General features: G+C 34.5%; 7 protein-coding genes, 1 long non-coding RNA gene and 2 pseudogenes across 16 annotated transcripts in view; 2 read left to right on the top strand and 8 right to left on the bottom strand.

The window, feature by feature from the left end:
• Positions 1 to 10,890: 10,890 nt before the first annotated feature.
• Positions 10,891 to 13,173, bottom strand: LOC18605394 (flavonoid 3'-monooxygenase CYP75B137-like). The gene is made up of 2 exons (XM_018117465.2): positions 12,088 to 13,173; positions 10,891 to 11,647 (listed from the first exon to the last, which is right to left on the bottom strand). The coding sequence occupies exons 1-2, from the start codon at positions 13,072 to 13,074 to the stop codon at positions 11,021 to 11,023; spliced, it is 1,614 nt and encodes a 537-aa protein (XP_017972954.2). The 5' UTR covers positions 13,075 to 13,173; the 3' UTR covers positions 10,891 to 11,020.
• Positions 13,174 to 17,055: 3,882 nt separating this feature from the next.
• LOC108661355 (carnosic acid synthase-like) lies at positions 17,056 to 18,816 on the bottom strand (annotated as a pseudogene).
• A 623-nt stretch (positions 18,817 to 19,439) lies between these two features.
• On the bottom strand, positions 19,440 to 27,761 carry LOC18605400 (carnosic acid synthase-like). 7 transcript variants are annotated; one of them, XM_088804481.1, is made up of 9 exons: positions 27,480 to 27,761; positions 26,445 to 27,400; positions 23,535 to 26,015; positions 22,409 to 22,620; positions 21,723 to 22,034; positions 21,451 to 21,574; positions 20,680 to 20,789; positions 20,507 to 20,566; positions 19,440 to 19,790 (listed from the first exon to the last, which is right to left on the bottom strand). In XM_088804481.1, the coding sequence occupies exons 2-3, from the start codon at positions 27,231 to 27,233 to the stop codon at positions 25,389 to 25,391; spliced, it is 1,416 nt and encodes a 471-aa protein (XP_088660607.1). In that variant the 5' UTR covers positions 27,234 to 27,400; positions 27,480 to 27,761; the 3' UTR covers positions 19,440 to 19,790; positions 20,507 to 20,566; positions 20,680 to 20,789; positions 21,451 to 21,574; positions 21,723 to 22,034; positions 22,409 to 22,620; positions 23,535 to 25,388. The 7 variants fall into 7 exon arrangements, with proteins under 7 accessions (XP_088660607.1, XP_088660603.1, XP_088660602.1 ...); XM_088804477.1 differs by having other exon boundaries at positions 23,535 to 25,133; positions 25,228 to 26,015; positions 26,445 to 27,761; XM_088804476.1 differs by having other exon boundaries at positions 23,556 to 26,015; positions 26,445 to 27,761.
• A 239-nt stretch (positions 27,762 to 28,000) lies between these two features.
• LOC18605401 (nucleotide-sensitive chloride conductance regulator (ICln) family protein) lies at positions 28,001 to 30,908 on the bottom strand. 2 transcript variants are annotated; one of them, XM_007038383.3, is made up of 7 exons: positions 30,600 to 30,908; positions 30,359 to 30,482; positions 29,418 to 29,532; positions 29,249 to 29,308; positions 29,069 to 29,128; positions 28,882 to 28,976; positions 28,001 to 28,419 (listed from the first exon to the last, which is right to left on the bottom strand). In XM_007038383.3, exons 1-7 carry the CDS (start codon positions 30,764 to 30,766, stop codon positions 28,336 to 28,338), a joined length of 705 nt encoding a protein of 234 aa, XP_007038445.3. In that variant the 5' UTR covers positions 30,767 to 30,908; the 3' UTR covers positions 28,001 to 28,335. The 2 variants fall into 2 exon arrangements, with proteins under 2 accessions (XP_007038445.3, XP_017973051.2); XM_018117562.2 differs by having other exon boundaries at positions 29,069 to 29,131.
• Positions 30,909 to 33,619: 2,711 nt separating this feature from the next.
• Positions 33,620 to 35,313, bottom strand: LOC18605402 (small ribosomal subunit protein uS15). Its single transcript, XM_007038384.3, has 5 exons — positions 35,154 to 35,313; positions 34,993 to 35,065; positions 34,771 to 34,909; positions 34,421 to 34,607; positions 33,620 to 33,824 (listed from the first exon to the last, which is right to left on the bottom strand). The coding sequence occupies exons 1-5, from the start codon at positions 35,174 to 35,176 to the stop codon at positions 33,791 to 33,793; spliced, it is 456 nt and encodes a 151-aa protein (XP_007038446.1). The 5' UTR covers positions 35,177 to 35,313; the 3' UTR covers positions 33,620 to 33,790.
• A 7,145-nt stretch (positions 35,314 to 42,458) lies between these two features.
• Positions 42,459 to 46,046, top strand: LOC18605403 (Leucine-rich repeat protein kinase family protein). Its single transcript, XM_007038385.3, has 4 exons — positions 42,459 to 43,212; positions 43,752 to 44,012; positions 44,109 to 44,978; positions 45,281 to 46,046. Exons 1-4 carry the CDS (start codon positions 42,789 to 42,791, stop codon positions 45,760 to 45,762), a joined length of 2,037 nt encoding a protein of 678 aa, XP_007038447.3. The 5' UTR covers positions 42,459 to 42,788; the 3' UTR covers positions 45,763 to 46,046.
• Positions 46,047 to 49,470: 3,424 nt separating this feature from the next.
• LOC18605404 (DUF1442 family protein (DUF1442)) lies at positions 49,471 to 50,654 on the bottom strand. Its single transcript, XM_007038387.3, has 2 exons — positions 50,508 to 50,654; positions 49,471 to 50,389 (listed from the first exon to the last, which is right to left on the bottom strand). Exons 1-2 carry the CDS (start codon positions 50,562 to 50,564, stop codon positions 49,796 to 49,798), a joined length of 651 nt encoding a protein of 216 aa, XP_007038449.3. The 5' UTR covers positions 50,565 to 50,654; the 3' UTR covers positions 49,471 to 49,795.
• Positions 50,655 to 58,815: 8,161 nt separating this feature from the next.
• On the top strand, positions 58,816 to 61,273 carry LOC18605405 (SPFH/Band 7/PHB domain-containing membrane-associated protein family). Its single transcript, XM_007038388.3, has 5 exons — positions 58,816 to 59,172; positions 59,511 to 59,631; positions 59,723 to 59,814; positions 60,316 to 60,412; positions 60,720 to 61,273. Exons 1-5 carry the CDS (start codon positions 58,978 to 58,980, stop codon positions 61,088 to 61,090), a joined length of 876 nt encoding a protein of 291 aa, XP_007038450.1. The 5' UTR covers positions 58,816 to 58,977; the 3' UTR covers positions 61,091 to 61,273.
• A 246-nt stretch (positions 61,274 to 61,519) lies between these two features.
• LOC18605406 (uncharacterized) lies at positions 61,520 to 67,426 on the bottom strand (annotated as a pseudogene). The gene is made up of 11 exons (XR_016025042.1): positions 66,768 to 67,426; positions 65,359 to 65,786; positions 65,153 to 65,242; positions 64,734 to 64,973; positions 64,012 to 64,227; positions 63,528 to 63,939; positions 63,239 to 63,435; positions 62,913 to 63,163; positions 62,774 to 62,823; positions 61,986 to 62,041; positions 61,520 to 61,829 (listed from the first exon to the last, which is right to left on the bottom strand). The product of XR_016025042.1 is annotated as an uncharacterized LOC18605406 (transcript).
• Positions 67,427 to 69,173: 1,747 nt separating this feature from the next.
• LOC18605407 (uncharacterized) overlaps positions 69,174 to 70,299 on the bottom strand; it is a 1,881-nt gene continuing 755 nt past the window's right edge. The window contains exons 2-3 of the long non-coding RNA XR_016025427.1: positions 69,474 to 70,103; positions 69,174 to 69,268 (exon numbers count right to left, since the gene is read on the bottom strand). This is a non-coding gene — a long non-coding RNA (uncharacterized LOC18605407). The remainder of the gene's footprint in view (positions 69,269 to 69,473; positions 70,104 to 70,299) is intronic.

Below are 70,299 nucleotides of genomic sequence, written 5' to 3' on the forward strand. Positions count from 1 at the left end.
CCTTCAAATAAATATATGCAGAAGAAAAAAGAATTCAATCTTAAGGTCAGAAAATGTTAGATGATTTTTTTTTTGGTATCAACTAGGTGTATGATTTTGATCTTGAACCTAAAAACCATTGAGAAGTGGGCGCTCTGTATCTGCATTCCCTACCAACAATCTTTCCTTATGTCGTTGACCTCTTACACTAGTTGATTGAAACTCCATAGTGTTGGTGCAAATGAGGTTTAGATGGAATTTAAGGAACCGGTAAAATTAACTTCAAGGTGAGCCTTTCAATATATGCTATCTTTAAGACTTATTTCGCCCCCACCACTCGGTATGCAGAGGAAAATAATGCGAATAGCCTTAGGGATATAATAAAGCTAACGTTTAACTTCGTATTGTACTTTACGAGAGTAGACTGCTAGATACACCTGAAGGTTTGCAAAGTTGTTCGGTCTTAGAGCCTACTTTTTACAGCAAGTAGATTAGAAGGAATTTGGGCTAATCTTTGAGTTATGATTTAAAACAATAACTTTCCATATTTAACTTTTGAGCTATGGTGTCTTTTCAATTTGTCTCATAACTTTTAGATGTCATTTTACCAATAGACATAACCATTCACATGAAAACCTGCCTATAATCCAATAAACACACTATGTCATTTTATGTGACATAACCTTTGAGCTAAGATAGCTTTTCATTATGTGACATAACCTTTAATTTTGAAAATACACCAATAATCTCCCACAATTTTCAAAATTTTCAAATACCAACAACTTTGGGAACCTTGTGCCTAAATGAAGGTATCCCGTAGATTTGAACCTTCACTTAGTGAGTGTGATTGGTTGTAGTCTGAATTGAGTGGTTGACCAAACATTGAACCATCGATTCTTCATTTGACTAGTCGGGCCACTAAATACACACAAGCTTCCTTGCTCACTTTGTATCTAGTTTTGCCAACACGTTTTATGGCCTTGTGTCTTGCATCCATTCATGAGTGCTATTAGAGTCAAGCCTTTAGCTCCTAAAAGTGGTCACACTTCCACTCACATAAGTAGCTCCCATCGAAAGTATTCCGTAATTATAGTACTTCAACATATACATGTTGTGGGTCTATTAAGAACTTTTGTTTAACTTTACCTTACACATTACGAAACCAAGCACTATACACCTTGAGATGGAAAATATAAATTAGTGCTTGCAATCTTCCATGTGGTAGAATGGTCAATACCCAAGACTTGTAGGTCGGCCACTAGTGTCAAGGTGAGCTCTCACCATTGGAGATTTAGTTGATATGCTTGAGATCTATCCCTCTTGAGGTTTTTATAACCAAGTCCTTATTTAGACCTTTGGTAAATGGATTCATTAAATTTTCACAAGACCTCACATAACTTATAGTGACTATACCATCACTGATTCTTTGTCTTATAATGCTATGTTGAAGTCCAATATATCGACTCTTTTCATTGTATGCTTGATTATATGCCTTTGATATAGTTGCTTAATTGTCACAATGTATCAAGATTGGTGTCATTGGTTTAGGCTACACTGGAATTTCATAAAGTAAATATTTCAACCATTCTACTTCTTGAGTGGTTAATGCTAAAGCTATAAATTCAGCTGTCATAGTGGAGTCCGTTTGACAAGATTGTTTTTTAGAACCCTAAGAAATAACACCCCCACTAATTGTAAAAATCCAATCAGTCGTAGATGTATGATCCATTCTATTTGAGTTCCAACTAGCATCTGTATACCCTTATAAAACTGAGCGAAAACCTGAATAACAAATGCCATAATTCTTTGTACTCTTTAAGTATCTTAGAACTCTATGAACAACATACTGTAGACACCTATTTTAAAAAATAATAATAATAAATAACAATGAAATATAATAAAAAACAAATAAAAAAAAGGGAACAGGAAAGGATTAAGTGTGCTCAGTCCCTTCTCTAGTCCATCATTACGGGCATTAATGCCCTTGAAAGGCAACCGGGTTTGGAGAAGAATGGTCACCTCTGGCTACCAACTCCCCTCTGAGCCAAAGACATATGAAATCATGCTCAGAAGAGCATGATTTCACCTCTGGATTGTCCAAATTTTTAGACAATCCAGTTCTTAAAAAGGGGGCTTCGAATCGATGAGGAGGCACAAGAAACCAAAAACCCAACCTTCAAAAAAATTAGATCCAAAAAAATCTCATCTCCTTAAAAAAAAAAAAATAGCAACCTACAAATCAAAAAAAATAAAAAATAAAAAATACAGAAAAAAAAACGAAAATGGGAGAAGCAGTGGGTCATTGAGGTTTTTTTTTTGGTTTGTTTCTTTTGGAGGAAGAGCTGGTCACTTAGGGCCGGCGACAAAGGGGGGAACTCTTGGGGGTCTAGATCTACCGATCTGCGAGAGAGAGAGAGAGAGAGAGTTTAGCTACTAGCAAAGAAGAGAAGGGTCGACAAAGAAAGAGAAAGATCGGTGAGCTAGTGAGGGTGCAGTCGCTGGTAGAAGAAGAAAGAGAGGTTACCGCCAATTGGCTAGAAAGGCAAAGGGAGGAAGAGTTTGAAGAGAAAGAGAAAGGGAAAATTTTAGAGAGAAGGTAGAGAGGGTGTGACTAGAGAGAGATAAAGAAGGTAGAAAATGAGAGGAGAAGGGAAAAATGAGGTTTAAATACTTAGGGTTAGGAGTTTCAAAACGACGCCGTTTTGGAAGGATTACAGTCTGCCAAACAAACACCCAAAATGTTTCGCTTTGAACTATGCCTTGTGGGCGTCAAGAAGTAGATCAGGCACAGCAGATTTGGGCTTCTGTGGGTCATTGAGTTGGGCTAAACTGAGCCCAGAAAGGTATAATCCGTCTATTTGGTTTGGGCTTGTTTCAATTGATTTTGGGTCTAGCCCATTTTGTTAAATAAAATATATTTTTTTATTATAATTTAAACCATATTAGGAAATGTTATTTATATATATATATATATATATATATATATATATAATATGAATGCTTATTTTAATGTTAGAAAATCAAAATAAAAAATAATGATAGTAATAATAAAAAAACAATAGTAAAGATGCATAGTTTAGAAGAACATATATATATATATATATATATGTATATATAAAAAGTAAATAAATAGTAAGAAAACTAATAATAGATTTAGTTTTTTTTTTTAAATATAGTAATAATAATAAGCAAATGAGAAGAATAAAAAAGGAAAATGAAAAAAAGAGAAAAGAAAAAAATATCTATATTATAAATATATTTAGATATTTGTAAATATAATATATATATATATAAATACATGATACAAATATAAAATTGTAAGAAAAATGAAATGATTATTTGAGAAATTTCACTTAAGAAAGGTAAAGAGTTGTCTCTTTTAAGTGGATTTTTTTTATGCGAAGTTTAAAACGAATTTTCACTGAAGTGTCGGGATAAATCCAAACTCTAAACTCCAATACCCGTTAAGTCAAATAGTCATTGATAAAAAATAAATTTGCATAATGTTACATAAATTAATATAATTAGTTAATTAGCTTAAATAAATATTACTAAATAAAGTTAATTTAATTGTTTAAAAAATTAATTAATTAATTAATTATTTGATAAGCTATATAATCAAGTAAAATATTAATCAACAACGTTAATTAAAGGATATGGATCTAAATAGAAAACAAAAAAATATAAAAAAAATAAATAAATAATAAAATAAATAAATAATCCATGAAAAAAATAACAAATAGTAATAAACATATAAACAAGGTGATAAATTATTAAACACATAATTGGATGAATTATGAACCACCTAAGTCAATAAATGCATGCATGTAGACATCATCATTTTATCCTGTCATAGCACGCCACATTTATCTTGCAAATAGTGCGGGAGTTCCAATGATGGGATTTCCTCGAAAAGCTTGTAGAGATGAGTTTTTTTAGGGATATCTCTAGGTGAGGAAAACTTCGAGACTTCACCAAAGCATTGGGATGGTTTTCGAATGATTTTCCAATAAAAGATTGTCGACCCCATTATTTAAAATAAACAAGTCATGACATCATTTTACGTTTGCATCATGTGCATACGTAAAACCAAATAAAAGACTGAGTCAGCCAATTTAATAAAAAAAATTAGTTAATAAGTAGGGATTAAATCAAAAGTAGGCTATAATAGGATAACTTAAGATTAAATGGTACTGTTCGTGGAACTGGCGTCACGGAGGTGTTAACCGTTCGTAACCACACTCCCGAACCCATCTCTAAAAAAAAAAAAAGTGGATCAGTTTTCGTTCTCTTGATGGACCTAAAATTAATTTAGGACTTCATCGATTAGAATCGGGTTAATAGGTGACCAATCACACCTAGATAAAAAAATTGGTGACGACTCCTAGATATTTTATTTTCGCCCGCGTCTAGTGGTTGGGTTCCCGGACCCACACGTTATGACACATACCAATGTTTTTTACTTGGATTACTTGTAAATCGACTTAGCACCTTAACCACAAAAGCAATATATGGCCTTGTACAAACAATGACATACATTAAACATCCAATCACCTTTGCATATTCATTTTGTGCTATTGGCTTGTCTTTGTTGGGTGTTAGCTTTAGATTATAATCATAAGGCTTAGTCATTGACATACAATCTGACTTACCATACTTCATTACAATCTTTTCAATGTAATGAGATTGAGACAATGTTAGGCCATTATTGTTTCTCATTATTCTTATATCAAGAATAACATCCGCCATACCCATATCTTTCGTGTCAAAATTCCGTGACAAGAACTTTTTTGTGTTTTTCATTTGTTCTACATCAGTCCCAAAGATTAACATGTCATCTACATATAGACAAATAATGAAACCTCTACTATTATGGAACTTACTATAGACACATTTGTTAGATTGATTGATTTTATAACCGTTAGCAAGCACAACTTCATCAAACTTTTGATACCATTATTCAGGCGCTTGTTTTAATCCATACAAAGACTTTACAAGCTTACATACTTTCTTTTCTTGACCAGGAAAGACAAACCCTTCAAGTTGTTCCATATACACCTCTTCATCTAACTCACCATTTAGGAATGCTATTTTAACATCCATCTGGTAAATTACCATCTTATGTATAGATGCAAGTGCTATAAGCACTTTAATTGTAGCTATTCCTGCTACCGGTAAATATGTATCAAAATAATCAACACATTCTTTTTGTTTAAAGCCTTTTGCCACTAGCTTTGCTTTAAACTTTTCTACGGTTCCATCAACTTTCATTTTCTTTTTGAAAATCCACTTACAACCTATTGGCTTGGAACTTGGTGGAAGGTCTATCAATTTTCACGTTTTGTTTCCCATTATCGAGTCAATCTCATCTGGTATTACTTTTTTCAAAATGAAGCATCTCCAGACTTCATTGCCTCCTCATAAGTTTGAGGATCACCTTCACCTTATACATTAAAGCAGTAAGGTAAGTATTCACATATTTCTTTTCTTGTACCTTCTACTAAGTACATGAGGAAATCTTATCCATATGTCTTTGCTTTTTTAATTCTTTTACTTTTTAGAAGCTCAATAGTTTTCTCGTCATTTTCTGAAAGTTTATTACTTTTTATTACTAGTTCTTTGGGTCTTGGAATTGAATTGAACCTTGTTTCATCAAAGATAGCATCTCTTGATTTTATGACTGTATTAATGGAATATGAATCATTGGGCTCTATCTCCATGAAACGATATGCTTTACTATGTTCAGCATATCCTATAAATATACATTCAATTCCTTTTCACCCAATTTCTTTTTCTTTGGTTTCGAAACTTTTACTATGGCTCGACATCCCCAAACTCTTAAATAATTGAGGTTTGGCTTTCTTCCTTTCCATAGCTCATAAGGAGTAGTTTTGCTCTTTTTGTTTGGGATTCGATTTAGTATATGGCAAGCCGTTAATAAGGTTTCACCCCAAAATCCTTTTCCCAAACCTAAATTAGAAAGCAAAGCATTGACCATTTCTGTAAGAACTCGATTCTTACATTCCGCTACACCATTTTGTTCTGGTGTATATAGAGCGGTAATCTCATGAGTAATACCAGTGGACTCAAAATACTTGGGATCATAATATTCACCTCCTCTATCACTTCGTAAACAATTGATAAGCAATTCACAATACAATTCAATTTCTTTTTTATAAATTCTAAATTTCTCCATTGCTTCATCTTTAGTATGTAATAAGTAAACATAGCAATATCTAGAAAAATCATCTATAAATGTTACGAAGTATTTCTTTCTACCAATAGAAGGAGTACTATACATGTCACAAATATCATAATGTATTAATGCAAGTAATTTGGAGTTTCTTTCTATCTTACGAAATGAGCTTCTTGTGATTTTAGTAACCATGCATGTCTTACACATATCATTATTTACTTCAATGTTAGATATTAATTCTAATTTAGCCATATCATGCATTTTTTTATAATAAACATGACCTAATCTATTATGCCATAAATTAGACATAATTGATTTACTATCATGAACATTAAACGAAGCATCAATATAAGTAGAACTAGTAATATTCTTATTAATATTAAGTTTGAACATGTTTTCACAAAAATATCCACTTCCCACATAATGTCCACTTTTTGTAAAAATGAACTTATCTGCTTCAAATACTAATTTGAAGCCATACTTATTTAACAAACCACCTAACACAAGATTCTTACTTCCGGTACATAATAAACATTATTTAGTACAAGTATTTTTTTAGAAGTAAACATAAATTTCACAGTGCCTTTTTCTTTCACTTGTGTAGTGGAGGAATTTTCCATGTATAGTATGGTTTCATCATTAACTACTTCCAAAGTCTTGAAGAAACTCTTGTCATTGCATACATGATTAGTTGCACCAGTGCCAATCCACCATGCTCCATCATCTTGGAGAAGATTGACCTCAAAAACCATAGCCACAAATTTGTTATTGTTCACACCTTGTGTCTTATTTTTCAAAAGTTTACATTCCGCCTTAAGATGTCTAAGTTTGTTACAATGGAAACATGGCCCCTTTTTGTTTCTTTTGAACTTATGACTTTGGTCATTCATACCTATGGAATGTTTTCCTTTGTTGTGTGAGACCAACTTGTTTGATGGTTTGTGTTCCATCATATGGACCTTTGAAGTCTCAAGATTCTTTTCATTTGAATCTTTTTCTTTTTCATCTTGCTTGACTTCTTCTTGTTTGCAATAATCTTCTTCTATTCGAAGATGATTACCAAGGTCCTCAACAAACATATCTTCTTTTTTATGTTTTAGAGTTTTCTTTGTATCTCTCCTTGAAGGGGGAAGTTAATTAATTATTGAAGATACCACAAGAGCTTCGTTCATTTTATGACCATATTACTTAAAGCTATTTAGAATGCGTTCAAGCTCATGCAATTGCTCCATAACAGAATAATTATCAACCATTTTGTAATTATTGAAACGACTGACTAGAAATTTTTTGCTACTTGCATCTTTAGCGATATATCTTGCTTCTAATTTGTCCCAAAGTTGTTTTGCACTAACTTCATTCTGGTACGCATCGAACAATGTATCCAACATTCCATTAAGAATGTATCCCATGCATATGTAGTTATCATTATCCCATTTTTGCCTTAAACGAGTTATATCCACGGATTCTTCACCACCTTCTTCATTTGGTCGTGGTGTATCTATAACATAAGCGATTTTAAGAGTTGTGAGAAGGAAGCGTATCTTTTTCTGCCATCAAATAAAGTTTCCTCCTACAAAACGATCTAACTTGACAATGTTGGTAGCTATCTCTTTAAGTGAAGTCATTTTGAATACCACATAAATAAGTCTTAAAATTATTGGTGCAAATGAGGTTTAGATGGAATTCAAGGAATCGACAAAATTGACTTCAAGGCGAGCCTTTCAATAGATTCTATCTTTAAGACTTATTTCGCCCCCACCACTCGGTATGCAAAGAGGAATAATGCGAATAGTCTTAGGGATACAATGAAGCTAACGTTTAACTTCGTATTGCACTTTACGAGAGTAGACCGCTAGATACACTCGAGGGTTTGCAAAGTTGTTCGGCCTTAGAGCCTACGTTCTGCAGCAAGTAGATTAAAAAGAATTTGGACACTTTTGTAGTTGATGGGAATTTAAGTGTTTATGCTAATAGAACACAACACTTTTCTTACTCTTGATATTTCTGCACTTGTTTTGTTTTTGATTTGATTTTGTCAAAATGGTTGGTAACAAGCCCTTTATATAGGCTTACAAGTGTCTCTTCTACAAGGACATAACCCTTTCATTAAGGCACCATTTGGTCTAAAAAGTATTTTTACATTTTGCTATACACAACTTTTGGATAAAGACATTGTTTCAATAATCATCTTATGAAAAGACAACTATTCATTCCATAAAACATAATATTTGAATTATGATTTGAAATAATAACTTTTCATATTTAACTTTTGAGCTATGGTATCTTTTCAATTTGTCTCATAACTTTTAGATGTCATTTACCAAGAGACATAACAATTTATATGAAAACCTGCCTATAATCCAATAGACACACTATGTTACTTTATGTGATATAACCTTTGAGTTAAGATAACTTTTCATTATGTGACATAACCTTTAATTTAAAAAAAACACCAATACATAGTAGCTAAATCCTCACTTTCCTTATATAATAAATAATATTTTTTAAAAATTTTAAGGGGCCAAGCCTCCCCCAAAACTATACTACCCTCCGCCACTAAAAGAAGCTAACCAGAGGACTGGTTACACAAGGCGATGCTTTGCCTTTGTTTACACAGGGCATATTGTAAGGGTACTTTTTGTAAACCCCTCTAATGAAAACGTGGGCTCTTAGAAAGCATTCATGTTGCTTTTAACTCCTAACTGGCCTAATTACCAGTTAAGCAAGTTGCCAAGTTAATGAAGGCTTTTAATTTTGAGGCTTAAATGACGAATCCTTGATTATGGCCTTTATGTGTATACCACCCCACCCTACAAAACCATCGTTTTGTTGGTCCTCACCTCATCTAGCAAAGACAGCAATGTGGATCTTAAAAAATAATAAAGAACAATTTCATTGAAAAAAGAGGTTGTTCTATTTTCGTTTCTTGACATATTTATGTCTAAATCTATTTCCTATTAAAACTTTAGGCCTTGTTACCATTAGTTTTTAAGTGGGTTTTTCCTTTTTATTTTCTTAAATAATTATTTTCACTTCAAAGCAAGAAAAAAAAATGGTGTTTCTGTTGAAATGCTTTGGTTAGAATATTCCATAGGATTTTATTATTACTTCATTTTTTTTAGATTTTTGTTTTTTTACTTCAAAATTATATATGAGCCTGTTTGAATTGTTAATAAAATAATTTTACATAATTTATTTTTATTTTTTGCATCATTATGTTTTTTTTTATTTTTTAATTTAGTAAATGTTGAATAAAAAATATTATTATTAAATTAAATTAAATTATATAAGTGTTTGTAATTTTTATTTTTAAATTATTTGAGAGTAATTATGATTTTTCATATTTATAAATAACGGTTAACTAATAGCAATGAAGAGTTAAAGCACCTAACAATGCATTTTGAAATAAAATTGACTAAAGAACTTTAAAGATGTATTGAATGGGGTTTTTGTATTTTACCTGTCAAAAATACTATTTTAATTCTACAATATAAGTCTACCGTCTCTAGTTGTAATCATATCATTCACGTATAAAAAAAATGAGAATAATGCCATCATCAGTGTGTAAAGGAAATAATGCCAAAATCAGAAGTAAAACCAAGTTGAGTAATAGTTTATTTATATATTTAATTATTATGTAAAATTTTGTATATCATATTTAATTATTTATATTTTATATATTATAATTTTATATTTAATATTTTAAATTTAAATAAAAATAAAATAAAAATATTAAATGTTTACTATATTAATTTCTTTTTTCACATATGATTAAAGTATGAAAAAATTATAAATAATTAACAAATTCTTAAAAAAAAATACAAACTTCACATTTACCAAGCCAAAAATAATTCACTTATATTAACTCAAGTTTTGCTAACTTTTAACTCAACTTTATAATTCCTCCATTTCTTTTCGAATGACACCTTGTTAAGACAAACATTAATTTTCCACCCAAGAGGAAGATACCAGACATCAACGACCTTGTTACGACCTCGAGTGCCATGATCCCTTTTGTCATAATCAAACTGGCATGTTATCAAGTTCCAAGTAACGGTGCAAGACTAGAGCACTCACAAAGGAACATTTGGTGATCATTAAAATTAAATTATTTTATGAAATAAAATTATCATTATAATATTATTTTAATATTCGATTAATAAAAATAATTTTAAAATAATAACAAAATGATAAAAATCTTTTAATTATAACTTAATGAAAATTTTTAGGTTTTTGAAATTCATTATTTTTAAATAATATGTTATTATTAAATTATAATTTAATATTTTATTATTACAATATTATGATGATTTTTTATTTTTTTAAATTTTTTCTTATATTTTCATTTTCCCTTTTTTAATCTTTTAATTTCATTTTTATAAAAAATTTTATTAAAATATTAATAATTTATTATTAAAAAATCAATAAAATTTTTTTTAGTTTTCCTTATTTTCATTTTTCTTTTTTTTTCTTCTTTTCCTTTCTTTCTCTATTCGCCACTGGTTGAATCTGTTGTCACCAGTAATGGAGCATTGATCTGGTGCTGGTCGCGGCCAGATATGGCCATAAAAGCATCGATCTGACATTAGTGACCATATCACACCATTGGAGCTGATCTCTTCTCGCAACAGAGGTGAAAGGAAAAAAGAAAAGAGGATTTGGCGGTGCCGACGAAGGAGGACGACTGCAGTGGTAATTGGTGTTGGGGAATGTCCTTAATAAAAGTGCCATGGCCATGGGGAAGTTATTATTCATCATTGAAAATTCAGAGTTATCAGAAGTATCGTTTACAAGGAGAAGGAGGTTCACATATTTTTTTGGTAAAAAGAAATAAGAAACACAGCTTCATTGGTACTGCTCTGAACTAGAGAGTCGTGCAGCGGGTATGGCGACAAGTGGTTCCATTTTCTTCAATACAATTCCGAATTTCTCCTGTATATCAGGCTTTGTTCCCTCCGGTAATTTCCATTCAAAAGAATGCAACAGCGTAGCTAAGACGTGCGTCACCATCTTTTCTGCCAAAGGAATTCCAACACAAATTCTCCTCCCCGATCCAAACGGAATAAAGTGGAAATTGTTCCCTAGATAGTTGCCTTTCTCTGCGTCTTTCAAGAATCTCTCAGGTTCAAATCGAAGAGGATATTCCCAAAACTCAGGGTCCCTCTGTATCGCCCACGCATTAAATAAAACTCTGGAATCTTTGGGGATGGTATATCCAGCCACAGTGCAAGTCGTGCTAGGACTACGAGGTACTAGCAAGGGAATAGGCGGATGAAATCGAAAGGTCTCCTTTATTGCTGCATCTAAATAGACAAGTTGAGGAAGATGAGACTCTTCTACAATGTTTCCGGCTCCAACCACTCTGTCCAATTCCTCAACGGCTCTTCTCTGTTTATCTGGATGCCGTAGTAACTCTGTCATCGCCCACTCTACAGTAGTGGATGTTGTGTCCGTACCGGCGACAATCATATCCTAGATATGAAAAATGTTCAAAATTATTTAGCATCAGATCATCACAAATATCAAAATTAATTTTAAATGTGTCAAAAAAAATTCAAGTTGAAATGAATTAAAAAAGAACATATGATAGATAGTATCAAAAACAACAAAAATAAAAATGACATCTACAATATATTACAAAAAAATACTCTTATATTTATAATAATTAATACTTCGATAAAAAAAATACAAATATATAGTATTTTTTAGTAATTATTACAATCACACACTTTGTAAAATGTACATAGACCACGATCTTGCTTTGTGTAGGACCTTTGTTGGTTCAACAATATATCATATTCAAAGGACAACTAAGATAAAAACAACAACAAACAAGAGGAGCTAAAGTCAAAATAAAAAACAACCACCAATTGTTTTTGTTGAAGAGTGTAAAGTCTGGATTAGATACATACCAACAGCAGAGCCTTAACTTCATTCATGGATAATGAGGATTTATAATCCCCTTGTTGGTTCAACTCCAACAACAGTTGCAGAAAATCCTTGCTTTGTTCCTTGTTCTTGCCCTCTCCGATATCGGGTTGATCAACCTTTCTTCTGTGTGCTATCACTGATTCCAAAATCTCATCCATCCACTTCAAAGCCTTCTTCATTCTAGATTGATATCCTTGTAAATCGAAGCGGGTAAGAAAAGGAAAGAGATCAGAAATGTTAGGAGCTCCTAACAATTCAACAAACTCTACCACAACTTGCCTGAACTCAATCCCAAGCCTGCTTCTTTCCTCTCCATTCAGTGAACCACCCCACAGCATGCTTACTATCACATTTAGATTGGTAAGGAACATTTGATCACCAATGTTAACTGGTGAGCCAACCTTCCCGTAAATATCTTTCACCATTTCTCGAACCTCTCGTCGACGCAGCGCATAGCAATTATCAAGGCTTGTATTGCTCATAATTTCACGAACAACAAGCCTTCGCAGCTTACGCCATTCGGGGCCATTAGATCTCCATGCCATGTCACATCCACCATACGTGCCGATTATAGCTACCGTAGGAGGGTCACGGTTAGCAAAGATAGCATCGTGGTCCTTGAGGACCTCTTTGGCAACTGAAGCTGAACTTACAACTATGCAGATCTTGCTTCCGAGCTGAAGTTTGATAATGGGGCCATGGATTTGAGACAGTTTGGAAATGTATCGATGCAAATCAGGTTGGAGGAGAGGAAGGTTTCCTAGTATAGGCAAGCCTGGAGGACCTGGTGGCAAGGGCGGCACGCTCTTGGTGAATTTCTGAACCCACCATGCATAGCAGGCAATGGCCAGTGCGGCTGCCAAAAGAGTTGCTGCCTCTCTGATGATGGTATGCTCAGCGTTATCATTGCTGGACCATGACAAGCCCCCGCAGGCTAGAACAGCAACCTTACTGGCGAGATTTGGCATGATTATTTACTTAGTCGCACTTTTTTTGTTTTCTCAAACAGTTGAGTCGCACTTCCAGAATGTGTTTATTTGGAAGATATAAAGCGCAAGAAGCAAACTTTTAGGTCCGACGCTTGTGGATATGCTTATCCACCGACTGTACATTATGGCAGTGTATATTGTCCACCAAAATATAACACTTATTAATGAGGTAAAATTAAAATTCATTAAAGACTTAAAAATAAATATTAATAATATTTTTTTAAAAAACTTTTTTTCTCTCTCCAACTTCCTCTCAATTGTTTTTTTTTTTTAATCTTTCCAACTCCATCATCTTCTTTTCCTCTTTTTCTTCCATTAAGATTAAATTTGATAAAATTATGAAATTCAAGAGCGATGATAATTAAAAGTTTTTACTTTCTCTATAAACTCTCCTCCATGACTTCTTTCCCTTTGCACTATTATCATCTTTACTTGTTCCTAGATTTAGATCTAAGGCGATTGCAGAAACAATATAACATACCTAACTTATGTCTAGTACCATAAGAACTAATCAAAATGAAAATCTTGCATGTCTCATGTTTTAAGGAATCAAGATTGTTAAATCAATCCATGAGTACTCTTTAAAAAAAAATCAATCCATGAGTTCTTTCATTATAAAACATATAAAAAAGTAATAACCCATTATGATCCTATGAAAATATCTAATTGAATCGATAACAATAATATAGACTAAAGACTTTCAATCTCAAATCTCACACTCTAAATTGAAAATTTCATTGTCGATTTTATATCTTAATCAATTACATGTAAAGTAAAGCTGAACTTGAATAAATTGTGGATTGTTTAAAGAGAACAAGAGAAAGGTAAGAGGGAAAAGTGGATTAGAGTTTAGGGAGAAAGTTACTTTTTCTTTTTGCACTTTAAACTCGAAAGGAAAAAACAACTTTAAACTGAAAAGAAGAAAAAAAAAGATCCTAAAGATTTTTTAGAGAGACATGGAAGATTTGTAAAAATTTTTGAGATTAGAAAGGTTAGAGAGAAACATGGAACAGATTTTAGAGAGAGTAAAAAAAAATTAATTTTTTACTTCATTAAATGTTAAAACTTTTTAATATTTAGTTTTAGGTCCCTAATGAATTCTGGTTTTATCTCATTAATAAAGTGGTACATTTTGGTGGCTTGACAGATACACTGTCAATACATTAAATATAAACCTTTATAATTATAGAAAAAAAATAAAAATTTCTTTGCTTGATATTTTTATTTTTTATGTTTTAAAAGATAAATAAAACAGAATAAAACACACAAAAATATTAATCAATAGCAATCTAATGATATTTTATTTCTATAGCATAATTTACTTTTCTGTCTAACATCTCTATCTCAATATATACGTGCTGTTGGTTATTCGCCATTGAATTTATATCTCAATATTAATGGTGGTTGGGGCCAAGCAAGTGCAGATACCGACATTGGTTGGGGCCAAGCAAGAGCAGATACCGACAATATGGGGTTCTGGCAGGTGATCTGGTTCCAGAGGGCAGTAGCCCTGGTAGTTGTTGAAGCCTTGGAATTTTTATTCCCTTCCCTGGTAGTTGTAGTTACTTTGCTGATCAATAAAAATGATCATATGTGGATTGCACATGTAGAATATATGTATAATTTTTAATGCAGTAGGTATATAATTTGAAAACTAAGCAGTTCTTTAAAAAAAATTCAAAAGAATTCATTAAAACATACTCTAAACACACTTATAATATTTAAAAGATATTTTTTTAATATACTAAAAATCGTTAAAAAAATTAATACGAGCATATTTAGCTCGAGAACATTTGAATAAATAATATATTAATTAATGAAATTAAACGAAATTAAATAGAATAAATAATTAATGACCTTTGCCAACTTCACAATATTATAAATTTTTAGTACAAAAAAATGTTATTTTCTTAATAAAATTATTAAGTGTAATCATATAAATAAAGTTTATTATAAGTTACAGTAATGCTTATGTATAAATTAAATATATGTATATGTATAATATTTTACTTTATTATGTATATATGAAATTAATGATACAACTTATATGTTTAATGTTTTATATCAAAGTTTGTATAAATAATAACTACTTATAAATAATATGTTATAAAAGCTAAGGTGATAATTAATAAGATTATTAAGTGTAATCATATAAATAAAGTTTATTGTAAGTTATAGTAATGCTTATATATAAATTAAATATATATATATATAAATATTTATACAATTATATATATATTCATAACATTTTATATAACGAGCTATTAACAAGGTGTAATAATTACAACATATTAATATGTAGGATATTTATTATCATATATTATAATATTAACATATAAATTATATCCTTTAAGATATATAACTTGTAATTTCATATTAATACAAATTTATAAATAAATATATAATTAAAATTAAATTACTATAATTATAATTTGTACACGTATATATAATAAATTAAGACATTTTAAATATATTATTAACTAAGTTTACCATCAATTCTTCTTAATATATATAAAAAAATATTATATATATAAATATATATATAAAAACTTAGTTTGGTTTTTTGGGTGTGGATTGGTCTAAAAATTTAAAATCAAGAACCGACCAAAAAACCAATTAGACCAAACATTTTAAACTAATTGATCCAATAAACCAATTAAACTGAACCGTTTTACCTAAATCGTATTTGGTTTTAGTAGATAATTGATTTAGTTTGGTTTTGCTCACCCCTAAATATATGTATATATATATAATATATTACTTTATTATGTGTATATGAAATTAATAACACAACTTATATGTTATAATATTTAGATCAAAGTTTTTATAAATAATAAATAATTATAAACAATATGTTATAAAAATTTGGGTTATAACTAATAAAATTATTAAGTGGAATCATATGAATAAAATTTATTATAAGTTATAGTAATGTTTATGTATAAATTAAATATATATTATAATATTTATACAATTATATATATATATTCGTAATATTTTATATTATGAAATATGACTAAAATGTAATAATTATAATATATTAATATATACGATATTGATTATCATATATTATAATATTAACATATAAGTTATATCATTTAAAATATATAATTTGTAATTTCATATTAATACATATTTATAAATAAATAAATATATATATGTAACAAAAATTAAATTGCTATGAATATGATTTGTATATGTACATATAATAAATTAATATATTTTAAGTATATTATTAATTAAGTTTATTATGAATTCTCAATTAATTAGCATCGAGAATCATATCCTGTCCCCAAATTGGGGGATGGAGAATTACATAAGATTTTCAAAACCACTTAAGATGTAATAGCAAATGTCAAAATTAACTCACTACTCCAATAAAAGCATCAAACCAAAAGGAAAATATGATTAATATCAAGAACAATTCAAAAGTAAATCTACAAATCAAGTGACATCCTCAATTGGGCTGGTGATGGGAGGGGGGAGTTTGGGCTTTGGGTCTAATCTCATGATGTTGGTTTTGGAAAAAAATTATTGGGGGAGAATGAGTGCAGGTATGCTGGATTGTGTTAGGTATGGTGAGTTGAGTCTTGTTGGGTTTGTAAAGAGTAGCCTGCACATATTATAGATTAAAGTACAGCTTTTGTTTTTATGTTTTGGGAGGCCGCGGAATTGAGCAAACCCCGATACTTAATGAAACCTAGGCTCATCAACGAGAAAAAGTGACATCCTCAATATAACATATTTACAAATTTGTTTAGGTACATGAACCTCAATCTCGCATTGGATCCATATCATAACCATATAATTATGTAGGACCTGTATGTCTAGCATATTTAATACACAAAAGAATAAAATCTAAAATCAGGAATGTAACAAAATACTGAAAAGATTAACCATATATATATATATATAGTCTGATTTTGATTTTGCACAAAATTAAAAAAAAAACTAGTATAATCAACTCGTAAACAAAAAAAACACACATCACAAATGAGATTTACAAGTCCAATAAAAAAAATTGTATTATTTTGAAGGAAAAAGTTGTATATTCCCTCTCCTCATCACTTCAAAAAGTGAGAAAGAAAATCTCCTCCGATCATCAGTTACTGTATCTCATCACATGACAGATAGTTGAAAATAAAAGAGTATTCGTAGAGTGGATTTGAGAGTATAATTAGTATCATTAATATTATTACCCGTTTTAAAAAAAGTCTTCACAGAGTAATAACATATAGTATATATAGGGGGCTGCAGCTATTAAAATATGGAAGAATATATAATGCAAGGAATCCTGATAGGAGCTGGCAGGAGACATTGAAAAAGGAAGTGAGGGCGGACTCGAGCTTGTTATAAAAGGTTTTGGGCTCTATAGAAGGGACAAAGGTGGCAAAAGATTTAGAGTATAAAAATGTAGCGCTGGAGACAAATTCAGAAGTTTAGTTTAAAGAACTAAAGCATAATGGAGAGGTGCAGTAGTCCATTCTTAAAGACATCAGAAGAATTAACTGATTTTTGTTTTTAGAATCCAGAACTGGTAAGACAGATTCACGTATGCGAGGGGAAATTGGAATCACCAAAGTTTATCGGCTTACCAGCAGCAAAGCCTTTGCTTCGTTCATGGATAATGAGGTTTTATCATCTCCTCGTTGGTTCAGCTCCAACAAGTGCTGCAGAAAATCCTTGCTTTCTTCCTTCTTCTTACCCTCTCCGTCGGCCTGCTCCACCTTTGTTCGGTGTACTATCACTGATTCAAAAATCTCATATAACCACGACAAATTCTTCTTCGCTTTGGATTGAATTCCTTGTAAATCGAATGGGGTAAGCACTGGAAAAACATCTGAAACATTAGGTGCTCCTACCAATTCTACAAATTCCACCAATCGTTTCCTAAACTCAATCCCAAACCTGCTTCTTTCCTCTCCATTCAGTGAACCACCCCACAGCATGCTTAGCATGACATTTAGACTGGTCAGGAACATTTGTTCACCAATTTTAACGGCCGAGCAAACCTTTCCGTAAATATACTTCACCATTTGTCGAACCTCTCGTCGGCGAAGCGTGTAGCAAGCATCAAGGCTTCTGTTGCTCATAATTTCGGGAACAACAAGCTTACGCAGCTTGCGCAATTCGGGACCATTACATCTCCACGCGATGTCAAAGTCCACCATACATGCCGACTATGGCTCCTGCAGGCGCTTCACGGTTAGCGAAGATAGCATCATGGTCTTTGAGGACCTTTTTGGCAACTGAAGGTGAACTTATTACTATGCAGATCTTGCTTCCGAGCTGGAGTTTGATAATGGGGCCATAGATTTGAGAGAATTTGACAACGTATCGATGAAAATCAGGTTGGATGAAAGGAAAGTTTCCTAGTATAGGCAAGCCTGGGGGACCAGGTGGCAGGGGCGGCTTGCTCGTGGTGAATTTCTTAGCCCACCATGCATAACAGAAAGTGGCTTGTGCGGCTGCCAACATAATTGCTGCCACTCTGATGACGGTATACGCAGCGAGTCCATGGCAGCACCATGACAAGCCCTCGCAGGCAGGAACTGCAACCTTATCATATAAGTCAGGCATCATTAAGGTATCTGTCCGAAGATAGAAGGCAGAAGAAATGAACTTCTATAGCTCTTTCAAACGACTTATTAAAGCTTTAACTCATTGAGATAAATTCTCTCTTTTTGAGCTCTACTACATGATGAGATCATTGTGGGTAAAATTTGGGTCTTTAGATGCTAATATCAATCCAAGTTACAACCCTGATAAGATTCTAATTTTCTTTTACGACTTTTTAAGATTAAAGTATTATCAATTTATCATCATAAGAATTTTCTCAAAGATATAATACTATAGTATATACTACATTCCCAATGGCAATTGATGATGGTTTAAAGCAAGACTTAGTCATTGATGATGATTGATGAGACGTTGACGATTTATTGCTCCCACTCGGCAATGCCATTATCACTTAAAAACATTTACACGCCATTGTAACCAAATTTTCCAATAGCCATAATTTGAACTGTTACCAGCGTCACATTTGATTGACACCAACTAGAAGACAATAGCTGAGCTGGCTGCCAACGACGGTCGACAATTTACTGAAGAGAAAATATGTAAATCAAAACCAGCATTCTGGAGCTAGCATCTTTCCATTTAAGTTGCACTAAAGAAGAGAGGTGGACGACCCTGTCGCCAACAGCATGTTGCCAAACTCCACCACGATACATAAATAATGGATCATAATCCGTGCTTCTGGCGCATTTAATCATTTTGCGCTGAAAGATATGTCCCGCTGATCAAAGTGTTCCCAACCAGCAGTCTCTATCAACCTCACAGAATGAAAGATAATGGACAAATTTCCCATATTAATCTTTGTTTAGTACTTTTACAGGCACTGTGTGATACACAAATGACAATGAAGAACAGGAACAAAATAATTTTAAAATACAAGTTTCTGAAAAAGAAAACATTGCCAATTTGTTCGAGTGATTAAGTATACACAATAAAGTTTGGGTATGGGGCAAAATCAGTTAAAAGCAACACGTGCATTCAGTTCACTCTTACCATATGTTGAATTTCCTGCAAGGCAACAGTCACATGGTAGCTCACTGATGATGATGACTACTACCAGTATCACTAACTTGTTCCATCTCTTCTGAATCCTGAAAGCACTGGTCGTTTATTTGAAGCTGCAAGTTTTTGTGGAAATGAGATAAAAGAGGAGCTTAAGAAGCAAAGCAAGAAGGATATCTAGAAAAGTATGCAAGAAAATTATGAAAGTATAACAATAGCAACATATGTAAGAAATTCCTATTAGAGAAGTTTCATCTAATCAGAGCCCTAAAATATGTTGTCTGGCATGCTTCCTTTTATGCTTTACTTAGGAGGAGAAGAAGGAAATAATTGGGTTTTTAGTGCTGTTCAGTTGGTAGCTGAAGCTGGAGGTATAGGATAGACAGTGTTGATACATTCTGAAATGTCTCCCCATAGTTTCCTTTATGTGCTTGCATGTTCTATACATATCTTATAACATAACGTATCTCCAGAAGGTGATGATTTAGAATGGCATTTCCCCTAGAATCCAACAAACTCAATTGGTCATCCAAATGGTGATCATGATCTAGGTCGCACAGTGCTAGAGGTACACCAGCAGATGTTCATTCTACTAGGTGCTGGGAGATCATGTACAGTTCATTCCTATTTGGAAATAAATTAATTTTGTTGGTGTTATCTATTATTTCCTTGTGACCCAACACCAACACTTTGATCATTGAAACTTGTCTAACCAAATTTGTATTTTGTGTATATGTTATCAGTTACTCTTATTTTGTTTAATTTTCTTTCAGAGTAGGTTTGCTTTGCAAATCGTTACAACTCCACAAGAAAACTGGGAAGTGGAACTCACCTTCAATAGGCTCCGGATTTAGCTCAACACACTAACAGAATATCTGAAACAGAGTATCCACTATCACAGAATAAATAAAAATAAAAGTCAGCATTCACCACCACTACAGATACAAACAGCAGAAAAAAATCTAAGCATTAGAGGAGGAAAATACTGAAATATTTGCACATTACCTAGCATCTGAAGGAATAAGCCTCATCTCTGTGACCTTGGATAAACCTAAAACCTCATTAAATTCTGAATCTGAGTCCCCAGACTCATCTTCATCAGCTTCAGTTTCAATCTTCAGGGAAAAAAAATGTTAATCAAGAGAGAGAGAGAGAGAGCTTCCAATAAATTTAAAAAAATGTACTACAAGCACTTATTGGGAAGCAAAAGCGTTGCATATCTTCAAACCAAATTTACAGAGGAATGAAAATAATTGTTATAATAGATTTTAAATTTACAAATGTTAAACTTTATTCATAATAAAAAATTGGTCATCCTAAATCACATTATTGTTTAGAGCTTTTCCATTCATTCCTGAATTATTTGTTTTGTTCCGTCCCACATTAAATTCAACAAATTTAACTATCATGTTAGTTTAAACTAAGAAAGAACTAGCAAGGTTTGGCACCACTCCCTTGACCATTTAATTGGCTAAGTTGCACATATCTACCAATCCATAAAAATGCAAAACAAAGATTTCCTTTTCCTCAGGTTGCTTCTCACTAATCAACGAAAGTTAAACTAGCATCCTAGCAGACAATCAGCTATAAAGAAACAAAATGATATCGAATAAAAAAAGACTGCAAACTACAAATTTAATTTACAGTTTTTATCAACTGAAAGCAAAGCGTGAGTTGGTAACTAATCATTACAAGACCTGAGCAAAAACTTCATAAGAACAATGGAAGTGTGTTTTCTAAGCAAACAAAGGAGAAATAAGAAAAGCATTGGAAAACCTGAGTGTAAATACAGGGAGAAGGGCAGGCCTCTGGATCCCCTGAAACGGTTGCAGCAACAGAGACATGAAACCAATGGCATAGCCATTTTGCACTGTCCACATCACTCAGCCAAACCACTTGCCTGTAATGACCCAAAAAAAAAAAAAAAAAAGAACCAGAAATCCTCAGTTTTAAATGCAATTAAAATGATCCTGATTATATGCAACGATTCAAGTAAATGTAGAGAGTTGTGATATAGAGAGTGCAAGGGGATTCCAGGGCATGATTACCAAGTGTGATGGGGATGTGAACAAACTCCTCACCATTATCTGAATCGAGAACAGGCTCTCTGCCACCGTTGCCGGCTCTTGCCATGAACTGCCTAAGCCCTAACACCATTCTCTCTGCTTGGGTCTGGGTTTTTCTAGGGTTTTCTCTTTAGAGGGTGTGGGTTTATTGCTGCATCTAAATAGACAAGTAGAGGAAGACGAGACTCTTCTACAATGTTTTGGTCTCCAATCACTCTATCCAGTTCCTCAACTCTTCCCATATTATCCGGATGTACTAGTAACCTGTCATTGTCCACTTTACGGTAATGGACACTGTATTTGTATCAAAACAATTGTATCTTAGATATCATAAATGTTTAAAAATATTTAACATGGCACTGCAGAATGCAAATTAATTTTACATGTAACAAAAAAAGATGAAAATTAATTATAATTAATTCAGAACTGAAAAGAGGACACAATTAATTAGTATTAAGAAAATTTAAAAGTAATTTTTTTTTTAAAGATACTACAAATCTAATAACATCTACTAGCTAATTTCATAATTAGTAGAGTAATGTTATTCTTTGTTGGCTCAACAAGTATACCATACACAGAGGACAAAACTAAGATAATAAAATACAACTGATAAAAGAAGAAGCAATGGTCCACTAGCTAACAGTAAAATTTTAGCCTTAGATACATACCAGCAGCTTAGCCTTAAAACTTCGTTATTGGATAATGAGGGTTTATAGCTTCTTTGTTGGTTCAGCACCAACAACTGCAGCAAATCCTTGCTTTCTTCCTTTCTCTTGCCCTCTCCAACATCAGGTTGATCAACCTTTCTTTGAGTGTGCTATCACTGATTAAAAAATCTCATCAAACCATGTCAAAGCCTTCTTCATTCTGGATTGATATCCTAGCAAATCGAAGTGAGTAAGGAAAGGAAAAAGATCAGAAATGTTAGGAACTCCTAACAATTCAACAAACTCTACCACAAATTGCCTGAACTCATTCCAAGCCTGCTTCTCTCCTCTCCATGCATTGAACCACCCCATACCATACTGAATATTATATTTAGAATGGTAAGGACCATTGGTCACCAATGCTCATGCAATAGGGCCCTTACTGAACAGAAGGAAACATCCTTTTTTCTATATTTGATTATCCTGACTTGATTAATATATATATATATATATATATATATATATATATATATATATAATATAACACAATGCTAAAATTTTATTGATCAAAATAAAGTATTATATGTTAAAAAAAATTATAAAGTTTATTTCCAAATGACCATTCTCAATACCATTCTTAAAAAATCCACTAAAAATTCTTAGAATTGAATTCTGCAGGCCTTACTCCCGATACTTTTACAGCCCAAATTTCTGCTAGCAGACTATTTGTTCAGCCTATGTTAATCATGGAACCAAAAATCCATGGTTGCCTTCCAATCTCTAACAAGTCCACCTGCATTTGTAATTATTGTCTGGTTCTTAATGGCTGCAGCAGTATTTCATTTATAAACATGAAACAGAGGCTTTTCTCACAAATCTATCCAGGAGTTTGAATTATCGCACTAATATATTCTTCCTAAAGGCTATTGATACATCTCTTCTTGCTCTAACAAAATATGAAAAGGCCAGAAATATCAGTATTTCAACTGTCAAAGAACTGAGGATTGCATGCTTTCCAAATGTATTAGGTAGCCATAGAGAAGAAAGAATTATAACTAATGTCATTAGAGTAAAACAACTTACTCATCGTATTAAAATAAATTCAAAAATTAAAAGATACCGAGAAGAAACCATGCACATTACGAACCTGAGCACGTTGCTGCCATACCTCCTTAGACACCCAACATCTGCTATGAATATGATCAAGGTCTTCAACTTGAGCCCCACATCGAGGACAACTTGGAGTGTAGTTAGCTTTCTCTGAAATCGAACCACATTTGCCAAAACATTATCCTGCAAATAAAGCCAAAGAAAAAACATGTGTCTTTCATGACGCTTAAAACGCCACAACCATTTCCAATCCTCCCTCTCTTCAACATCCCCTATACCACCAGCAATTATTTATAAGTGGAACCTGCTGAGAACGGCCATTCCTTTCGCCTTGACCCTTGTGATAGTAAAGCACTTACCCAGTTTTGTTTTTTGAAAAGCATAATGTATTCCATTAAAAGAAGGTTAAGATACAAGTTTCATTAAAGTGTATCCCAACTACGGTCAAACCTCTAAGTAGGTTACTCATTCCTACCAGAATAAACATACAAAAAATCCAAAAGGACAAGCAAATAGCTAATCACCCCTTCAGCCAAGGCCAACATCACACCTTGGGCGGTGCTTGTCATCCAATTAGGTGAATCATCAAATACCTGGTGGGCATAAACAGACCTTGGCAACAGCCATCAGAAAATTAACCCACCACAACACAACACAACACAACAAGCTCAAGACTGAAATCACCAAAGCTCTCCGCTGGAAGCACAAAACAGAGGCTGAAAAAATTCCGCATCATAGTTAACAGCAGCCTTGTCACCACCTCGACTCCCATTCAAGCAGTAGACAACCAAGCCACACTAAATTCCAATAAGTCCAAAACCACTGAAAATGTTGACCAATAGCAACAAGAGAAAGATAAGACCAGAAGTTCCAAAACCAGGTTATACCCTGTTGCCACGAAGCACAAGTCAACCGAAACAGACACCAAGGAAGAATGAGGAAGCCATACCAGAGGAAAAAGAGCTTCTGCCGAGGCCATTTGAACCAACACCATTTACGAAGAGAAAAACCAGTCATGTGATAGATAAAAACAGGGTGAGCCTGAGCTCCCCACCATATGCCCCTTACGAAGGCCAGGGGTATACCGTTGCAAAATAATCACAGAATACAAGTATCTCTATACTATACAAAAGACCATCCCCTATACACCCTTTACAGCCTAAAAAACACTCCCAAAACAGCAAACGGATCCACACTTTGTAATAAGGAGGAAAACACAGCAGACCAAACATAGATCAACAAAAACAAAAACCTAGACTCCAGCCTAGAGCATGCTTGATTCAACGATCACAGTTCATTGAAAACTTTTCATACCTGGGCAGCCATAGTTATCCTTGAATAGACTCATCAGTCAAGGTTCCTCTCTGTTCAGAAATTCTATTTAGATCATCCTCCCACACATTAATCAATTCAACTTTCCTACCGAGACCTTATTTGGCAAGACTGTCAGCTTGATGGTTTGCCTCCCTCCTGACATGTTTAATTTCCCACTTTGTCACTCTTTTCTTTAACATCTCAACATGAGGTATCCGCTTTCTCATCCTCGATGAGGCTAGGTTAGGTTCCTGTACCCATTTAACAGCATTTGACGAGTCGCTTTCGACCACCAATGAATGGGAACAGCTCCAATTCGATGCTGAGAATAGCAGAAATGCCTGTCTTACTTCAACAATAACTGTAATGTAGCAGCAGAAAACAAAATATAATACTTCTATCCGTTTTGGATGCACCTTTTAAGCGTCAAGCTTGCATGCCGAGGCCCAGTAGTAGATAAAGCACGGGGAATTTAAGTCATTATTCATTACTCAAAGATGCCAAGTGGCGGGGTGCTTGCCTTCTTTTAAGGAACAAAGGCAAGACGCTTTACATGCACGCTCGTATAAGACACATGTTACTGGTACTGCTCCGAATTACAAAGTCGTGCAGCAGGAATGGCAGCAAGTGGTTCCATTTTCTTCAAAAGTATTCCAAATTTCTCCTGTGTATCAAGCTTTGTTCCCTCTGGTAATTTCCATTCAAAAGAATGCACCAGGGCAGCTAAGACGTGTGCTATCATTCTTTCCGCCATAGGAATTCCAGCACAAATTCTCCTCCCTGACCCAAATGGAAAAAAGTGGAAATTGTTTCCTAGATAGTTACCTTTCTCAGTGTCTTTCAAGAATCTTTCAGGTTCAAATTGAAGTGGACCTTCCCAAATCTCAGGGTCTCTTTGTATCGAACATGCATTAATTAAAATTCTAGAATCTTTGGGAATGGTATAACCAGCCACAGTGCAAGTCATGCTGGGCTTGCGAGGCAATAGTAACGGAGTAGGTGGATACATTCGAAGTGTTTCCTTTACAACTGCTTCCAAATAGAGCAGTCGAGGAAGATGAGACTCTTCCACAATGTTTTGGTTTCCAACTACTGCCTCCAATTCCTCAAGGACTCTACTCATTTTATTTGGATGTCGCAGTAACACTGTCATTGCCCACTCTACAGTGGTAGATGTTGTATCTGTAGCACCTACAATCAAATCCTGCTCACAAATTGAGGGATAGAGAATTTTGTAAATTTTCAAAACCATTTAGGATGTAATTTCAAAGATTAAAATCAACTCTCCACGCAACAAATGCATACCAAAAGGAAGATATGATTAACATCAAGAACAATTCGAAAGTCTGTAAATCAAGTGACATCCTCAATACTACATATTTACAAATTTAACCTGCATGGACCTAATCCTGCATTGGATCCTTAGCATAATCATGTAATTGTCTAAGACCTGTATGTCTAGCGTATTTAATACACAAAAGAACAAAACTGAGAATCAGAAACGTAACCACACAAAACATACACCACAAAACGAGGGTAGATTTAATTAATTTTTGTTTTATAATCCAAACCTATGTAGAAGAGATTATCCTAGAGAGGGGGAAAATGGAATATCAAAAGTTCATTTACATACCAGCATTAAAGCCTTTACTTCGTTCATGGATAATGAGGTTTCATCATCTCCTCGTTGATTCAGCTCCAACAACTGCTGCAGAAAATCCTTGCTTTCTTCCTTTTTCTTTCCCTCTCCATCGGCCTGTTCAACCTTTGTTCGGTGTACTATCACTGATTCAAAAAACTCATAAAACCACGATAAATTCTTCTTTGTTTTGGATTGAATTCCTTGTAAATCGAATGGCGTAAGAACAGGGAAAAGATCTGAAACATTAGGTGCTCCAAACAATTCTACAAATTCTACCAATCGTCTCCTAAACTCAATCCCAAGCGTGCTTCTTTCCTCTCCATTCAAGGAATCACCCCACAGCATGCTTACCATAACATTTAGACTGGTTAGGAACATTTGTTCACCGATGTTAACGGGTGAGCCAACCTTTCCGTAAATATCCTTCACCATTCGTCGAATCTCTCGTCGACGAAGCGTGTAGCAAGCATCAAGGCTTCTTTTGCTCATAATTCCACGGACAACAAGCTTACGCAGCTTGTGCAATTCAGGCCCATTAGGTCTCCACGCGATGTCAAGTCCACCATACATGCCGACTATGGCTCCTGCAGGCGTGTCATGGTTAGCGAAGATAGCATCATGGTCTTTGAGGACCTCTTTTGCAACTGAAGGTGAACTTATTACTATGCAGATCTTGCTTCCGAGCTGGAGTTTGATAATGGGGCCATAGATTTGAGAGAGTTTGACAACGTATTGATAAAAATCAGGTTGGATGAAACGAAGGTTTCCTAGTATTGGCATGCCTGGTGGACCAGGTGGCAGGGGCGGCGTGCTTTTGGTGAATTTGTTAGCCCACCATGCATAACAGAAAGTGGCTAGTGCGGCTGCCAAAACAATTGCTGCCGCTCTGATGATGTTATACGTAGCGAGTCCCTCGCAGCACCATGACCAGCCCTCGCAGGCAAGAACTGCAACCTTATCATAGAAGCCCGACATCATTAAGGTGTATGTCCGAAAGAAAGTAGAAAGCAGAAGAAATGGACTTACGTAGCTCTTTCGAACATGTTTTTCCCCAGTCTTAGAAAGTAAGAAGTAATCCAATCTACAAGAAAAGTGAGATTCAACTTTTCTTACACGTCTCTTTCACTTTTTTTTTTTTTTGGAAGGGCAAGAGCATTTCATTGAATAGGGTAGAGAATTGTCCCTTCAGTTGCTAATACCCGGCTACAAAGAGATCTAAAGGGCTACACAATTCAGCCACGAAAAAGCTACAAATACCCTGTCACAAGGGTCCTAAATGCCAACACATTTCAGCCACAAATACACAGGATCAAAAACTACAGCTTTTTTTTAGCTCAACTACATGATGAGATAATTGTAGGTAACACATTTTTTGGTCTTTTAGACGAGAATATGAATCCAAGTTACAACCCTAAGGAGATTTTATTCGTCTTCTACAACTTTTGAGATTAAGGTATATTCAAATTTATCATCAGAAAAATATTCTCCAAGGCATGATACTAAAACTAGAACTGTTGACACCATGGCACATTTGATTCAAACCAGCATTCTGTAGCTAACATCTATCCATTTAAATTGCACTAAGGACGAGAGGTTGACAAACATGTCACCAACAGAATGTTGCCAAACTCCACTATACTACATATATGAATGTATCATAACCTGTGCTTCTACAAGCACTATCTGATACATGAATTACAAAACGAAGAACAAAATATTTTTAAAAAGTTTCTTAAAAGGAAAACAAAGTCAACTTGTTTGAGTGATTAAGTATATACAACAATGTTTGGGCATGGGGCAAAACCAGTTAAAAGCAACACAAGAATTATGTTCACTCTTGCCGTATGCTGAATTTCCTGTAACACAACAGTCACATGGGAGCTCACTGATGATGATGATGATGACTGCTATCACTAACTTGTTCAAACTCTTCTGCATCCTCAAAGCGTTGATCGTTAATTTGAAGCTGCATGTTTTTGTGGAAATGGGATAAATGAGAAAAAGCCTAAGAAGCAAAGCAAGAAGGAACACTAGAAAGGTATGTCAGAAAAATTGCAAAGTACAACAATGACAACTTAGATAAGAAAATCCAATTACAGAAGTTCCATCTAATCAGAACCCTAAAATTTGTTGGTGACTCAAACAAATAACAGAAGATGTTAAAATGAGATGAGCCATAAATTGTAGACAAAAGAGAAGCCATCAAAAACATAGTAAGCAAATGATTTTCAAAGAAAAATAAACAAAATAACAATAACAGGAAACCTATACACAAAATAAATATCCTGTTAGATAAGTTTCAATTGGCCACAGCTTTCGTGTCGGCTCACAAGGATATAATAGCTAACCTTGACAAAATTAATATATATTAGGAACGTGCAACACAAGACCTCCCAGCACCTAGAAGAATAAAAATTCATTATTATACCTCAAGCACTGTGCAAGCTAGATCATGATCACCATTTGAATGACCAATTGAGTTTGTAGGATTCTGGGGAAAATGCCATTCTGAATCATCACCCTCTGGAGATACATTAGAGATGTAAAGAACATGCAAGCACAAAAAGGAAACTATAGAGAGATTTCAGAAAGTATTAACGCTGTCTATCCCATACCTGCAGCTTCATCTTCCAACTGATCAGCACTAAAAACCCAATTATGTCCTTCTTCTTCTCCTTCTCATGCATAAAGCAAAAACATAAATAACCATGCAATCAATAAAGGAAGCATGCCCATACAACAGCAAAAACTTCTCAATTTACAACTCCATAAGATCACTGGGAAATGGAACTCACCTTCAATAGGCTCTGGATTTAACTCAGCACACTCACAGAACATCTGAAACAGAGTGTCCACTATCACATAATAAGTGAAAATAAAAGTTAACATTCATTGCCACTACAGATAAAAACAGCAGAAAAGCGATCTAAGCATTAGAAGAGGAAAATTCTGAATTATACGCACATTGGCTAGCATCTGACGGAATAAGCCTCATCTCGGTGACCTTGGATAAATCTAAAACCTCATTACATTCTGAATCTGAGTCCTCAGACACATCTTCATCAGCTTCAGTTTCAATCTTCAGGCAAAAAACCGTTAATCAAACCCAGTATACACCAAAGGGAGCAAAGCAACATTTGAATAATGGACAACAAGATCAGGAGCACCAACCGCTTAACAGGGAGAGAGAGAGAAAGAGAGAGCTTTCAATAAATGAGAAAATCATGTACTACAAGCACTTGCTGGAAAGCAAAAAATTGCATATCCCCAGTCCAAATGTACAGAGAAACTCACTTAATTAGGAAATGAAGATAGTTATTACAGTAGATATTAAACTTACAAACTTTAAACTTTATTGATAATAAAAAATTGATCATCCTAAATCAAATTACTGTTTAGAGCTTTTCCAATCGTTCCTGATTTCTTGGTTTTGTTTCAACCCATGGTTTGAAAAAGTGCACTGAGACTAGATGACAATTATAAAATTATGCTGGCAGCTCCATTCCACATTAAATTCCATACTTTAACTGTCATGTTAGTTTAACCAAAGAAAAAGCTGGCAAAATTTGGAGCGACTCCCTTGCCCATTTTATTGGCCGAGCTGCACATATCCACCAATCGATAAAAATGCATAACAAAGATTTTCTTTCCCCAGGTTGCTTCTCACCAATCAATGAAAGTTGAACAAGCATCCAAGCAGTTAAACAGCTATAAAGAAACAAAATGATATTGAATAAAAAGACTGCAAAATACAAATTTTAATTTACAATTTTAATCAACTGAAAGCAAAGCATGAGCATGATTAGTAACTAAAATCATCACAAAACCTAAGCAAAACTTAATAAGGGCAAGGGAAGTATGTTTTCTAAGTAAACAAAGGAGAAATAAGAAAAGCACTGGAAAACCTGAGTGTAAATACAAGGAGAATGGTAGGCCTCCGGGTCCCTTGAAACAGCGTGAAGCGACAGAGACAAAAAATCAACGGCGTAGCCCTTTGCGCTGTCCACATCACTCAGCCAAATCACTTGCCTGCAACGACCCAAAAAAAGAAAAAATAACCCCAGAAGTCTTAAACTTTAAATGCAACTAAAAATGATGCTGATTATATGCAACAATTCTAGTAATTGTAGAGAGAGTTAAGGGTACTTGGTGGTGATGTAGAGAGTGCCAGGGGATTCCGGGGCACGATTCCCAAGTGCGATGGAGACGGAAGGCTGGACGTGAACAAGCTCCTCGACATTATCTGTATCGAGAACGGGCTCTCCGGCTCCGTTGCCAACTCTTGCCATGAACTGCCTAAGCCCTATCACCATTTCCTCTGCTTGGGTCTGGGTTTTTCTAGGGTTTTCTCTTCAGTGGGTGTGGATTTATGAATTATGAGTATCGGTTTTCACCCTAAACAAGCCACTACCAGAAGAATACTGACCATACCAAAGCAAACGCTAAGACATTAGACTTCAAACATTAATAACGCACCCATAGTTACCAAAGTCCAAGTCGAGTTGTTAAAAGCGGCTATTTTTTACACAAGGAAGCCTCTTCAAACACCTTAAAGGATTACCCTATATATTCCAAAATTAAAAGATTTCTTTTAATTAAAGGTTTACACAATAATGGGCAGTCGGCAACGAGGCGCAAGCGCAAAGCCTTGCTTCCTTTTAAGTGGTGTTTGTCTTTAGGGTTTTTATATTTTCATACACTCGCTAACCTAACCAAAGTAATTATAAAAAGGACATCGGGCTTGGGGTTTTGGACCCTTCTCTGAGCTGGATCAAGAAAACTGCAGACTGTACAAATTTTACTTTTGGGCTGATGGACCATGTTCTTTTACAATAGCAGGCCTTTTACAGAACTCGATGCTCCAAAATGAAAGCCTAAAATCGCTTTACATCTTTGATATCCTCCTTTCCCTTTCCAGGGCCCAACGGTCCACACATAAAAATCAAATAAATAGAGACCCAAACGCCATTTTATAGCGAGGGAGATTATTACGTACAACTTTCCTGCACATTTGGTATAGGGAATAGCTTGTCTATTCTCATGATTTTGTTCTACCTCCATTTGGTACAGTAATACCACAAAAAATAACTATTATCTAGTAATAGCTATTTTTTAAAATAAAATAAAACTTAGATATAATTACACCTGAACTTCTCTATGGGTTTTACTTTTTCATAATTGAGGAAATAGCTCTAAACTGTGATAAAACTAAAATGCCCCTTATAACTTAAAAATATTATAACCTTAGATCAATAAATATCTTTTTCTTTCTCTCTCTTCTCACGTTCTTTCCTCTCTCATTCTCTCTCTAATTGCCACTCAACACTGGAGATGACGTTGGCGGCAACGACGACGACGGTTTCACTATCGAATATGATCCAAAAGTGTCGATCTCATTCTTTTCGACAAGATTCAACCGAGATCCAATCAAATATGACACTCAACGGCCAGATTTTGCCTCGAGAAGCACCGAATCTGATGCTTTCCGACTAGATCTCACGATTAGATCTATCACTCCATGACCAAATCCAGTCATAGGGAAGCGTCGATCTAACGTCGTAGTAGCTAGATCAGACCACATGATGCGCCAAATCGACGTTTTATTACACTGGTCCCCTTTCCGACGACTAGCCGAAGAAAAAAGAATAAGATAAAATAAAAAAATTATTTGTAAAATATAAAATATTAATATTTTATATATAATATAAACATTATTAATATTAATATGATTAAAATATTAAAATATTATTATTTTAAAATATTAATGTTTTATTTATTAAATTATTAATATATTAAATTTTTAATGAGTATAAATAAAAAATTATTAATATTTTAATCATAATAATATTATATTATAAATAAAATATTATTAATTAAATTATTAATAATTAAATTATACTAAAATATTTATATTTAAATTATTAATTATTAATATTTTAATTAATTATAAATTATTAATATTTAAAATAAAAAATAAAAATAAATAATTATATATATAATAAAAAAAAATTTATTTTTTATTTCTTTTTTATTTCAAAATTATTGCTATCAACTAAATATTGTAATAAATCATAATAATTATTTTTTCTCTATTACATATATCATATCAAATTATGTAATATTTATTTTATTTTATTTCCACTTCATTTTATTATCACGTAATAACTATTTTATTCTATTCTTATCTATTTATGCAAATCAAACCTAACCTAACCTATTTGCGCAAACCAAACCTGTCCTTCATTCCTCTTCAATCTCTAGTCTTGCCTTATACTATTATACATTTTAAGACAAATTATTAGCATAGATCCTTCTTGTATCATCATTACTCACCCAATAGTATTGTCCTATGTAAGCATATTAATATTAGGTTAGCCTTTTCCTTATTTCAAATTTATTGGTGTTAACAAACACTTCTGAGAAATGTCTGACCTAGAAGATGAAAATTGCTTTTGAAATAAAACAATCACTTTAAACTTGAATCAACAAATCACTTTAAACTCCGGTCATTTTATGTCCGAAGACAATCTAAAAACCCAAAACCCAGACTATAAAATATAATAGTAAATTTACTTAAACAAAAACATACATATTCGGCTTGCAAATTGTACAACTAGTAAACTCAAGTCCACGGAGTTCCAGAGCTACACCAACGTACGAAAATACCTCAAGATGTAAAAAACCATAAAAAAAAAAACAAAGATAAAGCGTAAATAACTCCAAACTTTTAGTTTCACTTTAATTTATCTCAGATCTATTAATATTCAAAATAAACACAAACACATAAATGTTGTTATGATATTCGATCTGTGTAACAAGTGTCTGTAACCGGCAGGATTTTCACCCTAAACAAGCCACTACCAGAGGAATACTGATCACACCAAAGCAAATACTGATATATGGTAGACACCTATTACCAAAGTCCATGTTGAGTCCTTAAAAGAGGCTATCTTTGGACACAAAGAAGCCTCTACAGACACCATACCCCGTTGATGGTCGAAATTAAATAACCCTAACCCCTTAAGGAGGGGAAGGTTAAACTGCTTTCAGCAATCCAACTACCAATAATGTAGTAAGGCGGTATGCTACAGATTTCAAAATTAAAAAGATTTCTTGCTTCAAATCTTAAATTAAGGACCAAAGAGAAAAGAGAAAATTGAGTAGAATCAGCAGAAAACCAAGTTCTGGACTCTTTTCAGACATAACAAAATTTTTAACAGCTATGAATAAAGTCTTACATCAGGACATATCTCACTAGAACAAGAACACAATCTAGCTCACGCAGAGCATCCACAGTGAACCAGGATACCCCAAAATTGCACCAACCCACACCCAACCTAAGCAACAAGAGTGCTGGCAGTTGTAGACTCGCTGCAAACCAAGAAGATAAATCAGTATTACAACGCAAAGTATTAAAAAAACAAACTCCAGGCAGAATATACAGGAATATTTGCACAAAGTGCTTCTATAGTGATGAACATAACAAAGCAAATCAGTTAATCAAAAGGAAGCCAAATTAACATGTTTTTTCTTGCCAGATGCTGAGAATATTTTGAAGACAATCTACTGCTATGGCTTACATATTTATATAAGACATTGTAAACCAAATTATTTACTGAAATGAAACTTGTCATAATATACTCTAAGGCTTCTCTCAGATTCTAAAATTACAAATAGAGTTCAAGCAATCTACGCATTTAGGTGTTCCATGTATTTACAGATTCTCCAACAAGATTTCCATTTGATTGAAACCATTACGTATAACCATGTTTCACATGAATAGCAATTTTGCAACAAAACCCATAAAACCAACTAGACATCAATTGCAGCAAAGCTCAGAGTATGATCTTGACAAGATGTAAATTATACTTAGACCATGTAAATTGAACGCAATTAGCTGATGAAATCAGTATATCACCCATTGACATGTTAATAAGAACACAAGCTATCAACAGAGACAGACTCACTATTTCCAGACAGGAGGAAGCTTCTTGGTTTTCTTGTAGTAGCGAGCAAGCCTGTGAATCCTGCTCTCAACAAGAATCAACCTGAACTTGGAATCCTTGTCCTTCCTGTTTCTCTCCAAATGCTTGCGGATGGCAACAGCCTTCTTGATGAGGTGGTACAAATCCTCGGGAATTTCAGGGGCAAGACCTATCCAAAAAAAAAAATTAACAGCACATAAAAAATAATGCACCACACAATGTTTAATCTAAAGAATAATCAATGAACATTTTCCACTTGAAACTTTATGCTATCTGGAAGGAATAAAAGACATTGACCAATCATATAGTCAAACGAAAGAAGAATATATTACCATGAGCCTTGAGGATACGCAAGATCTTGCTTCCAGTAACGCTCTTAACCTGAGCAATACCATGGGAATCACGAAGAATGACACCAATCTGAGAGGGGGTCAAGCCCTTTTTTGCAAACTTGCATATGTTTTCCTCAACCTGAACAAATTAACATTGAATCATAAGAAAATTTCCTCGGCATTTCTGTCAGCAAGGAATCTGAAAAGGGATAAAGGACTCACATCTTGAGAAGAGATCTTGAGCCAGCTTGGCGGGGTTCTCTTATAAGGCAGAGCTGAGGCAGAAATACCCTTACTGCAACACAGCGAAAATGTTAATACGCAGATAAGTATACGTAGAAATATAAACATATAGAGAGAGAAAGCGAGGAAGAGAATAGTACCCACGACTGTGCATGCGACCCATGGTGACGGCTGTGGTGGTGAGACTTCCCTGTTTCTGCTGAGGCTTTTACTGGGCAGTCGGCAACGAAGCGCAAGCGCAAACCCTAGCTTCCTTTCAAGCGGTGTTTCTCTTTAGGGTTTTTATATTTTCATACACTCGCTAATCTGACCAAAGCATTTATGAAAATAACACGCATATCCTTGGGCTTGGAGTTTTGGGTCCTTCTCCGAGAGGGATCAAGAACACTGCAGACTATACGATTTTAATATTTGGGCTGATGGACTATGTTCTTTTACAAAAGCCAGCCTTTTATAGGCATCGATGCTCTAACGAACAAAAGCCTTAAATCGTTTTTCTTCTCTGACATTCCCCTCTCTCTTTCCAGGGCCCAACAATCCACACATCAAAATCAAATAATTGCAAGAACTGAACGGGGACCAAAAAGCCATTGTAAATCAAATTCAAACAAGGGAAATTATTACATACAACTTTCATCCCTCTTTAAAGCAGACATAATAAAATATACTAGCATAATGTAATATTATTGAATAGGACTAAAGTCTAAAAATGTCGTAATCAAAAGGGTTTATCCAATAATATTTCCGGACATAAGGTATATAATTATATTGGGATGCATTAAAAGTTTTCAAACATGGTACTAATTAAGTCAAAGCTTAGTTCATGGCTGCCGATACTTCCATGAATACAATAAAATCCAAAGGTGGTTGCCAGCTTCAGGAAAAATAAGCATGTCTAACTTGATCATATTCACCGCTAAAAAGAATGTCTCATTTGATCATACCATGTCTCAACTTAATTAATCCTCCTTTTTTCAGTTGGTATATTGGTCTCAACCTCTTCTTCCGTTTATGTGCTAACCGAAGCAAACAGAATGATTGTCCCCGTAGAACGTTGATGCAGTATTTCTTCATGGTTTGGCCCAGGGTTTGGTGAAGCATGTTAATGCTTTGGGCTCAATGAGGAATTATGAGAGGTAGAGCGCTATGCCTTTTTTATACAATCTTTTCTTTTTTTTTACCTTTCTTTTTTCTTTTTCTGAAAGCAATGCCTTTATTGGGAAAATGAGAACATAGCAGCAAGCAATCAGGGACTTAAATTGCCTGCAAAATTTGAATAGAAATTAGTTTCCTTAAGACATGGCACACCACCTGGACCTCCCTTAACTTCTCCTCCAGGTGTTGTAGCAACTTATTGGACAAAACCTAAGCTTCCATGGCACCCTGTGCTATCCTGAACCACATGAAACAGCGTTTGAAGAAACGATCTCAATGATGATAGAATAGGAAACTGCCCCATTCTTAGTAAACAGCTGAAAAAGCCCAAGTTTTCATTTCAGCCTGGTTTAGAGTCGGTTTCCTCAACCAACTTCAAGAATCCTCAGTAGGGTTTGGAGTTCTTTTTTTGCTGATCATGCCCGCCATTCCGCCAGAATGCCAAAAACTGGCTTCAACCTTTTCTGTGGAAAAAGAAAGCAAGATGCTCAGATGCTAGATTAGATAAGAATCATTGCTTTTAGCCTATGATCCTGAGGACAGCTGCTATTATTTGTATAGCTCGAAAGGATGGAAATAGTAACCGAGTCTCGCAAAATGTCTTCCTGCATTCAATTTGAGTTAGATTTAATAATTAACATGCCTCTTTGCTAGGTCATAGCAAAGCTAAGTAATTTGGTCCCAAGACATAGGTAGCCATGTGGAAATGTTATCTAACTAAGTTGAAGTGGTTGCGATGTTCCTTTGTAGTCTGAACTGCTAAAGAAGACTAGCATTAACGTTATGTTTAGTTGACCAAAATTAAATATGGGGTAAATTGTCATGATCTTTTATTTGTTTTTGGCCTGTGATTGTCATGATATTTCAAGCACCCCAGAACGCAGAGGACTTAAGTTTTTCCCCTTGAACTTCAATTACTTGAATTGGAAGATCCAACAAAGAGATGGAAAAGGTGTTGTGGTGCTCCAAAGGACTCGCAAAAGCTAAGAGAAAGGAACTTCACCATAACACTTTAAAGCTATGAGCCCATATTCTTTTGCTGCAAATCTTCACTTACAAGATCAAATATATAAATTAGTGTTGTTTATTCTGTATGTCCATTTGTTTGTTACAAAATACAAATGTAATATGTGTCACACCCTTTTTGTTAAAAAGTTTATATTTGATGTATAGTCAGTATATAAATCTTATATATTGTCAGTAAACTTTATGTTATCATTTTATTAAAAAAAATAAATATATAATTTTACAATCTCTTAAAAATAAATATACTAGTTTTATTTTTAATTTAATAAAATATTTTTTGCTTTTTTTCAAAAATTTACTCCTAAAGTTTTTTTTTAATTTCTCACCCTTCGTTTGCACCTTTCTCAAAAAAAAAATAATTACTTTGCATAATACCTAACTCATCCTCTTTCAGCAACTTTAACACCTTGCAGCTCTGCAGCATGGATTGTTTGGAAACACAACTCTTTGGTAATACCCTCATGAAGAAGTCTACTAAGATAAAAATATTCAACTCCACAATTATCGGTCCCATGCCCCAAAATTCCTTCTTTGATGCAAAAGATACATAAACCCATTATAAACTTGATAATGGTCAATCAAAGACACTTCTATTAATTGATAAAGAATAGAATTTAGAAAAAGAAGTCTTGAGTTTATGGAAAGTAATTCTTCCATAGGTTTAGAGCTCCAGCATTATAGCTTTTGCCAAACTCAATTTTACAAAAAGAAAAAAAGAAAAGTGGGCTCAAGAACCTTTGTAGGATGATTGACATCATTTGTAACTTTATGCTCTATAAGTTTCTTTTGCCAAATTCTTGTGCTTTGGTAGTTAAATTCTTAGCCACCTAGCTGCTTTAAGGGAAGCTTTTGTTATCTCATCTACCAAAGGGAGATGCTCCTCAATTTGATGTTGACCTTATTATGCAATGTTCTTACAAAGTTCTCCAGCTTGTTGCATGATTCCTACAAATAAAAAGGCTTAAAAGTGACAAGTAGAAGAAACCCAACAAACTGTCAAAATACCCTATATTTTTTTTTTGAAAGGCCAAAATACCCTATACTTGACATTTGAGTTTCGTTGAATTACATAAAGGCCTGATATTGTATTTGAAGCACCATCTACTTGGACAGCTAGCAGTTGGCATTGTATCATATCATACAGTAAATTTTATTATTAAGAAATGTGAACAGAATGGACCACAGAAGTTAAAGGAAAGCAACATGTTCCCACTTCCCAAAGAGCCATCATACGGTATATATAGCTTTAGAATATGTATAAGCTAACTCTTGGATAAAGAAAGCTGGGGTTTTCGTGTAGAAATGAGCTTAACATATTGCCTCGCAAAAGGGTGATCTAAGTGGGAGCACTTCCTTTTAGCTAGCTAGCATATGTATAAGCTTTTAATCTCACATACAGAAGCATGAATGGATAATAAAATATAACAAGAGATGCTTTGTCCCTGTGCAAAGTAAATGGAAAAGCTTCAAAAAGGCTTGAGGCAGCAGGGTATAGATCCTCCAAAGTCCAGAGCACAGTGTTGAACAGATAAAAAAACAGAAAAACAAAAATTTGGGAGCACCGCATCTCCAAAGCATTGTTGGTCTACAATAGACCAATGCCTAAAAAGCAACATTACTGGAATATAATAAGCTATAACAAACCTTCTTTTGCGGTCAATGAGGTATATTTGTTGTGTTAAACAAATGGGATTGAAGGAGTTATAATAAAATATGGGTTTCTCCATACGCAAGCTGTGGCTTACACCGATGCAATTTTGTGCAACCCTAGATATTCTGATGTTCAGTAAACACTTTAACATGTACCTCCAACTGCTAATCTATATGGAAGAATCCTATCTTTCGGTTGTTAGCGGGAGAAATCAGAGGAAAAAGACAGTATCCAATGTGCAATTATTCTATCTATACAGCATATAGGTAATCAAAATCATGACCAACACATCGATTTTCTTGTTTCAAATCAATAGTGCAATAGGATATATAGCAGGAGAATGGATATAAAGGTGGTTGGTATGTTCGTGGCCAGTGCAATCAATCTTTCAGACTCTAAATTCTTGCCAAGCGGTGGGCCTGAAAAGGCCGTATTCTTTCTACAATCTTCTTGTTGTCAAAGAGTTACAAAAGCAAAAGACAGGTTACTTTAGAGTGTGGTTCATATCCCGTCATTTTTTCTTGCAAATTTTGTTTTCACAAACTCAAAGCAAATTCTGTAAACACACAAATGTTTTTTGATCGGATGTATCAGGCAACGTATCCCATCGTAGTCATCTAGTATTTCTAGATTCCAAATCTTGTGATGCCTGACGTTTGCTAGCTTCCAATATTGGAACTACAAATTGCTAATGTGGTCCAATATCATATATTGTTTTCACTTTCATTTTTGCTTCCCGACTCTAGTGCTTTTGGCAACTATAGTTTGGCACTTGGTTTTTTTCTGGATTTATATAACGGGGACGTAAGCCAAAATTTGCGTCTCTCCCGAGATCCTACTGCAAACCTGGACACAATTTTTTGGACAAGTTTGAGGAAAAAGAAAACAAATATAGGATACAATTCAAATTATAATTAATTCTTTATTAATCCCCACTAACACTTAGGCACTAATTTAGTAAAAAAGGGAAAAATTCAAAAATTATGCTTTACATTTACGCAGGTTTTTTTTTTTGTTATTTTTTTCTAGGATCTGTGCTAATACTTAACACTTTGTCTCACTAGAAAAAAAATTTAAATAAAATCTATGACATGAATCATTTCAGAAATTTTTAAAAAAAAAAAACTGTAACAATTAAAATCAACCCATTAACACTAATATCATATTTAAATCAACCGTTAACACAATCAGCATCAAAATTTCGAAATCCCATAAGCTAAACTCAAATCAACACAACCACATGATCGACAACGGAGGTTTTATGATGACAAATCGTGTGAAAGCGAAAGAAGTAGAGATGAAAGATAGACAAGCAAAGAACAAGAGAAAAATAAAGAATGATTCGCTCCATGATTTCGAACATTCAATTAAAGTAACTCATCCATTTCAAATCTCCACTCAAGAGCTTAGTAGAGGCTGCCGCATCATGCCAACTAGAGGTGGTTGGGAGGCAAGTTGGACATGTTTGGTGCTGGTTTAAAGTGGCTCTTTTCAGCACTTAATTGTTATTTCATGGAGATATTGGAGGAGCACACTCCAAAAATTCTACTCACATTTTCCATGAACCGAATAGACCTATTTTGTTGTGACCAACACATTTTAGCCTCATCTACCAACTTTTTTTTTGCACACAGAGATATAAAATCCATCGCAAAGGGTTGGCCACAACCAAGTAGTAGTAGTAATTAAGTTTTTCCTTTATCTAAATTATACTAGTAAAAATTAAAATGAGCTGAAGGAATGTAGTATACAACAGAAATACTGATGAATGATTGTGGCGGCGAAAGTGGCTGGTGTGTATGTAATTGTTCGCAATCATGAATGATGCGCCTATCCTTTTCTTGTCCAATTTGGTGTTACCAGCCCTCTGTGATGTATAAATGCTCACTGGAGCACTGCACGTGTATCTCGGTCTCTAAGACATCACGGGTTCGGGTCCTACCGTCCTACTGATCAATTAACCAAGCAAATACAGAACAAATGAGAAATAAAACAATGGAATGTTGTATTTGAATTCATTATATTCTGTTTAAAACGTGGCGTATATATATTTGAATCTCCCTTTTTTCAAAATAAAAAATAACAAAAATTTTGAATAGATTTTTTGTATTTTTTTTTTAAGTAGAATTCATTCATGAATAGATTTTCTGTACTTTTGAAAATAACAAAACATAAGCTTAGAATGGAGGTTTTCTATTTTCAAAAACGACAAAGCAACAAAGCAAAAAAAATTCCCCACACAGTATTTGAAAAGAAACAAATGGAGCAGGCTACTTCTGCTAAGGGCAACTCAAGAAATCTTGATCAGCAAAAGTTAACTACAGTTATCAGTAGGAAATAAAAAGAAAATTACTGAAAAATAAAAAATCCATTTGCAGCGAAGAGGGTTGTCTAAGCTAAGGGCATGGAGAGTGGAGTGCAGGCAGTCATGTCAGATTCTGACTTTTTCTGACACAGCACAATCAGAGAGGTCCGAAAGGAGGGCAATAAAGTTTCTACTTCTATTTTTTTTTATCACCTACGGTTCTAATTAACCAGAATCACCACCACTCAGTCAAACACCCTAACCAGGTTATCTTGAAACTCGATGGCTCAAAATCGCTCTATCTATCATGGCCTTACCGTAGAATGTTTGCATGGGATCGTGGCTTTTTTCAAATTCGAACTACTCTATGGAGCGGGGAAGGGAATCCAATTACAGAACGGCTACAGAACCTCGTGAGGACCGTAACTGACCACCCATAACCACCACGTGGCATACGTACTTGCTCTCAGTTTAACGTTTCGTGGACCCATTTTCTGGCACTGATTGATTTGATTTGGGCCGTCAGATTCTTTTTGACTGCATAGATCAAACTTTCTCTCTGTCTCTCTCTCTCAAAAAGAAAAAAAGCAGCATGTGGCATGCTACTTTCTTTCTTTCCTACTGAAAGACAGGCAAAACCAAGTCAAGACACGGAGCCAGGCATAGAGGTTCAATTAGCCCTTTCAAATTTAAACTTTGATTATATTATTTCCTTAATGTAATCTATTTGCCCCTTTCATAAGCTTCACATGTGATGCTAGCATATTAGAAGAAAATCAATGCTTCACTCTTACCAAAATTTGTAAAAGAAAATACATTACTACTATTACCTTTGTAAATTAAAAAAAAAATCTTGGTGGCATAGATTATAACATATATTCTAGTGTACATAATTAAAGTAATAAATGCTACATTGTTTTTTAAGAGTTCTCTAATCAAGATCAAAAGAACAGTACTACTTGTTTTAAATTCCAATGAATCATAAATAGTAATCAATTTTCATAAGTGTTCTTAGCAAATTGCTGCATGCCATAAATTCCCATTATGATTTCAGAGAGTAACATATTGTTGTATGAGTGGCCATACACTAGGCAAGCTTCCCTCTTGGAATATCTCTTTATCAGATGGAATGTGAAGGGCGCCACAGGTCAACCAAAGTCTCCTCTTCACCACCTGAACTAGAAACACTATCATGCAAGTGAGCCTCAATTACTCCTCGATGCTCCTTTAAAAGGTCAAAAAATCCAACGGCCCACACTCTTTAAAGTCATAGCTACTTCCTTTTTCTTCTACTTTTTTTTTTTAATTTTTTTAGCTGTAACCTACTTTTTTTCGGCAATTCCACTGTAATAGTATTAGTACACCTTTTTCCTACTGAAAGAGAGCATGGACATCTCTGCATCTTTGTCTCTTCCTCGCCCTCTTCTCTTTGTCCGAGAGAGAGTGTGACTTGATAGCTGAGAAAGAGAAAAAAAAAAAAAAAGAGGAAAAACAGAAGAGCTCCTACTATTGCCTGTAAGGCTAGAAGCAAACAAACGATTGACCACCCAGCCAGAAGATCGGAAGCATTTGTTTGCTCAAGAGCAAAACAACCCATTTTCTTCTACCATTTTTGAGTTGAAAGTTTGAAACCAAAACATGGTTTCTACAGTACCTCTCTTCTTTTTCTTTATTCTCTTCACTACCCAATGTTGTTTCAGTGCAAATACTGAGCTGAGAGCACTCCTGGATATGAAAGCTGCTTTAGACCCAGATGACAAATATCTCTCTTCATGGACCATCAATGGTGACCCTTGTGATCGTTCTTTTGAAGGTGTCGGCTGTAACCAGAAAGGGCAAATAGCCAACATTTCTTTGCAAGGGAAGGGGCTTTCCGGCAAAGTCTCATCAGCTATTACTGGGCTTAAGCACTTGACAGGGCTTTACTTGCATTACAACTCTTTGTATGGAGATATACCAAGAGAAATAGCTAACTTGACTCTGCTCAGTGATTTATATTTGAATATGAATAATCTCTCTGGTGAGATTCCTCCGGAGATTGGTAACATGGGTAGCTTGCAAGGTTAGTGCTACTATATTTTGTTTATAAATTTTGAAAATTTCTGTTTTATTTAGCACGGATTTTTCGAGGTTTGAGGTTCTAAGAAGCTTTGGGCTTCTTTCTTGGGGTGTGTATATATTTTGATGTCATGCAGCTCCATGTCTCTTATTTAACATGGGTTTTCTTTATTTTGGCCAATGATTTGTTTGTTGAACTGAAAGAATTTCAAATCTTGCTATGTTTGGATTCTGAGAAAATTTTTTGACAGACAGTGAGACACACTGGCATGTGCTTCAAAATTAATGTCATATTTTCTCATTTAGGAAAATGAAAATAGCAAGGTAAAATTTAAAATTTATTCAAGCGTGCCTCTTATTAACATGTCCTTTTTGTCCCTGCTGCAACAAAATGGTTAGTTCCCGCTGGATGTAGAGCCTTAAAGTATTACAAAGCTCAAAATTTTTCCTGAAAAGGATTGAACTTTTAACCCATGATTTATTTTGTGTCTTTGGACGTTTGAAACTAATCTTCACTTAACTGTGTTCTTTTTTTTTGCATAGTGTTGCAGCTCTGTTATAACCAGCTCACTGGAAGCATACCGACGCAGTTGGGATCTTTGAAGAAGCTTAATGTTCTTGCCCTGCAATCGAACCAACTTACTGGTGCAATCCCTGCAAGTCTAGGAGATGTGGGTACATTGATGAGGCTTGATTTGAGCTTCAATCGTCTATTTGGTTCAATCCCTATGAAAATAGCTGATGCTCCTCTGCTTGAAGTTCTAGACATCCGAAACAATTCTCTTTCTGGCAATGTTCCTCTTGGTAATCATCTTTTTATTATAGCGTCGGTCAATATTCATCTTGGTCTTATTGGAGAAAATAAACTCCATTTGATTTTTTTTTCTTTGCTTGCTGTAGCCCTTAAGAGACTGAATGATGGGTTCCTGTTTCAAAATAATCTGGGTCTATGTGGGTCTGGTTTTTCATCACTGGAAGCTTGCAATACTTCTGATCATATTAATCCAAACAGACCTGAGGCGTATGGACCAGGGACAACTGGTCGTCCTAGAGAAATACCAGAGACAGCAAATCTGCAGTTACCTTGTGAGCCAACTCAGTGCTCAAAGCCATCAAAATCTCAAAGGGGTCCTATTCTTGTGGGCCTAATTGTTGTCACAGTTGCATTATCAGCTATAGGAATCCTCACATTCACACAATACCGTCGCCGGAAACAGAAGCTTGGTAGTTCATTTGAAATTTCTGATAGACGTCTTAGCACTGATCAAGCCAAGGGAGTATACAGGAAGAATGGCTCTCCACTCATTAGCCTTGAGTATGCTAATGGTTGGGATCCTTTGGCTGATAGCAGGAATTTCACTGGCTTTGCCCAAGATGTCTTTCAAAGCTTTAGGTTCAATTTAGAAGAGGTGGAGACAGCTACTCAGTACTTTTCAGAGGTAAATTTATTGGGGAAGAGTAACTTTTCTGCAACCTATAAAGGGATTCTGAGGGATGGATCTGCTGTTGCTATTAAAAGCATCAGTAAAACTAGTTGCAAATCTGATGATGCAGAGTTCTTGAAGGGCTTGAATATTTTGGCTTCATTGAAGCATGAGAATTTAGTGCGATTGAGAGGATTTTGTTGTTCAAAGGCCCGGGGAGAGTGCTTTCTAATTTATGATTTTGTTCCCAATGGGAATTTGCTACGCTGTCTTGATGTGAAGGATGGTGATGGCCAGGTCCTGGAATGGTCCACTAGAGTTTCCATAGTTAAAGGCATAGCCAAAGGTAGGTTTAGTTTTGCCTTTATCTATTGCGGGTTAAACGACTAGCTCTAATTAGATTTGTTTAATTATGTCTCAGTGCTTCACAATATGGTCTCTAGAAACTCCCAGCTGCTGTTTAACTTCTAATTTGATATTGCATTGACATCGAATGCTTTATGTTTTTGAGAAGCCACCTTGAGATTCTTGACATTCTTTTTGTCATATTTCTCTGTATAATCCCTTATGCTAAAATACCAACTACAAAATCTAGAATTTGGTTGTTCTTGACTTACCTTTACTAAGCTATCGTCCTTCTTGGAGCAGGTATAGCATATTTGCATGGGTACAAAGCAAACAAACCGGCTCTGGTTCACCAAAATATTTCAGCTGAAAAAGTGCTCATTGATCAGCGGTTCAACCCACTGCTTTCAGATTCTGGCTTGCACAACCTACTTACCAATGACATTGTCTTCGCAGCACTCAAGGCCAGTGCTGCTATGGGTTACTTAGCTCCTGAATACACTAGTACAGGCCGTTTTACTGAGAAGAGTGATGTTTATGCATATGGAGTTCTTGTTTTCCAAGTCCTTTCTGGGAAGCGAAAAGTCACTAGCTTGGTACGTCTTGGAGCTGAATCTTGTCGATTCCAAGATTTTATTGACCCAAACCTCCATGGTAGGTTCTTTGAATATGAAGCAGCTAAACTTGCAAGAATTGCTTGGCTTTGCACTCATGACTCTCCTATCGAAAGACCATCTATGGACGCAGTTGTTCAAGAACTGGGTAACTGCAGTAGCTGTCTCTAGTGGCTTCAATCTTTATCTGATCAAATTTTCAAATGGTGATGATAAGCTGGAGATGATGTGTCACTAACTACTCTTGCTTAATTTGAGTCCTCCTGCTGAGGACTAGACCTTGTGAATGTTGTGCATTATTATACCCTGCTAATGGGACTTTATAGGGGATTTTCCATGTGAAATCAACCTCAGCCTTGGGAAAATTTTGTAAATTGGTGGATTTTTAACCATTTGCAGAACGCTTGTAACCCTAATTTATCTTCATCTCCAAGATTTCTCTAGGCTTTTAATCATCCGTGTTTATTTTGAGCCTGCAATGCCTGGATCATTTGTTGTGCCTTAATTATGGTTGCGATTGATGTTTTGAGCATGTGATTGATGTTCTGTTTTTTTGTGTATTTTTAGAAAATAAATAAAAAATAAAAGGTAAAACTAAAAAAATAATAAATAAACAGCGAAAAGTAGAAAACAAAAATTTAAACAATATTAAAAACTCCTTCTCGGTGCTGATTAGCTAAGGCTGAGTAGGCTTCTCAGAAGTCAAGAAGTTAATTTTGAACCATGAAAAGAAGATCGATCAAATCTCCTCACGTCTTTCTTCTTTTGTTGGTTTCGAAGTACTCTTTTCACATGCTCCTTGATGACATTGAACTGTTCTTTGGGAGACGTCTGGTAAGGTATCGGTCTGGGCAGTATACTGATATTTTAGAGTACGAAAAAGGGGAATGATAGCTCTCCTGTTTCATTGGCATGCTTTAAGTTTAGGCCCCATCGATCCATTATTATCTATAGACAGTCATGGCCAATTTAGTCTTTGTCACTTATATCTATGTCGTCACAGGGGCAAAATTATGTCAAACAGACAAAGTTTACCTGTCCTTAACATGGGGAACGTCATAAACCTGAATGATTAATTAGGCTTCTTAATGACGACTATCTCTGTATTTTCCTCCTTGCTCCTTGGATTCCTAATTTTCTATAGTTCTTCAGGCTCAAAAGTGGGATCCCATATAACCGAGCAGAGATAAGGACAAAAAAGACCCCTCCAGAAACAATCACGGGCGGTATTTTGATCTATCTTGGATGACTATACAATATCATGAACAGGAGAAGAGAGAGAATCCATGTCGGGCAAAACATCAAAATGGTTGTAATGTACAATCTGATCCCATATCGTGGAACTGATATTTTCTACTAAAATTTCCTACAAATTTACAACATTTAAATTTGAACAGTTTGCTCACCAAAGTTAACTAGCGGGTGTAAGTAATACTTTGTTCTTGTCCTCTCCCTTTGTCCTCTCTTTTAACCACGTGCTTGTCAATTTAAAAAGTGAGAGTTAGGGGCTTAAGGCCGTCTGGGCTCCGAGTCGCTGCAGTTGCTTGGGGAAGGCTGCAACGAGTGTGACAACCCCACCAAGAGAGATGCTCCGCATGTGCAAGGAGCTTTAGACGCTGGCTTAGGCCTTTGGAGTCCGGACTTTCTGCAAACCTAGTTAAAGATGGACGCTCTTTTTATTGGGGGAAGCGCGAAGGTTGAAGATTGAGCCCAAAACGGTGGCTGCTGCCCTTGAAACGAAAAAGTTTACTCTATAGCACCACTCCAAGCCCTTGAGAAGTACGAATTCCAATTAGTTTTCTCTCAAGCATCCCGGCAACTCCAGGCTTTACATCCACCCCAAATATTCATCAACATGCTTTGATGTCCAAAATAAAAGGGACATTAAATTGAAGAACTCTGCAACCGTGTATAATTGTTAATCTATCTTAGAGACAGATTAAGGAAGACCCACGTTGCTTCAGAACAATTATAATTAAATTATGATCACCAACCTTTAATTATACCAAAATAGATCAAAACTATCTCTCTGCAAAATCTACCTGGCCTTACTGTGTTTGCACTGTTCTATGATCATTTTATATTACTGAAATTCTTATATACATCAATGTTGATCATGCTAGATTTCAACCATGCTAAAAAAAAAAGAACAGAATTCAAAAATTAACAATTAAAAGTAAATAGCATTACAAAAATAAACATAGAAAACTAAAACTTCTATAAGATCACTTGTTTCGATATTTGATTGGATTAACATTCATACTTACAAGTAAATGATAAGAATCATACCTTTAGTAATGATTTCAATAAATCACAAGTCATGACCCCTTTTCTTGATTGCACACCAAAGATCGGTTGTCGCAAATCAAAGTTGTTCATGTGTCCCGTCTCTAACGGTGATCCACACAAGTGACAAATAAAAGCCTTCTTCAAAGTAAAAATTATGTGTATGCTGCGAAACAATGCTAGTGGCTAAGATTTCATGAATTTCGCCTTTCAAAGAACCGGTTTTGGTAGAAAAAATGACAAAGAAAAACGATTCTTGGAACCCACCTAAAAAAGACATTTCTAAGGTGTAGGGAGCTTTTGATTTTTTTATCAAGTGTTTCTTAACTCTAATTCTTCTCATTTTGGTGCAGCATCCACATTTAAGTATTTATGGTTTGGTTAAATTACTGATTCAATTTTTTGTTAATTACAATTTCACCCTTGTACTTAATTAAACCATTTAATTAAGTTCATATTGGAAATTTCAAATTTCCAATTGGGAACAAATCCTATTTTTAATTTCACATTATCACCTTATTGTGTGTGACTCATTAGCTCTCCAACATGTTAGTAATAAATATAAATTAATTTAATTACTTATATTTATAGATCATGAGTGGTATCTAGCAATACATCATAACCACTCAAATGTTAGGAGAATTAATATAGTTTGACTAACCTTTCAGTGTACAGTATTTCAGTGTAATTCGATCATTCATCAAATATCTCGAATATATCATGAAGTATTGCACGGTATCGCCGTTAGACTCTGTAAGGGTAAAATTAAAACATGACAATTCACATATAAGATGACTTGGTATTTTAAGATCGATTGCTTACTTATAAAGTAAAATATCTTAATATGTACCAGTATTTAAGCATTTTCAATATCCTTATTCTTGATAATACAATTACTATGAACATATTTAGAAATAAGGTTTTAATGTATAAAAATCTCATAATTATTATGATTATAATTTCTTTTTAAGACCATTATGTTTTAAGGACTTTTTCTGCACAAGTCTTTTATAACTCTTTATAAATAAACTTATAGATAAAAAAATATCTCATACATTATATAAAATATTCATAATGTATTTAACATGAAACATAACTAATTAATATAGTGTTTTACAAGCACAAAACCGATTGACTTGCAGGACTTACATTAATAAATCATGCCTTCATTATATGCATCATAGTAAGGTGAATCCGTTAGGAATGGATAGATGAATTCTACATTTTTACTACTAGCTAATTATGTCTCTCCTATTGGGTGCTAATGACAATTAGTTATTGGAATTTTGTTTCTGAGGGAGATTAAGGCAAGGGAAAAAGATATTTCCATTTTGTAGCTGGATTAGTAAATCCGAGATAAGTAAAAACAAAAGTTATTATTAAATTTTAAGATGGATATATAATTTAAAATTAATTGAAAATAAATAGAGATAGTTTTATTATATTTATGCGTTTTAAATAATTTTTTCTTAATTGATGTGAAATTTTTTTTATTATTACTTTAATACCCTATCTATCAACAGTGAATTGCCTTATTGGCCTATTAACTGTCTGGCAATCATCTAAAATCAAGTGATAGAGGGTAAATGATGATTTTTGGGCATGTAAATTTCTGGAGGTCTTGTAAAAGGAAATTTCATCAAGGACGCCTTTACAAATTAATCTGCTTGTCTTTCGTACATGTGAAAAGCTCATATTGCCTCCATCAGTATCAAAGCACAATGGAATCAATCCTTTATCTTTGAGACAATTATTTACTGTATATAACTCGATATTTACAAATTAAAAGCTCTCCGATAAACTAATATTGACCTATACTAAAGACCTTTTATTCCATTTGGTTGGCTGGAAAGCAGGGGAAATAAAGAGAGGAAATCTGGACTTCTCCTAAGCAACCAAAGGAAGCACTGCCCAAATTCTATGCTTGGATTCCTTTCCCTTGCGAAAACCTGACCCTGAACACATGCTCTTCGCCAGTGCATTTATCCACCTTTACAACCCAGTGACTTCTCTTTTCAAAACCACAATCAATTTTGGCTTTTGCAGCAATTCTAGTGACTAGCAGCCCTTCTCCTATGGGTAGCAATTGAGTTCTCGATCCACTGGACCGCCATGAACCTTTGGAAAATGCATTATAGCCCACAACAACGGCTCCGTTGCGTTTCGTACCTGCCTCCACTGCTCTAAGAATTCCTTCATGATTCTCCAGGTTGCAGTCGATAAGCACAAAATCAGCTTCCCTATAGTGGCTTAGCAGAAGATTTTGAGCTTCACCAACAACAAACTCAACATGGCTTGCATCATAGCCCAGGATTTTCTTGGACAGTTGAAGTTCTTCAATTCCAGGGACGATGCAAACTACATGGCCACCAGTTTGGGAAGCAGCGGCCACAAGGGCAAAAGCAGTAGAGTTGGCAGCAGTAGCATATGCCACAACCATTAGTTGTGCATTGTTGCCAGCTGCAAGGGCTGAAACGAACTCGGCTACATTAGGTTCTTTGGCTTTCTGGCCCTGCAGGAAGATTACACAAAAACCAAGTCAGATAGGATTAATAGAGAATTGAAACGGGAACTAGACAAGGACAAGGAGAACTAATTGATATATTGTTCTGGATATCAGGGAAACTTACCATTTTCAATGTTTTGAGGTATGCTTTTGTGGCATTCTCAGCAGACCAGAAAGCCATCTCGTTTTCAGCTTTGATGCAGGTTTTGGATAGAAAGTAACTAGTGGGTTGTACAAGCCTTTGCACAAATGATGGATGGATGTCTTGGGCAAGAGAGAATGGGCTTATAAAGGGGGAACCTAAGGAGGGTGACATTATTGAAGAGTGCCATGTAAATCCAACTGGCTGTGTTTAAAAATTAATAAGAAAAAGAAAAAACAAAATGGAAAAAAATCCAACTGGGAAAGGCTTCAAATCTTACCGGTAATTAACAAACGATTTCTATTTTCTCATTGTACCAATAGTTCTCTTTCCATTTGCTTGCGCCTGTATTTTTCTTTTCTTTCTTTTTCTTCATTACAAGGGGAAATAAAACTAAAAATTAAGTAAAAGAACACAGCTGGATCTTCAAAGTATTAAGAAATCAAATTAAGTAGATTGCCTTATTCAATCTGCAAATGGTGGATTTATCTCTGAACATGAACACTTTGACAGGTATAATCTTAAAATTAACTAGTTCATATATCATTATATCAATTTACATAGTATCATTTTCCAATTCTCTACCAATTAAATATATAAATCTGCTACCTAGGTTTTTATTTCCAAATTAGTTAGGGAAAAAAAAAGGACGGCATTAGGTAATCTTATACTTGCATATACATATATATGTTTATTGACCAACAGATCTTATGTAAACTTCCCAGAAGCCTCTCAATAATTATCAACAGTTTTCCAAGAAACATTATATGCTTAATTATAGTATTATATTGGAACCAGCATAAAAAGATTTAATTATGTAGGGTACACGCTACTGTGAAAATGTTTATATATGAATGACCCGTTGTGTCCTTTATGGGAGGGACAGCAGAAATTTTGAAATGAAATCGGAAAATCTCCACAGCAAGGCATTAAATTATGTTGGTATCTTAGAGATAAAAAAGACAAGGCTCCATGTTAACTCTGCCCACAACACAACAAAACTCGTATTATTAAAATCAAAACTTTGAGATTAACTATGCTGGTAGAATGCTGGAACACAAGTTGCAAGTTGGGGTATAAGCCATTCTATCTAACTAGCAAATTAAGCTGCTGTTCTGGATGTTTTCCCCGCTTGTATCTGCTTCTTCGGATGTAAAAAAAAAAAAAAAAAGTTGTACGTTAAGGCACAATCCTTAATGTACGGGTGGTTTAATTAGAAACTCAGACAGTTGGCCTAGTATTTGGAGTTGTGACAATAAACTTTTTCATTTTCTTGGGGTGCATGTGTTTCTTGATAAATTCCATTTGACAAGCACTAAATTTATAAAGAAGAAGAAGCAAAAGTACTTTGAGGTGTACTTTTGCTATATCACGGATACTGTATTTGCTTAAACTAACTAATGAAGTTTCAAGAGAAAGTCAAATATGTAGGATTATTTTTTCTTGCGAAGTACAAATGGATATCTGGTTTAATTATGTTAGTAGGTAGCTAGCTACTTGTCATTATTCAGCCAAAAGAGAATAAAATCTCACCTTCATGGGTAAGTATTGCTAACTTGATTTCATGAGCTCTGCCTTAGTTTGCATACTTGAGGTGTGAGGATTCACCTGTGAAAGTATCTTCATCACTTTGGGTTTAATGTTTGTGTTTAGTCTAATTTTTCCTTTGTATAAAAACAAAAATTATCTCACCTTTGTTGTGACCTTATCTTAAGACAAATTAAACAGAATAATTGTCTTGGATTCATAATGCTCTTCCTTGTTTATGCTATGCTTAAAATGAAAACCAAAGTACAGCTTCAATTGGCAGTTATTAAAAATCAAAGGTCATCTCATCTACCTGAGCAGGATTTCTTGCTGAATGCATAAGGCTGACATTATTTGCAGAAATGCATGTTTCTGCTCCATGCCTTAGCCTTTTTTGGTTGCATATGTCAATTGCCATGTCCTATTACGCAGTAGAGAGGTGCATGTACCATTAACGTGACCTTCAAACAAGACAAAACAAGATATTGAAAACTGATAGTAAAGTACTGTCGTAAAAAGCAAATGAAAAACAGAACCAAAATTGTCCATTTCAAGCATTCAAAGTTTCAAACCCTCCCTTTTTAAAACATTCAGAGAATAAGGCACTAAATGTAGCTGGCTACATTATTATTAAAACTCTTATTCTTGCCCCCCAAAACCCAAACAGAGATCTAGAATCTGGATCAGATCAAGATGCCCCGCACACATGGATAACGAAGCAAAACCACATCATTCAATTTCCTGTCTTGTGGTCGACGATATCTTGCATTATGAGAGGCCCCCCGTTTGTCTGATTCTGCATGGGGGGAGGATGCTATTGTTGTGGTCGAATATGTAGCAACGGTCCGGCCAACTTGATGTTCTCGAATTTTTCTAAGCTATTGAGGATTTTTCTTTTGTTTTCTAGACTTCGATTGCATTCCAAGAAACCATTAGGAAAATCAAGCGAACGTGGGAGTGAGAAGCTGAGGAGAAATGGGGGGTGCAGAATGAAATAAACAAGTTGTGGGTCTCAAGATTCTGCTTGAAAGGGTAACGCATCCTTGGAGGGAACATGTCTGCATGTGTCAGCAATAATGGTACAATTTTTTATTTAATACGGTATCTTATTTATATAGGTATTCATCTAATTATAAAAATTTGAGTACCAAATATCTCCACCTATATGTTTGAACACGTGCCTGCATGGGTGGAAATATGTACATGTGCAAAATGAGAGGAGGTGTTTTTAAGCTATATAAAATTCATAGTGAACAAACTGTGCCATGAATTTGTTGAGACTAATTCAGAGGAGTTAATTAATGTATATAAAGAAACAAAATGAGGTAAAATGTACTCTCTCGAAAACCTAATTAAGTTAGTTTTTGATGCATTTTGCTGATGTTTATAATTGCCTCGAAAGATCTCAAAGTGAATGGATGAGATTTGTTACCTTTCTTGCATTGCATATGATTTAATCTCGAAAAATTCTACTTATAAAGAGTTAGTAATAGAAAAAGAGACGTTCAATCAAATTCAAGTCAATACTTCTTTCTACGTTTTTACTAATAAAACCAAGTGTAATAATTGTGCTTTATATGATTAGGGTAATAATTTTAGATTAATGCACTAATAATTTATATGATTACTCTATTATATGTGCTAAATAGTTGTAAGAGACCTTGAAAGTTGTGAAAACTGTTTTAACATATTGATTAGTTTCGTGATATTATTATTGAATGTGTTCTTTTTGGGAATGCGTTCAGAGAAACAAATTAGTGTTGACATTCTTGCAAAAATAGGAATGAATATAAAGAAAATTTTTGTAACTTGGTGTTGATTGGATGATAGTGTTAATTTGATGTTAGTTGATGATAAAAATTAGAAAAAATTGTGAGAAATGACATTTTTTGATAAAGACATTTTAAAAGTAACAATCAAAATAAATTTAACTGTTTTTAATCAATCATGACTTGACGAAAATACCCTTTAAACTATTTCAAATAAATTAAACCATTCATCATAATTTCTCTCCATTTGTGCTTCGTATTTCTCTCTCACCATCTCAGTCTCTGAAATTTTATCAATTTCTCTGTTCAGCATTCGTCTGCTATGCTTCTGATTTTTCTCTCCCGCGTTTTCAGATTTTTCTTTCTTACGCTTTCAAGACACCAAGCAATAGTTTTGACGTGCTTGGGTGGGTGACTGTTTGAAAATTTTGATTTTTAGGTATGTTGGATAAAACTAAAACAATAGAAATAATCACAAATGTATGAAATAGCTTTTAATTGAATCAATTCGGGACCTAAATACCAATAAACTCAAAATTTTGAAATTTATAAATATAGGTTTTCAAAGAATTTTTTTTATTTTTAGTCAAAATAGGTGTTTTAGATAAAAAAAAATATTTGTATTTTGATTTATGAAAATATGTTAGAAACACTTTAATCTGTGTCAAATTGTTAAAAAATAAAAAAAAAAGTTGAAAAGATTTGAAGTTTTGGTTCGTAAGTAACAACAACATTTTAAGCATTAAAGTGTAACAAAATGTTTTTGAATATGACATGTAACAATAATATTTTTTCAATATGGCGTGTAACAATAATATTTTTTTTTCAACATGGAGTGAAACAACATTTTTTCACCATAGCGTGTAACATGTTTTTTTACATGGTGTGTAACAACAGTATTTTTTTTCAACATGACGTGTAACAACCTAATCATGGTTTGTCATAGATTTTTGTACATGACATGTAATAAGCTAACCATAGCTTGTCACAGGTTTTTGTACATAACTTGTCATATATTTTTATACATGGCATGTAACAAGCTAACTATGGTTTGTCACATATTTTTGTACATAGCATGTAACACGCTAACCATGACTTGTCACAGATTTTTGTACATGACGTGTAACAAGCTAAGCATAGCTTGTCACAGGTTTTTGTACATGACTTGTCACATATTTTTACACATGACATGTAACAAGCTAACCATGACTTGTCACATATTTTTGTACATAACGTGTAACACGCTAACCATGGTTTGTCACAGGTTTTTGTACATGACGTGTAACAAACTAACCATAACTTGTCACGGGTTTTTATACATGATTTGTCACATATTTTTGTACATGGCATGTAACAAGCTAACCATGACTTGTCACATATTTTTGTACATGGCATGTAACACGCTAACCATGGCTTGTCACATATTTTTGTACATGACGTGTAACACGCTAATCATAGTTTGTCACAAATTTTTGTACATGGCGTGTAACAAGCTAACCATAACTTGTCATAAGTTTTTGTACATGGCTTACCAAATATTTTTGTACATGACGTGTAACAAGTTAATCATGGCTTGTCACATATTTTTGTATATAACGTGTAACAAGCTAACCAAAACTTGTCACATATTTTTGTATATAGCGTATAACATGCTAACCATGACTTGTCATAGGTTTTTGTACATAACGTGTAACATCAGAGTGTGTAACTTTATTAAGGATAATTTTGTCCAACTTGATTAAAAATAATTAAAATTATAAATAGAGTTATTTTTAAAAACATCTTATTTTTAAGGATTATTTTTTAAAATGCTCCTAAAAATTAAAGGTATAAGGCAGTTTTGTTAACATTTCCTATTATTTTCATGGTTAGGAGACTTTATATAAATGTGATCCATTTTGTGAATTAAGAGGTTTGTTTCTAGTCAAACTTTTTTGTACTATTTTGTGATAATTTAATCGAAAAAAGAAAAAAAAAAGACTACTTAATAGAGGAGGCACATGAACAATTGAGATAAGCTCAATCTTTCAATATGAAGTGTAGCATTTGCTCCTTATAGGAATAATTCAACTCGGTTATGGCCTTAAAGTAAAATCATGCGGTGTGTAAGGAAAGTAAACAAACTCAGGGAGAAAGGGTTTTAAGAACTTATTGTACCGTCTCAAATTAATCAAATCAATTGTATATATTCTAGATCTGATCCTTTGTGGCACTTGGTCACTTTCAAAATGGTAGAAATTAGGGATGGCGAGGTTAGTGAATATTCAGATACCTAACCTTACTTGACCTGATTATATGGTTGGAATACTCTTACAATCAGATTTGGAGTAGATTTAGATAAAAAAAAATTATTACATGTTTCAATGACATCTCTCTTTGAATACTTGTTATCCCATTATATTTTATATATATGTAATAAATTAATATATTATAATGATCAATAAAGAAAAACCTCGCATGCTTGCAAGAATAATTGAACTCAAGCAACTTTAACATAAAGACATTTGCCATTGCCAATCAAGTCAATTTAAAACTTGAAATCATTTGTTGTTAAGAATTTTATATTTATTTTTTAAAAAAGTCAATTTAATGCAATGAAAACAAAGTCACCTATCTATTTGTTGTCTTTCATTTATGCAACAAGAATTAGAAACTTGCTATTCGAATGTATACCCTAACAAATAATAGGGTTTGGGTACTAATAATTTGAAAATAGCGAGTAACTTGTTGGCCGTCATTCTCCACCCCGTTTCCGCACATCAGCATGCAGGATGATGCTGCAGGTAAAATAAACTGTAACCCTGTTGCTATTTATCCGCCTCCCCAAACTTTTAAAAATTTATAATTTTATTTCTGTTTTATTTTAAAATTTTATCTTTATTTTTTAAAAATTTTTATAATTTTACCTCTCAAATATTGAAAATTTTATTTTTATCTCTTCAAATTTGAAATCCTCATTCCGTCACTGCATGTATATATATTTCCCTTTATTTATTTTAGGACAAACTTTTTCCTCACTTTCCCATCAATGCTTAAGAATGTTGTTTATATAAATGAAATTGTAAGTACTCTAACCTTACACTTGTGAACTATGAGAGGAAGGAAAGGAGAGGGAATTGATGGAGATGAAAAGAGGGAAACGGAGAGTTGTTTTTTTCCCATTTGGATTTGTTGAAAGGATGAGAGAAAGGAAAATGAAGGTCTCTTTTTATCAACTTTGTTTTATGATTAAGAAGTGAAAAAGAAAAGAAATAGTAATAACTTATTATGTTATTTTATACTATAATTATATATTCACTCTCAAATTAGTGAAATAAATTAGACTTTCATTTGGTTCTGAGATGGTAGACGACCCTAACGTTTAAGACCATCTGAATGCAAGGGTGGATTGCTGATCATTTTGAAGCCTTAAATTTATAGGACCAACCATTAACTAATTTTGCGCCCTTGCAGACTGGTAGATTCTAATCGGGTTTGCTTTCTTTTAATTTCCCTGGGGACTAGCTAGACTTGGTTTTGTCGTCATAGCCTTGGGTTACATACAATGGCCCAAGTTTGCTCATTTGTTTAATCCATCAGATGCCCAAAACTGAAGCCTGCAGAATCCCAGTGTTTGCTTTGATGCAAAATCAAGTCCTAGAGCTACCATCTATATCTATCCTTGTAGAGCACCAAGAGCTCATGCAGGATGAGAAGATTTCAAGCGTCGTTTCACCTAAAAAAGGGTGAAACCTTAGGCAATAGCCACAATTTCTACTTTGTTTCACAATAATTCTCCCTCTTCCATCTTCATGGATCCAACATGTATCAATATGCACCTTCTTTTTTTAACTCAAAATGCTACACTATGTATGTTATGCTCCTTTGTTTACTAAAAAATGGGCTTCCAAAAAAAAATTCAAATTTTAAATATATTAATAAAATTTGTCATTACTAGTAATATCTGTTATTAAAATATCAAAATAGTAATTTTTATTGTGAAATTGTTGAATATTATTTATATTAATAATAAAAAAGAAATATTTTAGATTAAAATAATTACTGTACTTTTATGTTAATATTTATTATTTATTATTTAAATGGTATTTATTATGAAAATATTTAAAATAACTTCATTATATTAATAATTTTATTATTTTAAGATATAATTTTTGAATTTAAAATTAAACAAAAAATATTTCAAGCAGGGCCATGCCTAAAAAAAATTCGATCTAATGCCCAGCTTGTGGACAGGTCTAGCCAAGAAAATGATTTGTTTTATGCGTTGATTAGCTTGAAAGTCTTCTGTTTTTTTTAAAATGAAAGAATTTTCAGATTTCGAAGTTCATTTTTCGTTGACAATTAAATGAGCGTTCCTTGAAAAAAAAATTGACGAATTGAAAAAGGGTGATTGGAATAAAAAATTAAAATTTACAAAATCACAATTTTTCTATCATAAGTTTATAATCTTATTGCAGTAATGTCAATTTGATGAATAATATTTCATGGGTCAAATTATTTATTTAATTTTTATACTCTATTAAAATAATAATTTTAATTTTTTATATAATAATTCGTGTAAATTAAATACCTGCTTTATTCGTACCTCTGTATGAAGAGCATACTGTTCTAAAACGACCAACTGCTATTCTAAAGCGGCCGGGAATTAAAAAAGTCAAACGATTAGTAGCTATTAGAACTACATCTTCAAAAAAGGAAATTAACTACATTTCTAATAGAAAAAACAAAAAATAAATAAATATCACTTTACAAATCCCCTGGCGCACGGGAAATCGGGCGTGGCAAAAGGAAATGATCCCCTGCGTCACGTACTAATCACGGCCTATATCCGACTCCAATCGAAACAATTTCCTTTTTTTGAAGCGAAGCCATGTCATCGCCATCCAATCACACCAAGATGCAAGAAGGAAAAAAATCAAAATCCTTACCGTAGTCCGTTGCACACTCGAGCCTCCCACTAATGCCAAAGACAAAGTTCCCTCGTTGACAAAGTAAACACTCGCATAGACAAGCCAGACGGTTTAAGGCTTTGTTTCCTGGTCGGTTCAATCCACGATCTTTCAAATACCGGTGTCGCATTAAAAACGAGAGCTTTACACAACCTTTGACATTCCTTTACTTTTCTTGTTTTGATCAGTTCTTTTTGATCGAGAAAAATGGGGAACACGTCGTGCGTATTTTGCACGTGCATCGAGCAGGCGAGTATAGGCGTGGTGGAGAGGTGGGGTCGTTTCGAGAAGTTGGCGGATCCGGGCCTCCACTTCTTCAACCCCTTCGCCGGTCAGTGGCTCGCCGGTATCCTCTCTACCAGAATCTCCTCCCTCGATGTGCGCATCGAAACCAAAACCAAGGTAATTACTTAATTCACTCGCTACATTTCACACCTGACGATTCCTTTAACCCTATATGTCTTAGCTAGAAGAATTGAATTTAATTGATCATAATTTTTCTTTTTTATTGTGTTTGATTAGTTCTTTTACATGTTTTGTTGGTGAAAGATGGCGCAATAGCGGTGACAGTTTTTACTTCCTTTAGATAAAAGATAAAAGAATGCGTTTTGAGTGTGAAAGAAATTTTATAATTGTTGGTAACTATTATTTAACAATATCGATAGTGATATCGTTATTCTATCAGAAGAAGAAGAAGAGTGAATAGGAATTTAAATATAGGGTGATGTTACATTTTGTAGGACAATGTGTTTGTGCAATTGCTTTGCTCAATTCAGTACCGAGTGGTAAAGGTACATGCTGATGATGCATTTTATGAGCTGCAAAATCCCAAAGAACAGATCCAGGCTTATGTTTTTGATGGTAATTTTTTGGGTTTTCTATTCATTTGATGGTTCAACCCCCCTCCTGTTTTATTTCTATATACACTAATGCATCTGATTATTTTTGAAAGTGGTTCGAGCTCTAGTTCCAAGAATGAATTTGGACGATCTCTTTGAACAAAAGGGTGAGGTTGCTAAAGCTGTTCTTGAGGAACTTGAGAAGGTAATCCAGTGCATTTTTGTTCTCTCCTTTACCCTCATGTACTAAAAGTACTCAAGTGTGCTTAAATTATCTGCATTAGAGGAATATTGGGTTAGAAACTGTTGAGCTGGTATAGCAAAGAAAATCCACTGATATCTGAAATATTTTAAGGCAGTCAGTTGTGCACTTGTTTCTTTAAATTTGGTGTATCCCAAAATAGATGCTTAATGAAATTCTATACTTTAGCAACTTCACCCTTTTGTCCAAAAAATAGAAAGGAGGAATTAGATTTTCCCGGAATATGAGTGTGTAAGGAGGAGGGGAATGGACAAGTTTTTTGTTATGTAAAACATGAGATTTTTAATTTTACATGATAAATTACAACTATTTTCTATCTAATTGCACCAGAGAGAAGTTATGTTTCCATCTGATTTTTTGTTACCTTTTCTCGATCTATGTGCTTCCTCTCTGTCCTGTATTAGGCTTTTCATGTCATGTACAGAATCTTAAATTATGTATCAGGTGATGGGAGAATATGGATATAGCATTGAGCACATACTGTTGGTTGACATTATACCTGATGCTGCTGTGCGCAAGGCAATGAATGAGATAAATGCAGGTAATGACATTTTTACCAGAATGTTCATACTTCATTGAGACAACCCTTTTAATTCTTTTTTCTTTTTAAAATACATGCATATGAAATTTTATTAAAGGATGGAAAATTACTACCTAGCTTCAGTTGCTGTGAGAATCATGTCCATCTTCTTTCCTCTCCCTGCACAAATTAAGCTATGAATGTAAATGATGTATACGAGAGCATGGTGGCAACTAATTCAATGACATGTAAATAGTCAACATACGCTTGAGTGCCATTCATCAGAAGTTGAAGAGAGATTAACCTTTGTAATAATTTTGCATTACAGCTCAAAGACTTCAGCTTGCCAGTGTGTACAAAGGAGAAGCTGAGAAGGTGTTCCAAGTTAAAAAAGCAGAAGCTGAGGCTGAATCCAAGTACCTGGGTGGTGTTGGTGTGGCCAGGCAGCGCCAGGCAATCACAGATGGCTTGAGGGAGAACATCTTGAATTTCTCTCACAAGGTCGAAGGCACCTCAGCCAAGGAGGTGATGGATCTTATAATGATCACGCAGTACTTTGATACAATCAAGGACCTTGGGAACTCCTCTAAGAACACTACTGTTTTTATTCCCCATGGACCTGGTCATGTTAGGGATATTGGTGAGCAGATACGCAATGGGTTGATGGAGGCAGCAAGTGCTCATGTAAATATTGAATAAATATCAGAATAAAGAAAATGGTTGTTTTCAAGTGAAAGTGTAGACAATAAAATAGGTTGATCGTTGTGGCAGAGTTGTCATACGGTGCTTTTACTTAAGTCAGTGAGGCGATAAGACTGGATGATAGAAGGCTGTAAAAAGATTTAACATTTTGATGATATATGTCACTTTTGTTTGTTTTAACCACCTTTTATTTTTAAGTAGTCAGAACTATCTTTAACCCTGCCCAATGACTCGTTATTCTTCTTCACTGAGATTTTTTATCCCACAAAAAAAGAACCCACACCCTTCACATTGGCATATATATATATATATATATATCAATGGCCAATGAGGCATTGACATTTGGTAGACAGGCCATAAATTACAAAATGAAAAAAAATATATTCAAAAATGCCTAAACTTTGACGAACATATCAAAGATTTAGATTATTGAGGATAATCAAACTTGTTTCTCCTTGTACTTCTACTAACATAACATCGTCCTTTCAATGATTTAGGGTTCAAGGAGGTAAGATGAGGTGACTAAATCACCATTGGCTTTACATTAATCCCTATGGAACTATCCAGAGTTTACGAGTACAAACTAAGTTCAAACTTCACAATATGGAAAATTATTTTCCAAGAACAAAGTGGATGACTAAAGAAGAGAGAATGAAATTCGCTCCTTTCAAGTCAATTTTCAATAGCGTGTTTGCATTGGTGGGTATGCTCCACTAACCCTACCACTACCACTGGCCTGCATGCAACAGGAACAGATATCAATTTAGTCAAAGCAAAGATCAATTTTCATTATTTTGGAAGGAAATCAACTGAAGGATGACACAGTGTATCATCTGCAAGAATGAAGGGTGTCATAATTTCAAACAATGTAGTGAGAGTATAAGAGAGACACCTCATATCCAGCATAGCTGAAGCTGTTTGGAACATAAGAGCGTGAAAAAGCCAATCCTATGGTGACAGCAAAAAATAACCAGACGACATCCACCATTAGCAACCAATATCAAGAATTCCAAACCCCACAATAGAAAAGCAACACAAAAAGAAATAGCAGTTTGAAATTCCATTAAAGAATGGAGATAATTTTGCTAACATAAATATAGGTCAAGAATGAACATAGTTTCTGAGTACTATCAATGGTCTCCATTCACTAGAGAAATAAAATCATTCCAATCCAAAACAACCTCAAGCATGATTCTAATCAGATAATCTTCATTGATCTCTTTCTATTGAACGTATTACTCTAATTAGACCTCCGTAGTTACTGCCAGACAATTGGCATGTTTCCCTTTAAAATTTCTCTTTACAAAGAAAAATTAAACACAAAATGCATCAAAAATTTCTGAAAAATAAGTACCAATAAACATGAGGTGAAATGTTGAAGGTCTAAAAAAGCAGAAATTGGAAGAGGCATTCATGTTGAAACCCCCACCTCCAACGAGATTTGCCTCCATACATATGCACGTGCATATATTATATATATAGCCACATATACATATATATATATATGGTTTATAAGAAGGGGAGGGGAATCAATCGTGTGTGTTTTTGTCAACAAAGAGGTAGAGTTTCCTGTTGCCTTCACAAAAATTTATATAAACAAATAGAAACATTGAGACTGATGCATGGGGGTTAGGGTAAATATTTTAGAAGGATAAAGGAATGTAAGATTGGTGATGCTACCTGCCCTGTAAGCAGGCCCTTGATTGCCTGGACTGTTATACTCGCCAGTTCTGCCAACAAATTTATAAGCTCGTGAAACAAATAAATGAAGAATAAACTCCAAAATCAAACTAAGAGAGGTGAGATGCACAAGAAAAACCTTCTCGCTGGATAATCATCTATATCAAAGCTTTGCTTTCCAAAAGCAGGCTCAAGAAATCCTGCGTGAGGTAGGGCATCTTTCCCAAGTGCATGTTTGAAGTACTTAACAGGAGGTTGTGTTTCATATTGAGTATCTACTTTAAGATTATTTGCATAAGTTCGCCCTTGATGTTGAAAAGCAGGTGTGATACATCCTGCATAATACTGGTCATCATGCCTGATAGATTGCACAAATCCAGCATGGGGTTCCTAAATAGAACCATTATTTAAGTGATCAAACATATGTGACATCACTAGATAAATGTGTGCAAATATGCAAATTACCAAATCTGAAGACAGCCTTTTGGATTCAGAAATAGCACCATAAGCATAGCTCGGATACCCACTTCTGGGTGCAACATATGCCTCTTTAAATGGTATGCCATATGCAACAGAATTTCCACTCCTGTTAGGTCCCTTCCTCAAGTAAGATCTGCTCTTTGAACTTCCAGATGAATGACTAGGTCGACCATGTGAACTACCTGTGAATTGAGGATAATTAAATCACGTAGTGACTCCCTCTCTAAGAGTATCTATGTTTAGTTACACAATAAGCAATACAGAACACAAAAACCTTTTAGTTTCTTTGATAGCCTCTTACTATACATTGGGTCCCTTTGTCTCTTTCTATTCTTTCTCTTGTCATCAGTTTTCTTTGGCTTGGCATACAGCCCAGCAGCATGAGCTTGAGGAGGAATGCTTTCTTGTTCATTTGTTTCACCTTCTATGGTATGCTTTGAATTTGAAGGATCCTGATTATTTTTATGTACAACTGCAGCTGCCTTCTCTTCAGTCCCCTTAGTCTTAGACTTGTATATAACAGTTTTTGCATTCATATCACTCTTTTTTTCAGCACCCTCAGACTTGGCATGACCTTTTATCTTCCATCCACCAGTACTCCTACACCTTTTATAAGGTTTCATTCGTCCACAAGTACTCTTTTGCAGGTGCCGTCCAACAAGAGGCCTTGCAATATAAGCTTTAACCTGATACACAAATTGACTCCAAGAGATCCGTTAAACAGACGAAAAAATGTAAAAGAGATACAATAAAATCACCTTGATTCCCCCTCCAAACTGCACATTGTTCACGCCTTTCAGACAAGCTACTGCACTCTCATGGGTACTGAAAGAAATGAATCCAAAATCCTTGCCTTTATTGCCAAAATTCCGAGATATTTTAACCTTTTTAGTCTCACCATATTGTTCACAGATTGTTTTAAGTCTCTGTACATCCCAAGACTTTGGTATCCTCTCAATATAAATAGTTTTCACCTACAGCAGGAGAGTTGAAATTTCTATCATTTCGTACTATGAGATAAAAAGAGTTCTAATTATAAAAACGTGTACTTTGAAAAACTAAGAAAGGATCTTCTACCCTTAATATCAACAAATATTCTCCCTCACACTATATTGCTTCTGCTAAAGAAAAATCAGGAAAGCCCATACAGTGAACATTTAAACAATAATTTTACAAGTTCAACACATCTATCTCATAGCTTGATTGCATAAATTTCAATATTTAGCAGTTCACATTCACCGTCATCACCATACTGACCCATAAAAAACCAATGTGACTCCTTCAGATGGAAAGTTAGTTTTTCTATCAGCGCAATGCAGTTCTTTTCTTTTATGAGCTTAATGTTTTAATCAATGGCATCTTTCAGCAACCAAAAGGTCCAAGCGGTCAAATATGAAAAGATAAAAGCCCAGAACCACTCACAAACATAACATGCTTCCAGTGTAAAATAACAGAAAGTATAACATCTCTGGATCCCAACCTGTAATCGAACTTCCTCTCTTGGATGCACTGGGGTGTGAGCAAAGGCAACTTTAGCACATCTTGCATTGCCAAAAAGTGCATCTGGCTTCCTTAAACGGTGGAATGCAGCCTTTGCATCACAGCAGGTGTTAAATCTCAAGAAAGCAAAACCTTTAATCTTCCTTTCATTCTTAGGATCATTGGGTACTTGTATCTCATCAACGTCTTCAATTCCGCAACCTTTCAATTTCTCAAGCACCTAAAAAGAGACAAAAAAAGGAGCGAAAATCAGATCAAGAATTTAAGGTCACTACCTTTTGCAGTAAAAAAGGGGTTTGGCAGACATATGACTTGATTTGCCTTTGTACAAATGCACTGCATGATCTAAACAAGCACCCAGACAAAAACTGAAAGAGTATATAGAATTCTATTGCCTACATCCTCTTTGGTCCATGTTTTGCAAATATTTCCCAGATAAAGTGTATCACGGTCATGGCTAGGTGATATCTTAGCATGCTTGCCTCTCACCTACATGCATCAGGGGAAAAAGAAAGAGAAGAAAAAAAGAAAAAAAATAGTCTTTAATAATAGAAAGGTGATAGATTTTGTTAAGGTCAGATGCCAGTGAATGTTGTATTTTTAACCTCAATCCCATCCTTCAAGTCAAAGAGAACTTTCTTGGCTTGCTCAACAGTAGCATATTGAATAAAAGCAAACCCTTGGCTTTTACTTGTGATTGGGTGCCTCACAATCCTTGCAATTTGGACTTCCCCAAACTTTCCAAATACATCAAACAAGTCTTGTTCAACTGCATTTTTATGCAGACCTCCAACATGTAGTTCCAGTTTCTTTTCTTTCTTCCACTCAGTTCGTAAATCTTGGTTAAATACCGGAGGCACTCCATTGGCTTCACTAACTTCAATGTCTTTATTTTGTTCCTGGTCATCTCTGCTCTCCTACTGTTTCTCCCCACAATCATCATCCTTGTTGCTGTACCTGTCATCAATATGCCCATCCAATTTCATAACTTTAATTCTACCAGCAGAAGGCTCCCCTTCAACTGATTCCTGTTCTGCAGCAACAAAAGCTAACTACTATATAGTTTACATAAAAATTGTGCAAAAGTCATCACCAGTTAAAGGGTAAAGCAAACAAATAGAAAAACAACATCCTCTCAGAACAAGGAGGAAGGGAGGGAGAACAATTTTCACAATACCAGAAATATACAAATCCCAGAAGTATGCTTATGAGTACAAGTATAAAAAAGATTATTGGAGCAGTTACGTGCTGGATGCTTACTAGGAATAGTATATTTCAAAAACTAAAAATATCAATCTCCATAAAAATATAAAAAACCAGGATCTCAATACCATTCCATGCACAGATTTTCCAAGGCATTAAAGACTGCAAACAGTGAGTTATGATAAAAGATTGTTAGTACAGATTTATGTTCCATTCCAGTGATGTTGAGATTTTTCTCTAACTAGTAACTTCATGAACAGGAAAACCCTAAAAAGATAGTGGTGCACACTAGTTTGGGGCAAGTATACAAACTATGCACAAAAGAAACTAAAGAAATGAGAAACTAACCTAAGATTGTGCACAAAAGATTGAAAAGTATACACTGATCTTTCATTGCCGGAGAATGTTAAAAGAAAATATCCACAGTATAGCAGCTTCATTTCAGTTTGTCAAATTTTACCAACATAAGTGCTTCCTCCGCTTTCTGGTGGCACAACATGTAAGTGCGTTTTCTTTAATTGTATTCAGAAGCATGATAATACCAGATTTTAGGGTGTAAAAATCTAGAGATTTCATATTTATTTCAACAGCCTAAAGATTCCATGCACCTTTCCTACCATTTTTAGTCTTCCTAATTTGCACAAATTGCAATCTAATGTGCATTTTCAAATGAATTACAATTACTAATAAAACTTCATTCAAGCTTTTGTTATAAAAAATACCAATCATTGTTTCTATAAATATTAATGGTCAGTTAATAGCTAGAACCGAATTGAAAAAAAAAATTGCGAGACAGTGATTAGTCCAGTACCTGCGTTTGCATGAACCTTGGCTTCTTCACCATTCTCAATTTCATTCTCTGAATCCACACCATAAACTTCGATGCTCGGATTTAAATTTTTTCCCCTAACCCTCCCTTCCTCCATTGTCTCCTCAATTATACTACACTTCAAACTAACATAAAAATCATCCGATTTCTCACTATCTTCCAAAACATTTCCAGCATTTGTTTCAAACTTGCATATATTTTCACTAAAATTCGATTTATTTTCTACCAGGTGACCGCCGTTCTTTATTTTACTCTGTTGAACTATTGCGTCCATTCCCATGACAGCACTTACCACATTATCGACTTCTTCAAACTCCTCTCTAAAGCAATCAATCTCCCGATCAGTGTCCTTCTCTTTCTCGTTACCAGCCTCAGCAACTTTCAGAACATTGTTCTAAGGTCCTGAATCATTCAATGCCATCTCCACCGCGGGAACCAAGTCCCTATTGTCTCCCTCTCTCGATGGGACGACTCGCCGTTTAGCTCTGCTCTTCTTCCGACGCATGATCGACTAAATTTCGACACTCCTCTAACCTGTTTTTTCTTCTTATTCTTACTAAAATTAAAGGGAAAAAAAAAAGAAAAACCAGGGTTCTATAGTGGGGAGCTGATGGACAAGAAGATTGATAGAGGCTGGGAGACTAAACCACGCCAAGTTCATTTGCTTCATCACGAGCCTATGCCCCAGTATTTGCAGGCCGTAGTACCAATTCCCCACGACATGGGCTGACAGATGAAGGCCCGTGAACTCGGATTTCATTCTAAGGGAGTTGGGCCTATTGTTGGATTGGGTTTTCAAGCTAACATGTCCACTTTAATTTGGAGGTATTTTTTTTATTATCAATCATTTTAGTTTATTTTCCTCACTTTTTAGTTTTACCAAATGAGGGGTAGAAAAAAAATATTTGCTAATTATTAAATTTGTCTTCTACATATCGAACACCACACCAGTCATAACAAAAAGAATTATTATTCTCATGCTTTTCAAATCCTTTTAGTTAATTTGAAAATTTTGTATATATAATAATTGCAAAGTTGGTGGTAGTTAGAAGGCAGAAGAAGTGCACCAACCCAAAAGACCCAAAAGAAGAGGACAAGCCAAGAGGTGGTTAAGTCTAAAAGATGGTTACTACTTACTAGTATTAAAGGAATTACGCATGTGCGCTCCCATACATCAACCTGAAATGTGGGGAAATTTTAATTATTTCGAGAGGGAAGGGGGAATTCAAGAATGGGATGGACCATTGGGGTAGGCCTGGCTGCTAGGCCAACACTTTAGCTTTGAAGCTGGTAACCATGTTCCCAAATCCCAACTAACCTTCATTAGATCAGATGCAAAAGACACCGCCCCAACCTTAAAGTTTCAGGTAGGATTTGGCTGTTTTCTAGAGACTAATAACAGTAATAATAACAACCCTAACACATACAAAAGAAAGAAGAAGGAAAAAAAAAAAGAGTAATGATATCAATTACTACTACTCACTTTCTTTTTTGTTTGGGTGGAAATCAAATCAGTTAACGGTTAAGCGGAAATTACCTCCACTAAGCCGGCAAAAGCATCCTTGCAAGTCCAATCAGAGCTTTATAACGTCACCATAAGTCAAAATTAAAAGGCACATCAAGGGCTTTGGGCCATAAAACGTGGACCAATGTGAAAAACTGTCTGCTTTGAAATTTAAAAAATAAAATAAAATACTACTACGGTTTAGGTGGCTAGCTTTGAATCGTACAAAAAAAGTGTAATCATTAAGTTTGGAGAATATTAGGAGATTATAATTAGTTTTCGTAATGAGTATGAATCATGATTATTAGTAGGTAAGATAGTTGGGAGAAATAGGTAGGAGTACTAATTTGTTTCCTTTTTGGTGAGAGCTAAGTTTAAACTCTCTCACACAACCAAATTATTAAGGTAGTGATCCTACTGAGAGTGGAATTATCAGAGCTTTTTAAGTGCCCTAGGCCTATGCTAGCACCTATTTTCCCTTGATTATGAGGCCTTTAAACCTTTCTTTTCTTTTCACTCCTTTTACCAAGGACGAGGAATAGGGATATATAAACTTTGGGTTTAGACTGATGTTTAAACAAATAGACAAAGTAAAAACAAGAAAATAGAAAAGGTGACCCACGAGAGACGAAGGAAGTGAATCTTTGGTGTAAAACCCAATTCTAAAATCCTCCCACAAGATACACTGCTTCAACCAAAAGAGTACCCACAATTTCTTCCACTCTGTTCATTCCATACAGGCAATTAATGGAGATCATCATGTTCTTATTATACTCCAGACCACTATGCACTCTATGCTATTGTATTTTTACTTTTAACTATTACTTTTTAGATACAGAAAGTTGATTTCTATAATAGCAGTCTTTGAAAATAAAAGCATACAGAGAAGATTAAGGGAAAGAGGGAAGGGCCACAAAGCAATGAATATTATACCAATGGCAATCCAAATCAACATCATCTCACATGTCTTTACATGGATCTGCTTCAAATTCAAAAACAATCAAGAGCTGTATAAGTGGAAAAGGGAAAAACAAAAAAGAAAAGATGATAAAAAGGAAGGTTAATCATGGGGTAGCATTGAAAGTGTCAAGATTCTTGTAGAAAGATGGTCCTGTCCTATACTAATGATTATACCTCCTTCCCCTTTACCAAAGAAAATTAGTGGAATGAACAATAAGGCATACCATACGGGTTAAAAAAGCCTCCTTTCTAGTTGGTGAGCGGTCAGCGTTACTTGGCCTTGCCGACAGGCCCCTGTCTGTCCCTCCTCCAAATTCAAATAGCAACGACAAATGAAATGGTGGAAAATCTACATTCACTCTGCTCCTGTGCGCTGACTTTAGTTGACTCTAAAGGTGAAAACTCAAGTAATTTCAACGTTTTGTGATAACATACCAACTACACATGAAGGTCGGTAGACAAACCTAAGCCAAGCCTGAAGACAGAGAAAGAGCAAATGCCAGTGCTACGGTGCAAAGTTCAAATTATTAGATAGGGCTTCCAGCCAATAGAGGAATTGCTGTGGCAATGGCTTCTAGAAAAATTTTTATGAGATTGCTCAGCGGTGTGACATGAAGAGTGATCGATAAGAAATTAAAGATAGTGGGCAATTTTGCTAGTATTGGGAAAAAATTAATATCATGACCAATCAAAAACCTCATATGCTATTTTTAGCCTTCATTCTAAACTTACCTTTTCACCGATTAGGGGTACTGTTACAATAATCATAGCATATACCTACATGTGGTATCTGCAGTGCATTCGAACGCTCCACCTGCCAGAAACTGCAGGCCCTTAATTCCAGTTCCAAGTTCCTGCAAAGATTTCATTAAAAATAGATAAACAAAGATTAAGATGAAGAGTAAAATCTCAGTCCAATATATTTTAGCTTCTCAGTTCCTTCTTTTTTTGTTCCTTTTTTTTAAATATATAAATAAATATATATATCTTTTTTTATTCATAGGAGCCAGCATTTCGTATGCATATGTATGTTTCAGTGTATGTGTATTA

This window comes from Theobroma cacao, chromosome 3 (genome assembly GCF_053813885.1).
Source record: "Theobroma cacao isolate CCN51 chromosome 3, ASM5381388v1, whole genome shotgun sequence".
NCBI lineage: Eukaryota > Viridiplantae > Streptophyta > Magnoliopsida > Malvales > Malvaceae > Theobroma > Theobroma cacao.

Bases quoted from the DNA above. Each gene is read 5' to 3' on its own strand.
- LOC18605394 (XM_018117465.2), bottom strand. From the start codon at position 13,074: ATGCCAAATCTCGCCAGTAAGGTTGCTGTTCTAGCCTGCGGGGGCTTG. The intron at 11,648-12,087 runs GTATGTATCTAA...TTTCATATCTAG, and splicing joins AAGTTAAGGCTCTGCTGTTG to GATATGATTGTCGCCGGTAC.
- LOC18605400 (XM_088804477.1), bottom strand. From the start codon at position 27,431: ATGATGTCGGGCTTCTATGATAAGGTTGCAGTTCTTGCCTGCGAGGGC. The intron at 26,016-26,444 runs GTATGTAAATGA...ATTTGTGAGCAG, and splicing joins AAGTAAAGGCTTTAATGCTG to GATTTGATTGTAGGTGCTAC.
- LOC18605401 (XM_018117562.2), bottom strand. From the start codon at position 30,766: ATGGTGATAGGGCTTAGGCAGTTCATGGCAAGAGTTGGCAACGGAGCC. The intron at 29,533-30,358 runs GTTTTCCAGTGC...TTTTGCCTGAAG, and splicing joins CTCCTTGTATTTACACTCAG to ATTGAAACTGAAGCTGATGA. The intron at 29,309-29,417 runs GTGCGTATAATT...ATTATGTGATAG, and splicing joins TCCGTCAGATGCTAGCCAAT to TGGACACTCTGTTTCAGATG.
- LOC18605402 (XM_007038384.3), bottom strand. From the start codon at position 35,176: ATGGGTCGCATGCACAGTCGTGG. The intron at 34,910-34,992 runs GTGAGTCCTTTA...TAATTTGTTCAG, and splicing joins TCAAGATCTCTTCTCAAGAT to GTTGAGGAAAACATATGCAA. The intron at 33,825-34,420 runs GTGAGTCTGTCT...CTTGGTTTGCAG, and splicing joins CTTCCTCCTGTCTGGAAATA to CGAGTCTACAACTGCCAGCA.
- LOC18605403 (XM_007038385.3), top strand. From the start codon at position 42,789: ATGGTTTCTACAGTACCTCTCTTCTTTTTCTTTATTCTCTTCACTACC. The intron at 44,013-44,108 runs GTAATCATCTTT...TGCTTGCTGTAG, and splicing joins TTCTGGCAATGTTCCTCTTG to CCCTTAAGAGACTGAATGAT. The intron at 44,979-45,280 runs GTAGGTTTAGTT...TTCTTGGAGCAG, and splicing joins AGTTAAAGGCATAGCCAAAG to GTATAGCATATTTGCATGGG.
- LOC18605404 (XM_007038387.3), bottom strand. From the start codon at position 50,564: ATGGCTTTCTGGTCTGCTGAGAATGCCACAAAAGCATACCTCAAAACA. The intron at 50,390-50,507 runs GTAAGTTTCCCT...ATCTTCCTGCAG, and splicing joins ACCTCAAAACATTGAAAATG to GGCCAGAAAGCCAAAGAACC.
- LOC18605405 (XM_007038388.3), top strand. From the start codon at position 58,978: ATGGGGAACACGTCGTGCGTATTTTGCACGTGCATCGAGCAGGCGAGT. The intron at 59,815-60,315 runs GTAATCCAGTGC...ATTATGTATCAG, and splicing joins TTCTTGAGGAACTTGAGAAG to GTGATGGGAGAATATGGATA. The intron at 60,413-60,719 runs GTAATGACATTT...TTTGCATTACAG, and splicing joins AATGAATGAGATAAATGCAG to CTCAAAGACTTCAGCTTGCC.